At 40.9% G+C, this 72089-nt stretch overlaps 1 protein-coding gene across 1 annotated transcript; it reads right to left on the bottom strand.

The window, feature by feature from the left end:
- Positions 1 to 7510: 7510 nt before the first annotated feature.
- Positions 7511 to 36502, bottom strand: LOC147020390 (mesotocin receptor-like). Its single transcript, XM_085895694.1, has 2 exons — positions 35363 to 36502; positions 7511 to 19844 (listed from the first exon to the last, which is right to left on the bottom strand). The coding sequence occupies exons 1-2, from the start codon at positions 36231 to 36233 to the stop codon at positions 19636 to 19638; spliced, it is 1080 nt and encodes a 359-aa protein (XP_085751820.1). The 5' UTR covers positions 36234 to 36502; the 3' UTR covers positions 7511 to 19635.
- Positions 36503 to 72089: the final 35587 nt, after the last annotated feature.

Below are 72089 nucleotides of genomic sequence, written 5' to 3' on the forward strand. Positions count from 1 at the left end.
CTCATGCTGCATTCCCTTCCCATCACACTGCCAGACTGCCTTCCCTTCCCATCACGCTGCCTTCCTTCCACCTCTCCTCACACTTACCCCTTCCCTCTCCACCTCCAATGGACGTCTCCCTGCGGTATCCGCATGTTGTATTAACGTGCTGTTTTAACGAATCTCATTTCGTTAAATTATGGACTTCCATCCCTACCCTTCTCCACAAGTCCCACTACCAAACGCAAGTCAAGGACCCCTTCCCTTGTGCTTACCTCCTTGTGCTTTCCGCCGGTACTCCAGGGGCCTCCGTCTGGCCATCCCCCAGGCAGATGCCAGGCCCATCCCCATCTCCTTGAGATGATGGTCAACCTGTTGCAACCATGAGGCACGTGGTCGGCCCACTGGCCTCCTCCACTCATGAGACTCACTCGCTGAGAGAATCTGGTGAGCAGGATCAGCATCAGGAAAACGAGCCACATGTCCATACAGCCGCAACTGACGCTCACGAACTATGCAGGTAACAAATCTCATCCGAGTCTCTCTCAGCAACCGCTCGTTGGACACAAAATCCGACCAGCGATAGCCAAGGATTCTCCGAAGAGACCTGGTACCAAAGGAATTAAGTATCCATCTCAGATCCTTGGTCAGAGTCCAAGTCTCGCACCCATAGAGCAAGACTGGAAGTACCAAGGACCTGAAGACTCGGACTTTCGTCCTCCCACACAGGTACCGGCAGCGCCACACCCGATGATCCAGTGAATCCATGACTCCCCAGGCCCGACCGAGACGTCGATTGACCTCTGACTCGCAGCCAGCAGAGACATGAATATCACTGCCAAGGTAAGTGAATCTCTCCACGACCTCAACATCCTCACCACAAACAGACACAGACAGGACAGCAGCATCCAAGATGTCACCGAAAGCCTGCATCTTAGTTTTGACCCAAGAAACCCGTAATCCCAACGGCTCCGACTCCTCATTCAGCACCTCGAGGGCCCCCAAAAGGATGTCTAAAGTCTCCGCAAAGATGACTGCATCGTCTGCAAAATCAAGGTCCAAGATCTTGACATTTCCAAACGATGCACCGCAACTTGATCTCTCCGACATCCTCCCTAAAATCCAGTCCATACAAGTGCTGAAAAGTGTGGGGGCAAGTACACATCCCTGACGAACTCTAGTAACAACTGGAAATAAGTCAGAGATTGTACCACCACACTTCACAGCACTCTCAGTACCAGAGTAGAGTTCAGACATCAGATCGATCAGTTTTGGTGGCACCCCACGAAGACCAAGAATCCTCCAGAGGACATCCCGATTCACTGAATCGAACGCTTTACAGAGATCAACATAGGCTGCAAGCAGCCCCTGCCGAAACTCTCATCTGCGTTCGGTGAGGACACGAAGTGCAAGGATACAGTCAATCGTTGACCTCTTTGGTGTAAAGCCTGACGGCTCTGGACGCTGGTGCTCAAGCAGATGGTGGCGAACCCTATCAAGAATTATGCGAGCAAAGACCTTGCCCGGCACTGAGAGCAGCGTCACCCCTCGGTAGTTGTTGCAGTCTTGGCGATCACCCTTCCCTTTCCAGAGAGGGACAACAAGGCCCCTCTTCCAGTCAGTTGGGATGATGCCTGTGTTCCAGGCAGAGCACAAAACTGCATGCAACGACACGAGTGCAGCATTTCCACCAGCCTTGAGAAGTTCGGCATGGATGCCACAGATCCCTGGAGCTTTGCGCCGTTTCAACTGGTTCACCGCAGCCCGTGTTTCCACAAGCGAAGGTGGACCACAGTTGATTCGAGGGTCAGCAACAGGGATTGTAACACCCGTGACGTCCAACTCGACAGCTGGGGGATCAGCCCGGTACAACCGCTCAAAGTAACCGGCCCAGCGGGCCTTCACTTCAGACTCCTCTGTCAAGAGCCTACCACTCTCTGCTCGAACTGCAGTGCTCCGAGGGATGGGCTTGGATGAACGTAATGCGCGAATTCCCCTGTAAGCGGGACGAGAATCACCTGTCCACAGGTGATTCTCTACCCCCTCACAGATTCTTCACACATAGGCCTCCTTGTCCACCCTCAGTGCACATACAGTTTTACGCCTCAGCTCCCTGAACAGCTCAGCTCTGCCATTCAGCCTGGCCCTGTGACTCTGGTCAATGGTATCCAGTGTCCCTTGAGAGACAAAATTCTTCTTTGCCCTGCGGTGAGCTCCAAGGCATTCACTGGCAACATCAAGGACGGTGGTCTTGAAGGCGCTCAAACAACTCTTCAGGACCCCGCAAAGCACCCAGACCCCCCAAGTGTCCACTCAGCCTGTTCGCAAACTCCTCAGCTACTCTCTCATCCCTGAGCTTGGCAACATCCAGCCTAGGCTGGGATGGTACCATTCTCCAGGATTTAAGGTGCAGCTTTAGAGTTGCTACAACAAGCCTGTGGTCAGTATTGAGGAACTGAGCACTCCGGTAGACCCTGCAGTTCTGGATCATCCTCCAACGACCGTCAATGAGGACATGGTCACTCTCCTTTGCCACACCGCCAGCGTTGGAATACCAAGTCCAGCGATGAGCTTGTGGGCGCTGAAACCATGAACCAGCCACCCTAAGTCCATGACTTCTTGCAAAGTCAAGGAACTTAGTGCTATTCTGTTTCATAGTTCCTGACCCATGGGGACCAACACACACCTCATAACCATCCCTATCAGTTCCAGTCGATGCATTGAAATCCCCCAAGACTAGAAGTGTATCTTGTCTGGGGCACTGCTCAACCACAGACTCGAGTGTGGCGTAGAATGCATCCTTCACGGTGAGATCACTCGCCTCAGTCGGAGCATAAACAGAGACCAGGGAAATGACACCTAAGGAGTGATGAATCCTTAATCTCATAATACGCTCGTTGACCGGTGTTACTTCAATTATCATTGGGGTCAGCTTATTGGACACAGCTACAGCAACTCCTTGGGTATGGTAACCATCAGAGCGACCAGACCAATAGTAGGTGTAACCACCCACCATTATCTCGCCGCAATCCGGTCTCCGAACCTCAGAGAGAGCTGCAATCCCGATGTCCAAACGCTTGAGCTCAGATGATAACAGAGACAGGTGATCATCCTCTCTTAGGGATAGGACATTCCAGGCACCCACCCGAAGAGACCGCCTCAGGTTAACCCAAGGAGACCGCCGTCTGGTGGACGACACCTCAGCACCACTCCGACACACTCTCCCGCAATCTGACCCAGGGATGTTACCCCGTGGTTTCTCTCCTATCATCAAAGATTGGGGGTCCCGAAGGCTTTGCCCCTACCCTGTCATCCGGTGAGCTGCCCTGCGAAGGGAAGCTGCACAGGAGGTACTCCCACGGAGTGGGTTTTCAGATTTTTTTGCGTTTTTGCATTTTGCGGAATGAAGGGTTTTACGGTGGCCGGAGTGCAAATTCTGCCACCAACCTCCTAATAAGAAGTGACCCAACTGCAGGAGGACGTCCGCAGACACAATTGGGCACTAGAGATGGATGGCCGTTGGCTCATGAGGAGCTCCTCCGCCCTTTGACAAGTTTTGTTTTTAATCCTGCTGGGTGTCCATATCCAAACACCCTCCTCACCATAAAACCTGGTGGGGGAGACGGTTTAGTCGCCGACAACCCGACCATGGAACAGGTTAGTACAGGTTTACATGGTACCTGTAGCAGGTATATATATATAAATATATATATATATATATATATATATATATATATATATATATATATATAATATCTCAAAAAGTTGTGAACGAGTTATGACAAAACAAGATGGATGAGTTGATTAATAGGTGACAAGAACAAGCAGATTCGATTTTGGTTCAGATCCAGCCCATCCGAGGGATACAAAACAGAAAATGTTCAGCTTGGCAGAGGTATGCGTTCTACCGAGTGCCATTCTACTTTGTTCTGTTTTGCCAAGTGTTCTATGAGTGATTTTTCATTGTCTGTCTGTCTGTTTGTCTGTATGTCAATCGTCTATGGGTCACAATTTTAACCGATTTTTCATGAAACTTCACCACCTGGTTGAGTTCGTCATCAGCAAATGGCCTATTATTTTTGAGGTCAAAAGTCAAAAGGTCAATATCGGCCAAAGTTCAACAACTTTGTTAGATATCTGAAATCCTCAATTTTTGTCCGATTGACTTGAAATTTTAGAAGGATTTGCAAATCAGGTCATTGAATTGAATCACCAATTACCTTTGAGGTCAACATCGACCAAAAGTTCAACATCGATGTTATTTTTGAAATTGTCAATTTTCATCCAATTGACTTGAAATTTGAAGAGGATTTATATTTAAGGACACTGATTTCAACTATCCAATTATTTTTGAGGTCAGCATTGACCAAAAGGTCCACATAGACCAAATTTCTAAAATCCTCAATTTTCATCTGATTAACTTGACATTTGAAGAGGAGTTGCATATTTGGTCATTGAATTCAACCACCAATTATTTTTAAGGTCAAATAAGTTTTATGGATTTTGCAAGTATCATGCTCTGCATGACATCCTTCTTCTTTCTTTGTTTGTGTGCAGAATATCTCAAAAAGTTGTGGACAGATTCGTATTAAATTTGGTGGGCAGATTGGTTTTGTGAAAAGCATGAATTGTTTAGATTTTGGTAAAGAACCGAATCTGGATCAGGATCTGATAATTTTTTAAGTGATTCTTCACCATTCAGAGATGGGGCTAAAACTATATATAACATGACATCTTAAAAGCTTATGGATGGATTCTAACGAAACTTGTTGGACAGGTTGGGTATGTGACAAGGCCAAATCTATTCGATTTTGGTGACGATCCAAGTCCAGATCTGGATACGATAATTTTTTTAAGTGATTCTTCACCATTGAGAGATAGGGTCAAAATTGATACATTGCAAAGTTTTTTTCGCTCAAATATATTCTACTTGATCAGACATTGTGTGTCAAAGGTATGCACTCAACCAAGTGCCCTTCTAGTTATAGATGTAATAATGAAACAGCATTTACAAGGAACTAGCTGCTTGTACAGGGTGTCCATAAAGTCTCTATACAATTTATAATTTATACCATCTTGATGTGCTTCATGCAACTAATGGTGCCCATATAGAAGGGTATTAAATGAGGCACAAAAAACTTCATTATCGACTCCTCATTTTGTAATAATTTCCACAGGTTTATCTATTCACTTGCTTTTCTAATAAAAAATTTAAATTGTAAAGGGACTTTATGGACACCCTGTATATCTCTGCCATTAGCGAGATCGCAAAATACTTGACCAAGCCACGACATCATTTGATTATTGTGTGGCCATTGGCAACTCAAGGGTGGGCCATGAAGGTGTATGGTTATTTCCCTTCACCACTAAACTCTGGAATTCTTTACTTCGTCATGTCTTTCCAAACAATTATAACCAGCCTCTTTTCAAAAGGCATGTTTTCCAGTTCCTCAAAAACTCTTGGAGTATTTCTCCTTTTCTCCACTTCTATATTTATTCAGTTGTTTTATTTTTGGTTTCATTTCAGGCCTGGCCTCGATGAGGATAATTATCAAAAAAAAAAAAAACGTGTTCCATGCAATACTGACTCAACTCTCCTGAAGACCATGAAGGGACTGAACTATCGAAGGTCACCCGTCTCTTGCGCAGTCTTTTTCATGACCTGACCATTTGTGTCTGTCCACAGAATTATGCACGATTGACTTGAAATTTGCAAGTCATCATAAGTAATTCAACCCACACTTCCTGATAGAAACGAGACACTCGATTTTGAACCTATAAACATTTACGAAGCGATGTAACTAACTGAGAGGTTGGCACACTAATGGTTCATCATCTTCAAACTCACTTGTTCTCAACATGTCACCCATACTCTCTCTTCTGTGGGCCATGTCTTTGTTGCTTAAGAAAATATGGTGGAATTTCTACCCTCCTCCTCACTCCTTGGCCCCGTTTGCTCCACACCTTCTTCATTTCTCTCCTTTCAGCTTCCTTTCGCTTCTCTCTCAACTCCTTTCACACTCCCCTGATCTTGATTATCTCTTCTATCATTCCTTTTTCTCTTCCTTAACTCAATTATATTGTTCTTATTTTATCCCATTCACTTCCTAAACTCTGTACATTCATAATATATATCCGATGTTATTAACCTTCCCCTCAAGAACAATTTTATTTCCATTAAAAAACACGCATTCCTTTCTGAGGAATTGCAATGCAGGAGGCCAAATTGCCTACCTATATTTGATTGTCCATGCCCTATCCTTTTTTAAATACCAAGGATCAAGCAAGGAAGCAGCACATACCATTTTTAAAGTACTGTATTTGGTATGATCATGACCGGGGTCAGGTTTGGAACCACTAACCTCCAAGACTCAGTGTGGATGATCAAAAAAATTTTGAATGCTGTTTGAGGATGACTTTCTTCATCTGTGTCAGATCAGGCAAACACTGTGGTTTGACCAGATTCCTGTTGACACAAAGAGTTATAAGTGCCAAGGGTGTTGCTGAATATTTGTCAAACAATGAAAACATTGTCATTTTTTTAGGATTTACCCTTGTGTTATTGTTTCTTTGTGCCACTCCAGAATAAAATTATTGCCCCGATTGTAAACAAACTCAATTTTAACAATCTGTGATCGGACCACAATTCAATGTATCAAATAAACCAGCAAGGCATCTTTTCGGTATGGAACAAATTTCCTGTCGAGATATGTTTCTGCATGTCCTGCACCCAGAACTACTTCGATCTGGAAGAGGTGGAATTGGCCGCAGCTTCTTCCCATGGAACACCTCTGGGCACATGGCTTGGGAGCTGCAGAAAAGCCCTTGCGAAGGAATAAACAGGAACTGCACCAAAATCCGATCTACATTTGGCAAAATGTGCATCAGGCTGGCTTACAGAAAATGATTGATTTGATGCCTTCATGGGTTCAAGCAATGTACAATAACAAAGAACTTGCCCGCAGATTCAAATAATGTCACACATTAGATTGTATTCGTATCACAGATTGTTATAAAAAGGCTTTTTTTTAAATAGATAGTCATGGTTTGTGAATGTGCTGGGAAGGTATAAAGAATTCAAATGTATACTGTATATTAAGAATTCTAATGTTCTTCTAATGTAGAAAGAATTGTGCTCATTTTAGTCTGGCATGGCACTGGAACACAAATCCTTCAACAACTTGTATTTTCAGCAGAGATTCTCAGGGTTCATGAAGCTTTTCTGCAAACCCTTTATGCATTTAAATTCCTCTTCGATTACAGTTGTAACCTCTCAGGAATGGATGATTAATATTACCTTGGCAACAATGCATGAGATGAATGGAATTTAATTTTCTGCAAAGGGAATTTTTTTGCAATTTCCAACTTTTCTTTGCTTGTTATCCTGCAATACGAATGCATCCTTTACACAACGAATGGACATTCTCTGCACTGAGCACTGGCCAATGCAAACAGAAACAGAAACCTTCTTTGGAATAGAACAACTGGATCGATTAGATGGATATGCCTCATTGCAATGAAAAAGGAGCCATTGTTTTGTCTTTATTTAACTTTATTGAGAATATTAGTTACACATCCTGCACGATTCACAAGCTCGGCCATAACTACAATGCAAGTTCAGACTGTCAATATCTCATTGGTACATTCAATATTCATTTGTGTTGCTATGAAGGTGGATGTAGGTTAATATCTCATGAGAGATGGTTCATTAGTTGTAAAGATTATAGAAAGCATTCGTGATTGCTGACAAGAAGTGAGAACATATTTGTTGTTGTGAAGTCCAGTCATAGTGCAGCTGAGAGTTCAGTTTGGTTTGTTGTTTTGAGGTTTAGAGGCTGGCTTCAGCTTGTGTTATCCCATCTCTGCCGAGAGACCACATTGGGACTAATTGGGTTGCTTATGTTAGCTGTACCGAAGTGATGTCAGTACCCTGTAAGTGCTATTCCCAGTGAGACCTCAAACACAAATTGAACATACAGTCTGACTTGATGCCGGACCAGACTGTCATTTCCCCGTTTTTTGAAAGTATTAATGGGAAAGAGTTAACACATCAAAACACCTCTCACATAACATAAACATGACATTTTGCACTGGAGTATACTACTAAACTATATACTGTATATATTAAGGAAGTTTTTCCCCCCAATGGTTGAAAGTAGATATTTCGAAGGCATTTGAGAGAATGCACAATAATTATTGTCTCGAGGTCAGAGGCACAGAGCCAAAAGACTTCTGCCAGGCATTACCGAAAGTCATGGAATGTCAGCATGACATTTGTACACCGATTTTGTGCTTTCTTCTGGCTTCGCCTAAATTTAGTAGCTTCGCAATTCCTGCTGAATGTACACCTAGGTTGAACACATATCCACATGATATTGTTGTGGTTGACCAAATTCGCAAACCACCATTCAGGTCCGTTAGGTGAGATATCTCTGTAAGTATATGTGTAGTTAGGCCCAAACCCGTTGTTTCGAGGGAATAAATGTCATTCAGTCGGGCTGCGACTCTTCAGGATAGCCGTTTTTCTTTTACTATCTTTATTTTGGACCAGCCGCCATTACTACCACCACCAACCACGTCTCAACAGCCATCACAACAACAACCACCAACCACAACGCCGCTTCACAACAACAACCACCAACCGCAACGCCGCTTCACAACAACAACCACCAACCACAACGCCGCTTCACAACAACAACCACCAACCACAACGCCGCCTCACAACAACAACCACCAACCACAACGCCGCTTCACAACAACAGCCACGACCTTTACCATCACAACTCGCCACCATCGCATCCACACCATCTCGCGCCACTCGTGGGCACCGATGCTGGACTCGTGTAGGGCGCGCACCGAACAGCGTGTTCAAAAACATCACGGACTTTCCACAGAAAACGGATCAAAAACGACTCACGCCCACTTTTGTTCCGTCCAATCGGTGAGCGAGGGGCGATTTGGCCCCGCCTCCAGGGCATTGGAGGGCGGTCGCTATATGCAAATTCATGGATCAAAAAGCATTCATGCCCACTTTTCCTCGGGCCAATGGGGAGCCAGTTAGAGAGGTGAAGGGTCGGAGGCAGAGGGTCAAGGGTGAAAGAGCGAAGCCACGGGGCTTATATAAACGGCTGCGTTCGTCAGTAAAGGAGTTGTGCGGAGTTCAAGAGAGTCGTCGGTGGAGCTGGAAAGAAGAGTTGGGACGAGCCAAGAGAGGAGACGGAGAGGGTGAGTAGACGGAGCTGTGGAGAGGTGACGGCGGCGAAGGCGGACGAGGGGGTGCTCGCGTCGGTGCCGGGAGCTGCAGAGGGAGAGCCCAGCAACGCGACCGAGGTCGAGGAGGAGACGCTCGCCGCGGGACCCGAGACAGGGTGATATCCTCCTTCCCCCGAGCATCAGCAACCCCCTCCTGTTTCCCCCCGCGCTGAGATAGTGCGACAAAGGGGGCCCCCTACCCACCCCCTACCAGACACTGTCCGCGAGGCCCACGGAGTTGAGGCACCACCGCCACTTCGCGTCTCATCATCAGACGGGTAGGCCCGACCCGGTCTCGGCCCCAGGCCCGCCTCATCCTTGAGGGTGGTTCTTTTCTTTTGCTTTGGGAATATGTGTTGTCGGCACCGTCTGTGAAGTAAAATTGTATAAGTGTTGCCGTGTGCCCGGTAGTCGGATAGATCTGCATTGTTGCATTTGCTTTTTGTGTAATATTGCATTGTCTTCTTCTTTTACATGTGCTTTTGGTGGAATTGTATATGTGTGCTTTCCGTTCATCGCGAAATAAATGTGCTTCATGTTGAACTGTTTTCCCGCTTCGCTTCGTCTTTTCTTTCATTGAATCTCCATCTTGCTTCACGTAAAGGGTTGGTCGTGGGCTAAAACGCCCGATAATCAATCGAACCGTCGAGGCCGACGAATAACACCGCTCGGTTATCCCGATAGTACGGAACGGGTCGCTTAAAGTGGCCCGTGTCCGAAGTCGACCTGCGGCGATGTGCGATCGCCCGGTCTACCCTCCATGTGGGTACTTAGGTAGGTCGAATTTGGCGAGCAACCCTATCCCACGCGGGGGCCGATTGGCACGATCGTGGTGAGGCCGAAAGGTCCACCCGTGACTGGTTCCCGGCGTTAGTCCGAGAGGGTCACGACTGGATTGTCCGTCCGGTGGGCGACGTGCCGCGATTCGAGTTACGTGGCCGTTCGCACGCCGGCGGGCGCGAATCCGCAACACTGGTGTCAGGTCGTGCGATATAAACTCATCGCCCTCCTCGCGGCACTGGTATCGGAGAACGGGAAAACGGGCTCTCCTGTCTCCAAATAAATTAACGGGAATCGGTCCAGGGGTGAGAGGAGCGACCCCCGATTCCCTCCAAATTACGAGCGAGCTAAATTAACCCTTTAAGAGAAGCAAGATGGCGTCTCAAGGCGAGCAGGAGCCGGGGGTATTAGAAATGGATGTAGAAAGTGTAGAATCCATGGCTCAGGATGAAATCCCCGTGCAGGAAATGTTGGTTGTACAGGAAAACGAACTCGCCCAACTGAACCCAGAGTCCGAAATGGGTGCGGCAGCGGCCGCGGTGTATGACACCTCCCCTCCCCCTCTCCACCAAAACCCCCCGACCCTTGCCGAAACGGCTCACCCAAGCGCACCCGACTTGGCCCAGCTATGCGCCATGCTGGCGGCAATGACAAATGAAATGAAAAACGAAATGAAAGGCATGAACAAACAAATAAACGAAAAGATGGATACAAATACAAATGAAATGAAAAACGAAATGAAAGGAATGAACAAGCAAATGGACGAAGTGAAAACGACGATGGATGCGAATACACAGCAAATGAACAAGCAAATAAACGGGATGGAAGCAAACATGAAGGAGGAAATGAAAGAGCTGCGGGGTGAGACGCAGAACATGGGCCGATGCCTGCAGGCGAGCATGAAGGCCGTCAGCAGGGAGCTCAAAATGGCGACTCCACGTGTAGAAGCCAACGAGCTGGGAGGGGGTGCAACGGCTGACAGGCCCGCAGTGGAGGCGGGTGAAAAAATAATTCGGGGGGCGTGTTAGGCGAGGGTCGTGACGATGACCGAAAGGGAAAAATTAAATGGGGAGACCAAAACGTGCGAGACGAGACACGAGGTGACGACAAAGGAAATAAAAATAGTAGAGACAAGGGAGGTAAAGGGTGAAGAGGTGACTGAGTTGGCAGAGACACGGGAGATGGGAACGACAGAGGGAAGACTGCACGATGAAGACGGGGTAAGTGACGCACACACACACACGGAGGTAGTGGAGGATAATGGGGGTGAGCTCGCGGAGCGTGTCGGGACCCAGTGCGAGCAGCTGGATGGCCTCCTCCAGGAACGAGGGGAGGGAGTATTCCCCCTTGAGGCGAGTCACGACCAGGTGAGTTCGGTCGTGCTTTGCGAGGTCGAGGGGAGGAGTGCTGTGGACAGGTGCACGGAGAGCTTGGGGGGTATAGAGGCCCCGGAGACCCTTGTGGGGACACGAATCCCCAGTGTGGTTGTCCCTGTGTGTGTGGTGCAAGGCGTGAGTGCGTCCCCGTGTGTGGAAGCGACCCCGTGTGTGAGTGGTGTGGTGGCGATGGTGCCGGAGTACGTTCTTCCCAGCACGCCGTGTGTGGATGAGGCACCGTGTGTGGAAGAGGCCGTGTGTGTGGATGAAACGGCCAGTGTGGATGAGGCACCGCGGGTGAGTGCCCCCGCGTGTGTGAGTGAGGGACGGTGTGTGGATGAAACACCGCGGTTGAGTGCCCCCGCGTGTGTGAGTGAGGCACGGTGTATGAGTGAGGCACGGTGTGTGGATGAGGAACCGCGGGTGAGTGCCCCCGCGTGTGCGAGTGGTGTGGTTTGTGTGAGGGAAATGGCACGAGTGAGTGGAAGGCCGCGAGTGAATGGAGCACCACGTGTGAGTGGTATGGTTTGTGCAAGGGAGACCGTGTGTGTGTGAGAGAGCGGTATGTAAGGGAGATGTCGGTGGGCATGTGTGAACATGCAGCCGCGTCTCCCGGTGTGAGTTTAATGGTGTGGAGTGTGAGCGTCGTAACACGCAGGTGTGCGTGGGTCGAATGGCGACGACGGCGACATGTTAGGAACGAAAGCCGGGTAGCGGCTGTAGTTGTTTCGGGGACCGTGCCGGGTTCACCCAGCAGTGAGCACGCGGTCCGTGCTGTGCAACGCACGAGGCCGCCACGTGCTCGCTTGCGAGAGTGAAGTCCCGGTCCGGAAACACACGCGGTGGATTTGCCGATCCCGCGGACGGACAAAGTTTGGGCAGGATTATGGATTTGGACCGGACGGGTTCTCCACGCGATCGTGTGTCTTATATTAAGCTCCAACGGGCAAAGCACATGTGTTCGCGTGGGGCTTGTTTTTTTTTATGCGCACGGTGACGTCATGGCTGCACGTGGGGTTGGAATCCGGCAGGAGGGGTATCCCTGCAGGATGGTACCGTCGAAGGAGGGACGAGGAACACGTGCAGCTGCATGACGTCACGGGCAGGTGTAAAGTGCGCGAGCTGTGAGTTGCCGCGCTGGTGCTGCGCATGTAAAGAAAAAAAAAAAAGAAAAAGCAAGCCTCACTTTCGGGTGCACAGGATTCCTGGGCAAGGGGTGGAAGACCCCCTTACCGGGGCACAGGATGGAAACTAGTTAGGGGGAAGGGTTAGCTTAGTAAGACCGACTTCATGGGGCAGGGGTAAGTCCTCATGGAGTCCGTGGAATGGATTAGGTAGAGGGATTGTAGCGAGATTTAGGTTGGGAAATTGATTAATGGGATTATTTGGAGACAGTGACTGACTTGTGAGTGTGTAGAGGGGACGTAGTTTAGCTACGTAGTGTTAAAAGGAACGTGCTGTAGTTTAAGGGACGACGTGGGAGCACGTGTTAGTTAGGGGATGTAGTTAGAAGGATGGCAGAGTTCAGCGGTGTGTGTGTGTTGAAAAGTTGAGGTGAGTACGTGTTGAGTGAGTGAGCCCAGCGGGTCTGTGTGAGTGGAGCGAATGGGGAATGCATGGTGCGATGAGTGATTGGGGGGAGGAGTGACTCCCGCCCAAGGGACCCCCGGGGTCAGTGTAGACTGAGTTAGTGGGTTAGTCAAATTAACAAATATGGAAGTCGTTTTGTTGTTGGTGGGGAAGTAGGCTCGAAACCCGTTTGGAGGGGTGCAGGAGCCCTGTTGACGGGCTGGGAGCGTGGCTGCGAAAGGTGAGTATCGCTGAGTGGGTACCCCGGGCACCAGGCTAGTCGGCCGTGGTAGGCCAAGGGCCCATGGGGGGCCGGGCTAGCGTAGTGGGCACGGGTGCGCCTGCTTGGTGCGGGGGCCCGGGGCGCCATTAGCCGCGTGGGCAGTGTTGTGGGCACGGGTGACCCTCGGAAAGGGGCCTGGGAAGCCAGCCTGCCACGTGTGCATTTCAGGGGAGGTGCCATGGGGGGCACTCCCCGGTGTTAGGGAGCTGGTAGGCTCGGAGGCAGTGTAGTGCCCGGGGGTGCCATAGCGGGAGAATCGGCAGAGGGTCGTGCCTGCCAAAGGGAGCCACGTGTCCCAGCCATGAGACCGTGTGAGGGCACGGAGAGAAAATTGGGGGGCGAGGCCCGAAATTGTGAGGACACCAACACAGGCGACGGGAATCTGGGTTTATAGAACCAATAGTTTAAGCGAGAGGCGCTTGTTGAAAGCCCCGGGGTAGTTTAACAGTTAAATGGTTAGGGTAGATTAGGAAGTGTACCCCTCCGCACCATCCATCCCCTCGCTCTCGTTGTGGGCCGCTGGACCCACTTTGGTTATAGATCGCTGAAGTCTGGGGAGGCCATTCTGAGGCTTGAATTGGGCCTCGACACAGGACGCTAGCTCTTCCTTGTTCCCCTCCGGGAAGGGAACGTAGGGGTTGGGAGTAGGCTAGGTGACAGGATAGGTTAGCCGAACAAAGACGATAAAGGGGGTTAGGGGATGACTTATAGTGGGGAAGTAAAAATAAAAAAATAAGTTGGGGCTCAATTGGGTTTCACAAATTAAGGGGGTGGGTATGGACAGTGACAGGCAAAGGCGATAGGTTGGGAGGGAGACCGTAGGCTAGGTCCGAGCCCGCCTTCCGAGTGGCCAGCACCACCGCACTCCCTCCACCAACCTCCACTGAACGGCAAAGGCTGGCCAGCTTCATCTGCTGGCTGTGCTGCTGTAAGGCCGTGCCGGCCCACTTCATCTGCCGGCTGGCTGTTTTTCTTCAAGGCCTGTGCCGGCCCACTTCATCGGCAGCTGTTGTGTTGCTGCAAGGCCTGTGCCGGCCGGATCATCTGCAGCTGTGGTACTTCAAGGCCTGTGCCGGCCAGTTCATCTGCCGGCTGTGTTTGCCTGCAGCGGCCTTCTTCTGCGGGCTGTGTTTGCCTGCTGCCTTTGCCATGCCATGCCCACTGCCCCTGTTCACCAGCCCCGTTTAATTTTGCTTTGCCCCCCCCCCCCCTGTTCATTGCCATGTGCGCCAGGATCAAGGCAACAGTTTGCAAGCTGCAAGAACTGCCCTGTTGGCAGCTACAACACGGGCCTGCAGTGGCGGCCCGTGCACCGTGTTTGCGTGCCTCCATTCATCCATCCATTCATTGTGTTCATTGCGTGTGCCACTTGAGCTGGCACGGAGACTACGTTTGTGCAGCCCATGCACCGTTGTGGTTCACTGCGTTCAGTTAAAAAGGGAAGGCCTTGGACTGCGTGTGAGCAGCTGGCCACGTTCCCTGTCACCTGCATTGTTTTGAGCCAGAGACTGCATGTGAGCAGCCTGGCTCCCTGCTTACTGCTTTCTTTTTGCAGAGTTCATTGATCCTGGGCCATGGTTTAGTGTAAAATTTGTAAGTTAAGGTAAGATGTACTGTACATATGAGTGCGCCCCCGGCATGTCTGTCTTAGCGCCGGCAATTTTATTTAAGTCGTCTGTGTGAGTGAGTTTGTTTAGGTTGTTACTCAGCCCTCAGGTTATTTATTTTGGGGACACAAATACCATGAATGTCGCACTCAGGGATCCGTAGGTAAAATGTACTAGGGGAAAACTACACATGATGGCACACGAAAATTTGACGACTCGGGACGAGTCTGTAAAAAGGGGAGGGGGTAGTGTTGTGGTTGACCAAATTCGCAAACCACCATTCAGGTCCCTTAGGTGAGATATCTCTGTAAGTATATGTGTAGTTAGGCCCAAACCCGTTGTTTCGAGGGAATAAATGTCATTCAGTCGGGCTGCGACTCTTCAGGATAGCCGTTTTTCTTTTACTATCTTTATTTTGGACCAGCCGCCATTACTACGACCACCAACCACGTCTCAACAGCCATCACAACAACAACCACCAACCACAACGCCGCTTCACAACAACAACCACCAACCGCAACGCCGCTTCACAACAACAACCACCAACCACAACGCCGCTTCACAACAACCACCAACCACAACGCCGCCTCACAACAACAACCACCAACCACAACGCCGCTTCACAACAACAGCCACGACCTTTACCGTCACAACTCGCCACCATCGCATCCACACCATCTCGCGCCACTCGTGGGCACCGATGCTGGACTCGTGTAGGGCGCGCACCGAGCAGCATGTTCAAAAACATCACGGACTTTCCACAGAAAACGGATCAAAAACGACTCACGCCCACTTTTGTTCCGTCCAATCGGTGAGCGAGGGGCGATTTGGCCCCGCCTCCAGGGCGTTGGAGGGCGGTCGCTACATGCAAATTCATGGATCAAAAAGCATTCACGCCCACTTTTCCTCGGGCCAATGGGGAGCCAGTTAGAGAGGTGAAGGGTCGGAGGCAGAGGGTCAAGGGTGAAAGAGCGAAGCCACGGGGCTTATATAAACGGCTGCGTTCGTCAGTAAAGGAGTTGTGCGGAGTTCAAGAGAGTCGTCGGTGGAGCTGGAAAGAAGAGTTGGGACGAGCCAAGAGAGGAGACGGAGAGGGCGAGTAGACGGAGCTGTGGAGAGGTGACGGCGGCGAAGGCGGACGAGGGGGTGCTCACGTCGGTGCCGGGAGCTGCAGAGGGAGAGCCCAGCAACGCGACCGAGGTCGAGGAGGAGATGCTCGCCGCGGGACCCGAGACAGGGTGATATCCTCCTTCCCCCGAGCATCAGCAACTCCCTCCTGTTTCCCCCCGTGCTGAGATAGTGCGACAAAGGGGGCCCGTTTCCCACCCCCTACCAGACACTGTCCGCGAGGCCCGCGGAGTTGAGGCACCACCGCCACTTCGCGTCTCATCATCAGACGGGTAGGCCTGACCCGGTCTCGGCCCCAGGCCCGCCTCATCCTTGAGGGTGGTTCTTTTCTTTTGCTTTGGGAATATGTGTTGGCGGCGCCGTCTGTGAAGTAAAATTGTATAAGTGTTGCCGTGTGCCCGGTAGTCGGATAGATCTGCATTGTTGCATTTGCTTTTTGTGTAATATTGCATTGTCTTCTTCTTTTACATGTGCTTTTGGTGGAATTGTATAAGTGTGCTTTCCGTTCATCGCGAAATAAATGTGCTTCATGTTGAACTGTTTTCCCGCTTCGCTTCGTCTTTTCTTTCATTGAATCTCCATCTTGCTTCACGTAAAGGGTTGGTCGTGGGCTAAAACGCCCGATAATCAATCGAACCGTCGAGGCCGACGAATAACACCGCTCGGTTATCCCGATAGTACGGAACGGGTCGCTTAAAGTGGCCTGTGTCCGAAGTGGACCTGCGGCGAGGTGCGATCGCCCGGTCTACCCTCCGTGTGGGTACTTTGGTAGGTCGAATTTGGCGAGCAACCCTATCCCACGCGGGGGCCGATTGGCACGATCGTGGTGAGGCCGAAAGGTCCACCCGTGACTGGTTCCCGGCGTTAGTCCGAGAGGGTCACGACTGGATTGTCCGTCCGGTGGGCGACGTGCCGCGATTCGAGTTACGTGGCCGTTCGCACGCCGGCGGGCGCGAATCTGCAACAATATATAGCTCCCTGCAGCTGTATGATGAATGTCTGGCTGCGGCATCTCTCAGTGATCGCAAGCGCCTACCCCAGCCTGAAGATTATGAGAACATTTCAAATCAGTCAGAGTGCCATTACATTATATGCTATGTGCTTAAAAATAAAAAAAACCACACACTAATTGCATTAAGTAACTGAAAAAGTAAGAACCATTTGGAACTTAAGCAAAAACTGAAATGAAATATATATTGTAAGGTATGAGTACTAAGCAAATGGATTATAAGTTTTCTTAACGAGAAAGCCACAAACCGTCAAAACACACACACACACACACACACACACACACACACACACACACACACACACACACACACACACACACACACACACACACACACACACACACACACACACACACACACACACACACGTACTTACTGTAACTTTCCTACATTTCATATCAATTTGCCTCTGATGCTCTGCATCCGTCTCAAGAGGTAAATATATTACTCTCTTTCAACTGTGGAAAGGAACAGTCAATAGATATGCAAAATATAAGGCTAACAAATTCCTCGTTTTGGATTGAAGCAAACAAAGAGCAGATATTTTGATTCATCTCAATAAAGCACAAAACAATCATTTATGTTAATCCATAATTGTGAATCATTATTTTCCACTGAAAGCTGTTAAATTTAATGATATTACTTTGATGTCCATTCAATACTTTTCAACTTTGCAGAAGCTCTTTTGAAGACCCAAGAGAGGGTCTCGTTAAGCCACAGGTTGGCAAATCTTATTAATGCATGCCCTTTGTAAAATCAAGATTCTGTGTTTAGCACATCCAACATTACCTTTGTGTAAAACAGCCAGAAACCTTCAAAGCACACTCAAGAGTTCATGAAACAATGGTGCCCAGTAGGGCGTGGTGGAACCTGTGTCTCGCGAGCTATCATGTGCAGCGTGTGACTGCATCATTTTTCTGGGGGCAGAGCTGTGCCACTGATACAGTGCCCTCTATTACCAGTACACTGGTACTCATTTCGCCGACCTCAGGGTGAAAGATTAAGTCAACCCCACCTGATGTCATTTCAGCACCCAAAAGGGGCTCAAACTCAAGATCCTGACATCTGAAGCAGACCACCTTAACAATTAAGCCAACACCAAGCTTAACCTGTGTCAAGTCTGGTGTATTAATACGTATTCTTCTTCATTTATAAGCAGCACAAACTGCAGGGTGGCATCATTAGCTGAGGGTGTAGCTGTGCTCCTGATGTAATACCCCTGTAGGTTTGGGCAGGAATTTGGAATTTGTTCATGGTGTCGGAGATAGCTTGTCTACTCTTCATGAAGGATACCGTGTGATCTGTAATGTCCACCAACGAATGCTGGCAGACGGGATGGCCGTTTAACGTCCATCCAAGGGACGGCACACACATTGATGAATCACCCTGCCATGACAGTTTATAGTGGGTCAGGATTCAAACCAAAGCTTGATAACTTAGATGCAAGCATGTGTACCTCTAGGCCATTCTGTCAGCCCACATTAATATGTTTAATAATGTACAACAGACAAAAGTGAACGATAACATAGGCTTCACATTCTTTCCTCTCCATTTTAAGTTTTCATGCTGAGTGGCTGATGAAAATAAAACTCAGATTCTCCTTCATCCATTTATCTCTCAGTTAATGATTAATAATTATATGACAAATACAAACATCTCGAGGAGCATCGTACCTTGCAACGCAACACATTGTGATATTTGAACACTTTAAAGAAGAGTTACACAAAGCAGACCTCATTATAACTGACTGTATGAAATCGTAATGGTGGTAACAACTGATAGACAAAGCTTATATAATCACGAGCATCCTCCTTCAACACTGTGACATGGAGTTTCATTGTCAACGAGACGACTCGCTTGAAGTGCTCAGGCTGCTTATACAAGCTTACATGTCAGGGGATTGCATTGACACAATAATCTAATATGAGTTCCTTCAGAAGGAACTTCAATGCAGGAGGAGGATATTAGGCCCATCAAGGCTGCGGTATGGTTGCCAAACGATGGTTTTGTCCGTAGGCCTACTCAATAATTTTTTAATGCCGAGTGTCAAGCAATGAAGCAGCATGTACCATTTCTGAAGTTTTTGGTTTGATTCAGCCAGTGTTCGAACCACTGACCTTCCAGACCTTCGGTGACAAACATCGAACCAAGACTCCACCGAGTCTGGTGGAAAAAAATGTCGCTGCTGATACTACTGTTGTTGGTTATAATGGAGGAAACTTAAAAAAACAACTCGAATTTATTGCACTTCACTCATTTCAGTTTCATGTTAAATTTTCCATGAAATTTCCTGAAATTGGTGCAATGAGCCAAGTCTGCAAAGATTTATTTCCTTTTTCAGTATGGCTTTTCTCTGGCCGTCCATCTGACAGTAAAACGCAGGTCACTTGGCATCTTGTATGAATGAGAAACTGGCTTCCTTCCAATAGATATCAAATCCCCTTCAGTCGTCAATGGCTTCCGTTTTCCTTTACTGGCTTCCCAAGTCATGCGTGGACGGAACAAATTCTGGCCTTCTTTGTTGGGAATTTCATACGTTTATGCATAAAATTTATGCGATGAAAGAAGAAGAAAAATTGTGTTTTTCTAAGTAATAAAATGACGAGACCAAAAAGTGAACGCAGCAAATGCCAACAACTTTACAAACTGAGTTATTCACAGTTGGTCCAAGATGAAGAGCCAAAATTCAGACTACTTGTGGTCACCGACTCCTCACGTGGACCACGGGTACGTGACCGTCGCTTGGAGCAGACCCCGCAGCCTAGCCAGGTTGGGAAGCTCCGGCTGAACGCCATGTAGATCCACGGATTTGTACAACTGTTGAGGCTTGCGAGCAGCATGCAGATGGTAAACAAGGCAGCTGGGAAGACAGGCAAAGTGTGAGCGACTGATGAGGAATGGGATAACAACCCACTAAGACAGCATGGCGTAAATATAGAAGACATGACGAATTATGGAGCGACTTCTTACTGACATTAACCAGAAATGAGAGGGCAAACATCCTGGGGATGTACACCTACTCCATTTTCCCACCATATGGTGTATTACAGTATTGGACACTGAACAGTGATATTTATTTAATTCAACAAATTAAAACATCATTTATTTTTTATATTTCTTTTGGCTTCATTTTTGTGCAAATTTACAAAACATTGTCAAAGACTTCACATCTGTTATTAATCACAGAAGTGTAGTGAAGTGTCTTACTGAAATGTACAAGTATCTAACTGAATGGCATTTGGAAAACAATAATAATATAATCATGTCAGTTCCCTTAGAAGGAACTTATCTCGACGAAGCTTAAAACCGTCATCCCGGTGTTTCACAGGGAGGATTGATTCGTCAATGTGTGTGCTGTCCCTCTGATGGACGTTAAACTTGATGTCCCATCTGCCGACATGAGTTGATGGACGTTAAAGATGTGATGTGTCCATCGACACGAAGAGTAGGCGAGCTATCACTGGCACCATGAACAAGTGACAAATCCCTGCCCTCACTACTGCTGGGAAGACAATGGCAAATCATCCAGTATACACTTATCAAGAAACTGCTTCAGCAGCAGCAACGCTCTGTAACAGAGTATGGTACATCATCATCTGAAAAGGAACTTAAACACAGGAGGAGGCCGTTTGGCCCTTCAAGCCTGGACAATGGTTGCCAACCAATGGTTGTTTGTCCGTTCTCTATTCTTTTAAATACTGAGAATCAAGCAAGGAAGCAGCACGTACCTTTTTAATGTTTTTGGTATGACTCCGCGAGTGTCGGTTCGAACTGCCGACCTCCCAGACTCAGGTCAGGGTGGACATGCTAAACAACTTTTTTTTTGTAAAAAAAAAAAAAATGTTTGTAAAACAACTTCTTTTTTTTTCTATAAATTGTAATTGGTGTTTGTAATTATTTACCAAAAGACATTTTTGAAAATATAAATACTTAGGCTTGATGTCATGACAGGATGAAGTTTTCCGTGGGAATTATTAGTTTTTCTCTCAAGAGGAGGTTACATGAGGAAACCCTTTGGAATTTTTTTTTTGTATACATTGTCGAGGGTCGTATGAGAGCTAACACACAACGCACAGCAAGGGGGGCATGAGACAAGAGGTGTGGGAGAGGGAAGGACAAAACAATGGGGAACAGAGACCTTCGGAAGATCTGTGGAAGGGAGAGGGATGGGGGCAGGGAACACAGGGTATACAAGATGGACATTACAGGGACTTTGAGGAAGGAAAGCAGGAGGTGGGTTTGGGGTGGATTAACGGGGGTAGAAAATATCGAGGATTGGGATGGGGGAAGATAAGAGGTGGTGGTGAGCAGCTGTTTTGAAGGTCTGGAGGGAAGAGTGGAATTGAAGAGAGTGAGGGAGTTTATTCCAAAGGCGGGAAAAAAGAGGAATGAAAGAGTGAAGGTGAGCAGTGATTCTTGATTTTGGTCGTATTACCAGAAGGGGGATGCTGGCAGACCTTGAGCACCCTGCGGAAATATGGTGGAGACATATCGCACACAGAGCAGGGGGGAGGGGGGGAGACCAAAGAGGAGACGGGAGAAGACAGAAAGACCACCGTCCTACCTGTGGTGAGAGAGTGAGAGGCCCAAAGACTCAGCCTCACCACGGGAGATACCAATGATTCTAAATGCCTTGGTGTCCACAGCATGAAGCCAAGAAAGGTGAGAGGCAGGATCACTAACCCAGAAGGTAGAGCAGTACTCCATCAGGCTTCAGACAAAAGCTTTGTAACTGGTCAGGAGCTCAGGTGGGCAGAGGAAGGACTTTGCACGACGGAGGATTCCCAATCAGCGACTAGCTTTGGAGATGAGGTTGGAAATGTGGCTTTCCCAGGAAAGATCATGGCAGATCGTGAGACCCAGAAGCTTGAATGAAAGGACTTCTTCCAGCGGATTGTTGAGAAAGTGGATGGTGGGGGGGGGGGGGGAGGGTTCTAAACGGTCCTTTTGGAGAGACATAGTGAGAGTGTGAGATTTGTCAGGACTGAAAGACATCTTCCACGTGTTGGACTATTTTGTGATTTTATCCAGATCTGCAGTGAGCGAAGAAGCTGCTGCATGCTGGTCTGAAGGATGACAGATGGTACGGTAGAGGGTGAAGTCATCAGCAAAGAGATAAAGAGGACTTTCCAGAGAGTCGGAGAGATCATTGATGAAAACCAGAAAAAGAACAGGGCCCAGAAGGCTACCTCTAGGAACTCCAGCCTGGACAGGAAGAGAGGATGAAAGAATTCCATTTTGTTGAGCACACATTGGCTGTGATAGGAGAGGAAGTCTGCAAGCCATGAGTGGAGATGGCCTTGGATACCATAGGAAGAGAGTTTGGTGAGCAGAGCAGGGTTGCTAGACCATGTCAAAAGCATGTGATATGTCAAGCGATATGGTTCTGATTTCATGACTGGCATTGAGGACCTCCATCCATTGTTGGGAGAGCAGAAGCAGCATATCCAGGGTAGAGTTACCTGGTCTGAAACCAAATTGATAACCGGAAATCAAGCCATTGGCAAAGAGGAAGGATTTAATGTCTGAAGTGATGATGGATTCCATAACCTTGCTGATGATTGGGAGAAGGCTGATTGGTCTGTAGTAGCAGGGATGTGTTTTTGCACCTTTTTATGCAGGGCAGTAATGTTTGCTGATTTCCAAGCAGATGGCAGATGACCTTGAGCAAATGAGAAGGTGAATAGAACAGAGAGAGGGTGAGCAAGAGTGGATGAGAAGGTTTTTAGGACACAAGGCTGATGCTGTCTGGACCGGTTGCAGAATCTGAGTCAAGGTTTGACAGCAAGCTCTCCACAGAGTCCAGGGACAGTTGGGTGCGACTGGGTAAGGTGGCTACAGAAAACGATGGATTTCAGACAAAAGATTTTGCTGCAAACACCGAGTTTAGGTATTCAGCCTTTTCATGTGCGGTATCAGCAGTGCGGCCATTTGAGGTAAGGAAGGGGATGGAGGGGGAACATACACCAGACACAGATTTGATTAGATGCCACCAAGATTTGGAGGAGGGGGAAAAAAACAAAAAGAAAGACATGCATTTATGAAATTCCATGCAATTGTTGGGTTTGCATTAAATTCCTCAAACAGTAAAAAAAAAAGTTTTTATTTTTATTTTTTCGACGTTGCCATTTTGGAATATGACATGAGCAATTCTGTTTAAGGATTGGTCTTTCTGTATATGTAGTTCCATGTAAAACGAGAACGATAACTACGTAGAGTGCACACCAATACGGCTCTGCCAGGATTATTACTTTACGTTTTGTATCCCACTGATAGGCCGGATCCGGATTCGGACCTGAACTAAAATTTAATCGGCTTGTTCTTGTCACCTAACCAACTCATCCACCAGGTTTCTTCAGAATCCATCCATAATATTTTGAGATATCCTGTTCACAGACAAACAGACAGACAAACAGGGGTGGAAACAACCTCCATCCACCTTCAGTGTCAGAAGTAATGAAACTTTGAAAAGTGGGGAATTAATGATGGATGATAAAACACATTTTGCCATAAAAGATGCATTATCTGAGAGGTATAGCATGCTTGTTCTTGTTTATAATGTTGCTTATTCATGATGAGGATGTTCAAGGTTTATAGGTTTTCATATGAGGCTATGATGGAAAGACAGACGAACAACTGAAGAATCACTTGAATATCTTCGATACTCAAAGGCCGATAAGATCACTTTCTCAGGATGTAATTGCATCGAGTAGGAAGGAAAAAAAAAAAACTTTTTTATGAGTCAGATGATTTTTCGCGATAAAGAAAAATTTCCCAAAAGTTTGCATCCAGAGTGTCCTACACACCAAACCTACTTTTTCTTTTCCAAGTCTGGAATCAAACGGACTTTTATTTTCCCTGCATTTACTGATTCGTTGCAACAACTACAAAAACGATTTTCGTTTGATTTTTTTTTATCCTCCTTATTGTTCCTGAATAAATAGAACGTTTCTTGTTAAAATTCTGATTCCCATTGTTTGGCGTTCCCATCTATCACCGATCTTCATGATTCTGGGATCCCTGGTTCAAATCTTGTTTCATGCGTTATTTTTGAGTGTTGAATGGTGTATGCACCTGTGTGATGTGATACATGTACAAGTTACATCATAAAAAGATTGAATTCAAAACAATGAAATGTCCTCTTGAGGCCAACTCGGCTGAAAAACAAACTTCAGAGTGCGATAGAGAATAACAAATGAGGTCATCCTTTGGACTGGCATTCACATATTCTCATATTCACTCTCTCTCTGTCTCTCTTTCTCTGGTTCAGCCCTGCCAGAGCAGCCACATGGCCTCAGGGTTACACTGGGTGGTTTGCCTTTGCCTTGTCAACGGTGGTCATTTCAAGAATTTGTAATTTGTTCATGGTGCCTGCAGTAACTCACTATCTCTTCACAAAAGACACCATGGGCACTTTAACGTCCACCAACTAATGCTCGCAGACGAGACACCCAGCTTAACGTATGGTACGCTTTATGATGCAATGCCTAGCCTGGGGAACACCAATCCGACAGTTTACAGTCGGGTCAGGAATCCAACCCAGGTTCGACAGCTCAAAGTTGAGTGGGCTACCTCTGTTCCAGCTAATCAGATTTTCTGGCAGACAATAACACGCAAGTTCGTCAAGGGGTATCCATACCTGATGCACTGTAAAAAACAAAAAGACATGCATTTACGAAATTCCTTGCAATTGTTAGGTGTGCATTAAATTCCTCAAACAGGAAATTTTGTTGTTGTTGTTTATTTTGAAAGACCTTGCCATTTTGGAATATGACATGAGCAATGGGAAATGAGGAAAGCTACTGTACATGCGTGGAAATGACATTGTGCAGGCCCTTGTGATATAATCCATGCCATCAATGGTTAATACCTACACAGCAAACAACATTTCACTTAATTTCACAAACAAATACAGCACGAAGGTCACAAATATTCTCACAGGGCCTTGGGGTTGATTAACTGTTTAATTTGTCAGATCATAAGTAGTACAAGGACAGTGGGAAGACATCAATCCCCACACAACAATTGATCTCCTTCATCACAAACAACATTATCATCAGCAACACAAGTTAGTCTTACTTCCATGTATTTTACAATTAACTGATGGATATTTATCCCATTGTAATCTCTATGCAGGGGTTTTATCCGGCACACAGTGATATATCCTATTTTTTGAGAGAAAACGTTGGATTTTTAACATCTGCAACCAGCATGCAGACCATTCCACAGTTAGATTTTGGTTTCACATCCTTTACCAGAGGACAGCATGCTTTGAGATGTAGCGACATCTGTTGGCACTGCCTCAGGATGGGATTTGTTTGTTCTTTTTTAGTCGGATTTGACTTCACAGAGAAACAAATCAGGGATGTAGCTCAGTGCTGAACACGTGACTAATTGAGCAGTTCTGCCACCTGCCATGGGGATCTGCCATCCATTGTCCAGAGATATATTCACACAAAAGTAAATAAATCAACGAAGGTTTTGAGCTAATTAAAGTTTGGATATTTCTGAATCCACACGTTAGATGTGGGTAAAAGGTCATGAGTAAAATCGAATGAGAGTGCAGATAAATGAAGAAAAGATGTTCTTTCCTTAAAAATAAACAAGGAAAAAAAAGACATAAAAGATCATAGCTCCCTGTTTTTTGTATTTTTTAGTACTTTTGCGATACGCAGTTAAAAGCAAAGTCCATATTTATTACCTCCGCCACCGAAGGTGAAGGAGGTTATGTTTTCACCCCTCACTGTCTGTTTGTCTGTTCGTGTACAGGATATCTCAAAAACTTCTGGACCGATCCGGATTAAATTTTGTGGACAGGTTCAGTGGGTGACAAAGATGAACTGATTAGATTTTGGTGAAGATTCGGATCCGACTACTGGAATTTTAAAACTGATTCTTCACCATTGAGTGATTGGGCTAAAAACGACATATAGCACGATATCAAAAAGTTATGGACGGATTCGGATGAAACTTGGTGGCCACGGTGGGTGTGTCATAAGGAAACATTAATTGGATTTTGGTGAAGATCTGAATCTGGATCCGACTACTAGAAATTTTAAGTGATTCTTCACCATTGAGAGATAGGGTGAAACCGATATACAGCATGACATCTCAAAAAGTTGTGGACGGATTCGAATGAAACTTGGTGGACAGTTTTTCCATTTGTTTTTCCATTTTGGTGAAGATCCGAATCCAGATCTGGGTACGAGAATGATTTAATTTTCAAAGTGATTCTTCACCATTGAGATATAGGGCCAAAAACGATTTAGTACTGTATAGTATGATATTTTAAAAATGTATTTGGCCCGATATGTTCTCATGGATCAGGCATTACGTGGCGGAGGTATGCACTCCACCGAGTGCACTTCTAGTTTACAACTAAAATGGATTACAGTCTACCAGTCCGTCATCTTTGATCAGATTGTAAAACAAAGAGAGGGGCATGAGTATACCATCATGTACTGTGCTTTTGCCAAGTTTGAATGAAATCGGACCACACTTGTCTGAGAAATGGTTGGGGACACATTAAAGTAACAAAATGGCCGCCAGTCCGCTATCTTAGATCTGATCTTAGAAAAAAACAACATGCTTGTAATTTGTTCATGGTGTAAGTAAGCAAGCCTTCATTCATTATCTGTGTGCCAAGTTTGAACAAGATTGGTAAATGCATGTCCGAGAAATGGTTGAGGACATGTTCGTATACCGTTTGTTTTTTTTTACAACTAAAATATCTGCTAGTCTACGAGTCGGCCATCTTTGATCAGATCGCAAAATAAAGTGAAGTGCTTGTGTATGCCGTCATGCACTGAGCTTTTTCCATGTTTGAAGAAAATCAGACCATGTATGTCTGAGAAATGGTTGGGGACATTTTACAAATGACCGCCAGTCAGCCATCTTGTATCTGATCTCGAAAAGTAAAGACGGGCATATGTAAGCCGTCATTCATTATCTGGTTTCCAAGTTTGAACGACATCGGTAAATGCATGTCCGAGAAATGGTTGAGGACGTTTTCAGCATCGGGTTTCTACACAACTAAAATGGCTACCAGTCGGCCCTCTTTGATCGCATTGTGAAGCAAAATGATATGCGTATGTATCCCATCATGTGTTTGTTGTCTTTGTGTTATGTATTAATAAAATCAGTGCATACATATCCGAGATATGGATGCGGACGCATGCACGCACAGACACGAAAATCAAGCCCAAATATAAAAGCCCTTGTTTCGAACTAAGTTCAACAGGGGATAATAAAGGAGACATAATCAATACGAACAATCGAAGAAAAATGAATACTACATTGTTACTCGGGAGAGCACATACCTCTACAATGCTGAACAGTTTACATTTTGTATCCCACTGATAGGCTGGATCTGGATACAGATCTTAACCAAAATCTTATTGACTTGTTGTCACCTAATCAACTCATCCACCCAGTTTTGTCACAATGCTTCCACAACTGTTTGAAATGTCATGTTACATATCATTATTGGCCCCATCTCCCGTGTGAAGAATCACTTGAGGAATTTAAAAAATTCTCGTATCCGGATCTGGATCTTCGTAAAAATTGAAGCAATTGGTCCTTGTCTCGTACCCAACCTGCACACTAGGTTTCGTCCTAATCCGTCCATAACTTTTTGAGATATTGTGTTATAAAGGGTGCACCAAAAAGGCCTGAACAACTTTGGTTGTTAATATATTTTAGTGCCACAAATGATACGATACCCTTTGTTTTATATCATACAGAAACTCAAAGTTTTTTTTTTTTTCAGGACTGGTGGTTTAATACACAAGAAAATGGCGACTCCACAGGAGAAAGCTCAGTGCATTGAATGGTTCATTGGGACGAGATCCAACACGCAAGTTCAGCCCAATTTCTGTACAAGGTATGGAAGGAATCCATCATCGCGGACTAGTATCAGAAAGTGGTGAAAGAGGTTTAAGGAGCCTGGAAGTTGTCAGAAACAGAAAAGTACCAGTCGACCAAGCACGAGTGCAGCAGACGTTGAACGAGTGCGTGACTCATTTCAACAAAGCCCTAGAAAATCAATTTGATGCGCATCCAGATAACTGGATCTACCAACCCCTGCTGTACACAAGATTTTGTATAAAAGACTGAAGCTTTATGCCTATATGGGGTGTAGATTTTGCAGGAACTCAAACCAAATGACAGATCCAAATGCAAGGCATTTGCCTTGGAAATGCTTGTTCACATAGAGGATGATGAAGATTACAAAAAAAAGTCATGTTCACAGATGTAGCTTGCTTTTTTTGTATCAGGGATGGTCAGCCAGCACAATTGAAGGATCTGGGGCTCGGAAAACCCCCTCACGTCGTCATTAAACAAGTATGTGGATACAGTGATACATTGTGGAGGATACAGTGAGCTCAACAATTTACATGAACATGTTGGAAGGATTCACTTTCCCACAGATTGAAGATCTGCAACCCGATATCATTTTTCAACAGGACGGTGTACCCCCTCATGGGGTCTTAGTCATTCCAGCCGTCCTGAAGGAAAAAAAATCAAGGTTTCTGGATTGGCCTAGACAGACCAACTGCCTGGCCCCCACAATCACCAGACATAACCCCCCTTGATATTTTTTCCCCTGTGGGGGTTTGTAAAATATGTTGTCTACAACACCAAAGTGGCAAACATGCAGGATCTTCGTTCTCGGATTACAGCTGCATGCACACTGGTGGACATAACCATGCTGAGACGAACTTGGCAAGAACACGTGTATTGCCTTGATGTCCTGCATGCAACAAACGGAGCTCACATTGAAGTGTTTTGATGGTGTGTACAAAACTGCATGAGTTTCTGCATTGTATGAAATAAAGTGTATCATTGTATCATTTGTGGTTCTAAATATATTAACAACCAAAGTTGTCCAGGTCTTTTTGGAACACCCTGTATGTTGTTTTTAGCCCTACCACTTAATGGTGAAGAATCACTTTTAAAATTCCGGTATCCGGATCTGGATCTTCACCAAAATCGAATCCCTTCGTCCTTGTCACACACCAAACATGGTCACCAAATTTTTGTCTGAATCCGTCTTCAACTGTTTGAGATATCCTGCTCAGAGAGAAACAAACAGACAAACAGATAGAGCTGAAAACACCTTCAGTGACCGAGGTAATAAAATAATTCAAAAGTTATAGAGTGTTACTTTTTATTCTCACCGACTCATCACCGTTTTTATGCAGCACGTGCCTGTGGGTTAGCCATCAGTTTTCTCAGGGTTGCTGATGCAACATCCCCTGTAGTTTAAAGCAGGAATTTGTAATTTGCCCATGCTGCCAGATATAGCTTGCCTCCTCTTCGCGAAGGGCAGTGTGGTATCTTTAACATCCACTACTAATGCAAGCAAATGGGATACTCAGCTAAACGTCCATCCGAGGGATGGCTACACATTGATGCCTCGCCCTACCTGCACAGTTAATAGATGGCCTGATATTCCAACCCAGGCTAGATGTCTCAGAGGTGAGTGTGTATACGTCTCGGTCTCGGCTATCCTGCCAGCCTTACTTCCCTCGGAGGGCAAGGGCCGTGATGGCCAAAATTAAATTTACAAATTTGGGGGTTTGACTTCATATTCCAACAGGTAACTGGCATTGTCAAGATCAGGTTAAGCCCGTGTGGATCAGTAAAATCAGCCAATGGGTGAGGGAAGAGACACCCATAGCTCTGGGTGAGGTTGTGCTGAGGTCAAGTTTAAATTTATGGAAAGAAACAGATATATTGCAGAAAAGCCATTTCCCTAAACTTAAAAGTGGAAATTTGACCAATTTCTAGCAGTTTTGGTACCCCAACCTCCTTTTCTTGGCATTAATTCAAGAAGCAAGTCCAACATGAACCAGGCCACAACTTGTCCTCTCTCTCTCTCTCTCTCTCTCTCTCTCTCTCTCTCTCTCTCTCTCTCTCTCTCTCTCTCTCTCTCTCTCTCTCTCTCTCTCTCTCTCTCTCTGTCTCTCTGTCTGTCTCTCTCTGTCTCTCTCTGTCTCTCTCTCTCTCTCTCTCTCTCTCTCTCTCTGTCTCTCTCTCTCTGTCTCTCTCTCTCTCTGTCTCTCTCTCTCTCTCTCTCTCTCTCTGTCTCTCTCTCTCTGTCTCTCTCTCTCTCTGTCTCTCTCTCTCTGTCTCTCTGTCTCTCTCTCTCTCTCTCTCTCTCTCTCTCCCTCTCTCTCTCTCACTCTCTCTCTCTCTCTCTCTCTCTCTCTCTCTCTCTCTCTCTCTCTCTCTCTCTCTCTCTCTCTCTCTCTCTCTCTCTCTCTCTCTCTGCCTCTGTCTCTCTCTCTCTGTCTCTGTCTCTCTCTCTCTCTCTCTCTCTCTCTCTCTCTCTCTCTCTCTCTCTCTCTCTCTCTCTCTCTCTCTCTCTCTCTGTCTCTCTCTCTCTCTCTCTCTCTCTCTCTCTCTCTCTCTCTCTCTCTCTCTCTCTCTCTCTCTCTCTCTCTCTCTCTCTCTCTCTCTCTCTCTCTCTCTCTCTCTCTCTGTTCCTTACACACAGCCACATTTTTTAAATTACAAATACCAAACTCGGGGTACAAATACAACATTGTGTGCAGTGTAACATAGGCTATGTGGCCGTGGCCTCATGTGAGGGTGTGGTGGGGAGGGGGGGGAGGGTAAATTCTCAGTGTAAATGTGTACCGATTAGTGCCACCTGGTGATGGTGGTACAGGGTATTACAATTTCCTCTTTTTTTCCTGGGGAATGATGAGGTTAAAGCAGTCTTCGCATTGGTAAATTTGTCCTCCTTTCATCTCCCCCTTCCCTCCCCCAGAACGGAGGAGCCTGTCAAAGCCTGTCATTGTGTGTGAGACCATTCTATCCAGGTGGAACATCAGGATAAATGGAGGGAAAGGGGTGGGGGGGTAGTGGGACGTGAGGATGGTGATAGGGAGGGGGAGGTTGGGGTGTAGAAGTTAAAACACTATGCATGGGTAAATTTGTCTTCTTTTCCTTCTCACCCAAAATGTTTGGCAAACAGGATGACTAATTGGTTCGTTAGCAGAACAATGGGTATCTGGTAGTGTCTGATAAGAAGCCTGTACATAAGCAAGAAGCAAGAAGCTACAGTAAGAACAGAGTCTGGAGAGAAGAATGGTTTGGATATGATAAAGTGGTTCGACAGATAGGAGTGCATTCTCTCCCGTTACTTGTTCAATCTATATAGTGAGCACATTATGGGGAAATCAAACTTGGATGATATGGACGCTGGAGTCAAGATTGGAGGATGATATATCAATAATCTAAGGTAAGCTGATGATACTACTTTGTGGCAGAAAGTTAAGAGGATTCGATGAAACTGCTGTAGACATTGAAGGAGGAAAGTGAAAATTTTGGTCTTTATAAACCTAAAAAAAGATTAAAACCTTGTCAACTGAGAAGGTCGATGTGTTCAGATTGAGAGACGATCACATGGAAATAGTGGAAAGTGACATGCTCCAAGGCTGCCACTTGCATTACGTTGTCCCTATTATCATTATGCTTGCCCATCCCCAGGACCTTCTGTTAGCTTATGTTAAAATATATCTGACAATCCTTTCCCCAATCTAAAATTAAAGAGAAGACCAAATTCTGCATTGGAGTCATCAGAAGGAACCCGAAGAAGTAAAGACCGAAGATGGAGTCATCAGGAGGAATCTGGATAGGATTTGGGTTTCAGCCGCTACTCCACGACCCTCAAATCCATCTCGGCACAGCCCCGTGAGCCTCACAGAAAACTTTCTGCAATAATTCACTTCTCCCAAACAGATGGATAAAGAAAGAGAGAAATAAAGAGTAAAATAGATGACATAAAAGAAAAAGTAAGAATTAGAATGAATAAAGAGAAATGTGAAAAAAGTAGAAATAAGTGTGAAAGGAACAAAGAAGAAAGATCTCAGGAAGAACCGAGACAGATATATTTTAGCAGTTACTCCCCAGGCTCAAACACAGGAAAAGTGGAATTGTGTCTAGACTTTCCTGAATCTGACCACCCCTCTCCCTGAAATCTACCTTACCGCCAAACTTTGTGTAACTTGCAAATCAGGAAATCTTATTCTTAACCCTCAATATCAAAATAATTGATCAAAATAAAGACCAATGACTGCACCGTCATCCCAAGATGAAAGCCAGACATAACAACACACACACATTATGTATTGGTAAGTACTTACAAAAGCTATTTTATTTGAAGTTATAACCTTAAATTACAAGCAATTTACTGATTTGCCAACTTCCCGGATCATCAGCTGGGCACCGTTTTTCACGAAGTTTCAATCCTTTCAGCCCAGAACCTCTCCAAACGTAAATGATAAATAACTACTGCAGAAGGGCACTCGGAAGAGCGCATACCTCTACCACATAATGCCTGACCCATGTAAACATATCTGGCCTAATACATTTCTGAAATATCATGCTACATATCGTTTTTTAGCCCTATCTATCAATGGTGAAGAATCACTTTAAAAATTCTAGTAGTCGGATCCAGATCCGGATCTTCATCAAAATCTAATCATTTCGTCCTTGATACACACCGAACCTGTGAACCAAGTTTAATCTGGATCCGTCCGCAAGTTTTTGAGATATCCTGCATACAGCCAGACAGAGAAACAGACAGAGAGGGGGTGAAAACATAACCTCCTTCACCTTCTGTAGCGGAGGTAATAATGGTGCAAGAACTGATCCCTGGGGTACCACATTACTTGAAACCTCCCAGCCAGACATCCTCCCAGCCAGACATCCTCCCATTTACAAACTACTCTTTTCTGTAATAATCCAGTTTCCACCCAATTATCCACTCCACCAGCCTATCTACACATCCTCACTTTAGCTAACAGCCAAATGCTTTGTGAAAGTCCAGACATACAGTACGACAGGGTGATTTTTTTTTAAATTTGAGAACCCTAATTAATTCTCATACACTGAAAGCAATATCAGTTAGGAACCTAATATTTTGTGTAAATGTAGCCTCATGTTACTGAAAGACGTGACATGATCCACACAATCGATGACATTAAATCCATACAATTGAGCTTGTTGTGCGAAACGTCTCATAGATTTATTTGGGATTGCTTCCATTCTTTCCCACACTTCGTCCACATTCTCTAGTGTAGCAACACTTGGCTGGCGCATGGGCTTTTAACTTTCACGCAGCCTGTTTCTCTGAACTGCTTCACCAGTTTCCATATCACTGATTTCGAAGGTTTCATATGACCACCGAAACGACTTTTAAATGGAGTTTGACATTCCATAAAGGATGCATTATTGATGTGATGTTCGAGGAGAACCATGTGCTCTTCCACAGTGAGCGCCATGGTGTGACTGAGTGAAAACCGTTAAACGTCACTGCCGGGTTACATGATTAAACATGTGATACCTGATAACTCTCAGTATCATGTCACTTCTTTCTGTAGCATTAGGCGACATTTTCGAAAAATATTAGGTCCTAACAGACATAGTTTTTGGAGTATGGGAATTATTTATTGTTCTTGAATGTATATATATATATATATATATATATATATATATATATATATATATATATATATATATATATATATATATATATATTTAATCACCCTGTACATCCATCCACTGCACTCCTCTCATCCACCAAATCAGAAACAGCATCATAGAACTCTTTAATATTCATTCTATTTACTCTTTATGACTCTGACTTTTACTTTTTGGTACATGTTTTACCAAAAGCCAGTTTAAGCCATCCATTGTGATCAACATGGTATAAGTACCATCTCTGGGGGTTCTAGTGTTTTATGATGAAGCAAATCTCTTAATATAGAAGACATAGCAAAGGACAGGCACTGTTAACGATTTTAACAATAATAAGAAATGATAGGCACGACATTCAGGTGCTGTCTCCTAAGGTGTAACCTGAAGAATGTGCTGTCTCCTGGGAACATTGACCTCATCCACGATGCAGTGGGCAGAAGCTCGAATCAGTCTTTCAGGCGCTGGAGTCGGGAACTTGGATTTAAACATGAATCAATGAGAAAAATTATCCTGAAGATGTACCCAGATGACCTGAAGATGTATCCATACAAACTTCAAGTGAAGCAGAAACTGACTGAGCTTGATATGCAGACAAGAGTGACAATGTTCCAGTGGTGCACAGACAAGATTGAAACTTGTTGTTGGCTTCGCAGCTGGGGTGGCTGGCTTAAGATCTTAGGGTCGTGAATTTGAGCCCCGTTGACTGCTGAATTAACACCAGGTGGGGTTGACTCAACCTGTCACGCTTCCATGGTCGGCAAAATGAGTACCAGTGTACTGGTATGGGGGCACAGCATCAGCGGCACAGCCGCACCCCAACAAAATGACACCCAACAGCCATGCTGCCATATGCAAGAAGAAGGAGAAATCTATCACTGAACTGGGTTCACAGGCACTATGATGACAGTCATCAGTCGAAGACCTGATGTCGGATGGGCACTGCACTCACTGATTTATCACCACCAGATTTCTATCTTCGTAGTTATCTTAAGGACATTGTCTACCGAGAAAAGCCACAATCCAGACAATCTCAAAATAGCAACAATTGACAAAATTCCTTCAATCACTGCAGCCAAATGTGTAAAAGTAATAAACAACTTTTCTCATCGAATCCAAGTGTGCACATGGCATGGAGTCCGACTTCTGGAGCATGTGCCATTATCTCAATTAAATCAATGACATTAAAGAGATTGATCTGAAACTTTCCATCGCGATCATGCATCATGTGGAACAAATGTGTTCCAAATAAGGTGTCATTTTAAATTTTAAAACAATAATAAAGAAGGTTTATTATAATTGTATGAGTCCTGCATTTTGTGGTCAAACTATAAATGTGTTCACAAGATAAACAATTAAACAATAAATGATAACGCATTAAAAAACTTGCAAGTGATTGTTGAAAGTAAACGAGGCTGTCCTGCTTAAGTAGACATCATGAAATATGCCAGTATATATATATATATATATATATATATATATATATATATATATATATATATATATATATATATATATATATATATATATATATATATATATATATATATATATATATATTTAATCCCCTCTATTCATTATAATTCATAAAATACATTCAGACACAGGAGCGGAATTAGTGAAAAAAATCCAAAGGCTCACAACAACCATGGCTGGGTCCTGTCGCGCCATACGGAGAGAGCATAGGGCGAATACGATTAGTCTCCAAGCAGTTCAGTGTGACCAAATGATCACAGTATCACATCTATCTATACAACTCGAACTTGATTCCTTTCTTCCACACAACAAAACAATCAAAAGCAGCAGAACTCATGGGTAATGACATCAAGGAAAAAATGCCAGGAAATTAACAACAAAAGAAGGAAAAGCTTTCACCAGGCCTGAACCTACCTATTTTGGGTGGGTGGGGATCCCAGATGTTCCAAAGTTGCATCACCATGAATGGTGTCCAGCAGATGATGTAAACGATAACGATGACTATTGTCATCTTTACTGTCTTTACCATGGCTCTGGAGATGCTGTTCACATTGTTGACCCGTGAAAGCATGAGCTGATTGCTGTTACCTGCCACATTACGGTGTGTTTTGGTATACATGTTACTCCAGAGAACATGACAGATTGTAGTCTGACATACCACTAATATAATCGTTGGCACCACAAAGACAGCGATGCATATCCACATCACGTATGCTTTCCGACCCCAGTTGCCCACAAAATTCGCATAGCAAGTGTGCACACCAGGGGAAATCTCAGTGAGGGAGAACACAAAAATTTGTGGGATACTCAGGAGAAGTGAAAGTAGCCATGTGGCACCAACCACGATGTTCCAGCGGGCCCTCCTTCCTTGAAAGGTTACCAAAGGAAAGCACACGGCCTGGTATCGGTCAATGGTCATCCCGACAGTCATGTAAGTGGAAGAAAACATTCCCACGACTTGCAGATACGTGATCAGGCGACAAACGAAATCAGAAGCCATGAAAAGGTCAGTGATGTCCCATATTAATTGAGGAAAAACCTGGAAGATGGCAACCAGGAGGTCAGCGATACAGAGGTGCATCATGAAGATGTGCATTCGAGATGGTTGCTTCCTTTTGCAGCACAACACAGATACCATGATTGCGTTACCAAACAAAGCGAAGATAAATATTACTGCGAGCGTGATCACCTCGGCCATGGCGAGATCGAGGTCGCGCGGTGGGAATCCCGTGCTGTTGGGGCTTGGTGGCATCATGCTGTTATTAGTTGAGTTCAACACCAACATCTTGCTTGTTGGCTCCAGATGCTAACACTGAGTCTGCAGATTTCAAGCGATTTATAAATGCAACATTCACTGTGGTCCATTCCAGTGTCCGTAGTGTTGGAAAAAAAACTGGACTCTTTCACACTCTCACGGCAAAGACGAAGTGCACCATTCTTCACTATTACATCGGCTTCTCCATTGATCAATATATGCTTTTGAAAAAGGATTTCCTGAGCTCATGCACTTGGCTCGTTTGCAAACTTAACTCCCATCTCCACTTGGGCACTGGCTAAGAATCAGCCCACAGTTGATTCGTTTTCATCACTCTTTTATAGCAGTGCGGTCCTTGGCACGTTCACGCACGGAGCTCTTCCCACCAGCATCATCGACCAAACCTTGCCTCCTCCCAAATCAGCCCTCCCTTCCGAGGCTAACCAAAGCTTCACAGACCGTTCCTTGCTCATTCACTGGCTGGGTACCTTTACACATTCTCCACATCCCCATTAGCTCCTGTTATATTTCACAAACCGCCATCATCAAGGTTGAACTTCAATTGAAAAACTTAGCTCCATTCTCGTATCGGTTGGGCCGTGTACACTTATCATGGTCATGGACCTGCACATTTACATTGGTTTGAAACTCTCATGATGCCAACTAAGTATGAACAGTTCATGCAGTTATTTATTCTTTATCATCCATCTACGAGTGTATTTTGATTCTGATGTACCATACTGTGCTCTGTTACAGAGTGTTGGTCCTGCCAAAGCAGTTTCTTGGCAAGGATTATACAGGGTTGTTTGCCATTTCCTTCCCAGCAGTAGATAGGGCAGTAATTTGTAATTTGTTCAGGGTGCCAGGGATAGCTCGTCTACTCTTCGTGAAGGACACCCTGGGATCTTTGACATCCACCAAGTAATGCTGGCAGACAGGATGCCCAGTTTAATATCCATCTGATGGACGACACACACATCAATGAATCACCCCGCCTGTACAACATCAGGAAGGCAGCTTGGAGCTGAGTCAAGATTCAAACCCAGGCTAGACAGCTGCAAACCATGTGTGTATTCACCACACTCATTTCACAATCATAACCATCATCATCACAAATCAACTACTACTCGACAGCAGACTGAAATACCATCTCTGAAGAAGGATATTGCCACAAAAGCAGATTCATATGCAATTAAATACAAGAGATGATTTGCTATTTCCTTCCCAGCCGGGTCAGGCTTTGAATCTGCAATCACATGACAACACAAAATCCCAGACAGTTGATCTCTCATTTTACAACACAGAGGGAAAAATTAAATCCCAAGAAGTTAATATGAAAGCTTGTCTAAATTTTACATACAAGGATCCATCAGACCTATCATGTAAGAAGAAAAGTAAAATGTTTAGCAAAAAATCATATGTTATTGCCACCATTAGTTATTGAGTTTCACCCTCACATACAGAAACAATACAAAGAGGGACAATTTAACTATATTTGTTGGGGTAATGGTTAGGGTGGGTGGTTTAAACCTTGATTCATACCAAAGACTTTAAAATGACATCTGCTGCTTCATTTCTTGATGCTCAACATTTTAAAAAGTTGGAAACATTATTCAGGCTTTCGATGGGCTCAATAGCTTTCTCCTGTGTTGAAGTTCCTTGTAAGGATCTCTTGTTTTTTAAGGATAATTTCCCACAAATTAATTTTTTTGAAAAGTATTTTGATTTACATCACATTGCCAGACAAGCCCATCCAATAAGTCGTAAAAGAATGAAGATAAGACTCTTTGTTTCATGTTCAGGTTTTCTGATCGATACATGGTCGGTGTAAGCGCTGCATCAGAGCTTGCTGAAAAGATGGATTGGGATTACCTGTTATTTCTTTCAAATGGGATGATTACAATACTTGTTATTTATTGCATACAGGGTGTCCTTATCATCTTTTTTTTTGAAAATATTTATCTTGAAATGAGACTTTGTGGAAGTATCGTTTTCCCTGCCATCGTGTTATTTTTTGAACAATCCAAAAATAAGCGAGAAATTGTTCCATATTGCATTACTCCTCTCAACCGATCGGAGGTTTGGGAAAAGTGGTGAAGACAATCCTTTTTAGGAACCCCGATCTTTTTTAGGAACTTGACATGGGGTCAAGAACCCCATGCAATCAACAATTCTATTCTCATAAAATAATGAACCAATAAATGTTTCAGGGGTTGTCTTGCTTTATTGTGGGATGTTCAAACAAGTTCAGGGAAAGTAAATCGATCTGCACATTCAATATCCAAATATATCAGTGGAACCCAAGGTTAAGTTGTTATGTGAAGCCAACTTGGCTGTCTGACATGGGGACACTATTATACTAATGGGAAATGACGCCAGTCTACAAATAATCGCAGACTGTATTTATTGGCAGAAACCACTTCAATAAGGTGTGTGACCTATTACCAGCTTGACTACAAATCGACTCTTATTGACCACAATACCAGGTTGCACAGGTCTTGTCATCGAACAAATCCAATGATCCAGATTTTGTTGTGGGATGCTACACCATTCTACAACTATGGACATTCTTTTTGTGTAGAAAATCTGTGGAAGAGCAAGAAGATAGATGGTAAAATGGCAACGTACTGACAGTGGGAAGGTGGGATCAGTGTTGGATACCGAAGCAAGGAAACTAAACGAATGAGAAAAGGAGGAGAGAGGGGATAGTTAGGTTGGGTAGGGTTGATGGGGTTTCAAAAGATCATGGGTAGGGATGGGGTTGACGTGAGATGGTGGTGCACTCCTATTTTGATGAACCGCTTCGTGCAACAACACACCTCCCTATGATGTCCCAATTCGATCCAAGTCTGGAACCATGCAGGCCAGTCCAAATGAGTGACATTGTGGTCTAGAAGTACAGTGCAGCCAACCCATAAACTGTAGAGGGGGATTGTCATCAATAAAGATGACGATTTGCAATTCGGACCCCCACAAATACCCCCATCTCCAGACTTGAGTATGTCCATCAGTGCACTTTTAGCAGAATTTATTTGAGTCTGCAAGAAGAACTTGGTGCCAACAGTTTACCCTCCATTTGTGATACTGCACCTCTCATCACATGCGTTGCTGTCTCTGGCACTGGATTGGAGGGATGTGCAGTGCTGGATTTATGGTGGTGGAGGCCCAGGGGACACATGGGTGGTGGAGGCCCTTTCTGCCATGAACGATGAAGTAAAACAGTGATTTTCAACCTTTTTCACTGATGGCACCCTAAACTCTCACATCTTATTCTGTGGCTCCCCAATTCAAGTTTCTATCTGTATAGTTCCCTGAAGAACATCGCAGGCTCCACGAGTTAAATTATTGGATAAAACAATCATTTCAGGAGTGTTTTATGGGGGATTTAATACCACCAATGGATTCCACATAAATGAAGATTGGCAAAGTGTGCAATTAGCCTGTCAAGAAGATATTGTATTACTGTTGCAACTTCCAAGCTACATTCGATTTTTTTTCGAGTAATGGAACAATAAATAATGAAATGAGAAGTCTTGTTCGATATGTTCCTGGTATCGGATTCCACCAACCCAGAAAGTAAAAAAATCCCTTGAACGAGTGAATGCAGACTAGATGAGAGAAACAATTTCGAACTAGACTCGTCAAATACCCAATTTTTGTATCAAATTTGCTCCACTGGCTGATAAGTTATACTTCACAACAACAATCAGAAACATACATGTAATATTGCATGATCTGATAGTGATCGTGATTTATCGAAATGTGGGCAGACAAAGAAATGTCAGCAAATGTAGGCAGATCGGTTTTAGCCCCATCACCCAATGGTGAAGGATCACTTAAAAATTCTCTGATCCGGATCCGGATTCGAATCTTCACCAAAATCGAATCATTTCACTGCGGAAAAAGAAACATTACCTCAACGTTACCTTAACAATAACTACACCTCCAAGAAGAGGATCACATCTGCAAGAACAGGATTTCATATAACCGATAATTAAAAGGTCATGTGATGTTGACAGTTGAGATTTTGGAGCTTTGAATGTTCTTGTGTTGAGTTGTAGCTATGTATTACTCCAATCAGCATAAAGTAAAAAGTTATTTGGGGGGTTATGGGGGGGGGGTGCAAGAGAACACTCTATAGGTGGAACACACTTGACTTTAAGATCAAAGATTTGGAAAGGGGGAGTGGGGGAGATGGTACTGTCCAGGCAGGCCAGATCAAGGGGGTAGAGATACTTGGTCGTGAGAAACAAAGGCACTGCAAAAGTGGCGTGGGAGAGTGGGGTGATTCATATTGTGTTGGGTTAGTAAGAAGACAGAATTTGGAAGGAATATTGAGTCTGGGGACAATGAAAGTGAGCGCCAACTTTAACACACACACACACACACACACACACACACACACACACACACACACACACACACACACACACACACACACACACACACACACACACACACACACACACACACACACACACCTTAACCAGCTGTTTGTTCAATTGTGTTTTGATTTCATAAAAGCTTTGCCATTTTCCACCTGTTTGAGCTTTTCCATACTTTCCAGTTCTGCTCGAAGAGTGGGTTTTACAAATCCTGCCAAATGGTACCTGGTGCTCTGATGCCAGAGATTAAGGGCCCAGGCTGTTTGCTAATGGCTGAGGAGCCTCAGAACACAAAAGCATAAATAACGCATGAACACATGAACACACACACACACACACACACACACACACACACACACACACACACACACACACACACACACACACACACACACACACACACACACACACACACACACACTCTCTCACACACACACAGCCGAGGTAATCATGCATTCACCATCGAGCTGTTGAGTCTGGGTTTGATTGTCAATTCAACTATAAACTGTTGGATTGGTGCTTCTCAGGCCGGGGTGCTGCATCACCAAGTGCACCATCCATCAGATGGATGTTAATCTGCTGACTAATCTTCCATAATTAGATGGTAGACATGAAAGATGGACCACTTCGTTTTGTGTCGAGGAGACGAGTCATCACCAGCACCCTGAATAAATTCCACATTCCTGCTGTTTACAGTCGCACGTCACGCCTGCACAGCCACATCGTGAAAGTCTTAGGCCAAAAGCATTCCACGGCTCACCTCACAAGAAGGTGGGACTAATTGAGACCATTAAATGGTACAGTCGTAGTAGTAGTAGTAGTAGTAGTAGTAGTAGTAGTAGTAGTAGTAGTAGTAGTAGTAGTAGTAGTAGTAGTAGTAGTAGTAGTAGTAGTAGTAGTAGTAGTAGTAGTAGTCGTAGTAGTAATTGTTGTATTGGCAGATTGTGAAATGAAACTATTTGTTTTCCGATACAACAATGGTGTTAAAGTTATGCTGAAGGTTTGGACCATGGTGTCTGGTGGATGAAAATATCCTGTTCAGTTCGTAACTTTGTGGACTTGTGACTTGTTGGATATGCACCAATTGGCAGCTTTGTGTTTGGTATATTTACATTAGTGAACATCGCCATTGATACTATTAGCAAATTGTTATTCTTCCATTCCAAATACCACGATCCAATTGCACTCTTACTCCATACTCCATTTAGTTAAAGTTGGTATTAGTTAAAGTTGGTGCTGAAGAATACATTATCTTGTTTTATTAATAACAGAGCCTCAGCTGAGTCTCTCCTTCAAGGACCAAGAAATGCAGTTCATAGTCCTTCACTTCCCTCTCCTGGTAAAGACAAGAAATGCAGAATTGATTCCGATAAGTGAGTTTTCCTTCAATCATCAAAGAAGCCGCACCTGTGTCCATAGCTGTATTTAATTTTAGGAAGATATTTGATAAGCTGGTGTTGGCGCAGTGGTTCGGGCAGCGGCTTGGGATCCAAAAGGTCCTGAGTTCAAGCCCCGTTGGGCCACTGAATTAATACACCAGGGGGTTGACTCAGCCTGTCATCCTTCCGAGGTCGGCGAAATGAGTACCAGTGTACTGGGCCGGTGTATACCCCGGTTAAAATAGGTCTACCATATCCCTGTGTCGTAAGAGGCGACCAGGGTTGCGTCAGGAAGGGCATCCGGCGTAAAACATGTGCCAAATCACCATGCGGATCATACGGATGATCCGATGTGGCGACCCCTAACGGGAGCAGCCGAAAGAAGAACAAGATTTGATAAGCTCTCGAATCTCAAACTGAGCTCATTTCATAGTTTAAACTGTGGAATTCATCCAAACAGCAGCTCTGACTGCTGAAACGTGTTCATTTGTCCAATTTGCACATTCTTTGAGATCCCTTGCTCTCCTCGACCTCCTGAGAGTTATGTGGTGGTGGAGGGGGTTTGAGAGGAGATTACCACCAGGGGAGGAAAAGGGAAGTCAGCATGAGGTTGAGGAGTATGGAAGGCAGAATGGGGGGGGGGAGGAAAAGAGAAGGCAGCATCAGGCTAAGGGAAGGTACCATGAAGGGATGGCAAAGTGGTGTGAGGGGTATGGAAGGCAGAATGAGGGGAGGAAAAAGGGAAGGCAGCATCAGGGTTAAGGAAGGCACCATGAGGGGAAGGAAAGGCAGCATGAGGGGTATGGAAGGCAGAATGAGGGGAGGAAAAGGGAAAACAGCATCAGGGGAGGAGGAGGGAAGGTAGCACTTGGGGAGGGGGAGGGGAAGGGAAGGCAGTATGAGGGGAGGAGGAGGGAAGGCAGCATGAGGGGAGGAGGAGGAAAGGCAGAATAAGGGGAGGTGGAGGGAAGGCAGCATGACGGGAGGAGAAGGTAAGGCAGCACGAGGGGAGGGGGAGGGAAGGCAGCATGAGGGGAAGGGAAGGGAATGCAGCATGAGGGGAGAACAATTGAAGGCAGCATGAGGGGAGGGCAAGGGAAGGCAGGGGGAGGGGAGGGGGAGGGAATGCAGCATAACGGGGAATTACCGGGGAAATAAAAACGTGCCCAAACAACGTTTTCTTTTAACAATGTTCGATATAAAACCGGGCTGGAGCATTTGAAACCATTGGTATCTACCTGGTATATGCCTCTGCCTGCATTCATGCATACTTGCACATGCATTGACCTTTGACCTTTGCAACCCCCATCCCAAGCCCCCCATCCCACAGCCCCCCCCCCATCGGATTCTTCTCACTCACTCCGAATTGGATTCTTACATGCAACACTTGGGGGAAGTGGTTCTAAATTCAAAACTAATTGGTCAGTTCTTAACCCCCCCGCACCCCCCACCCACATACACGTTCCTACAGCCTCCTCCCGGTCCACGTTCACCGTGCATTTGCACCAGCAATATACTCATCCTTTCACTCGCACACGTGGACGGACTCTCACCAGCATGCTCAACTTTCCCCACACCTGCACTGTGTGGCACATGCTGCATGGCTTTGGTGTGGCAGTGCATCTGCTCCCCGTGTGCCGAAGCACTGGGGTTGTGAGACAACTGTGTAATCCTTACCACGGGCCTGGGTGTGAGTTCAATTTGCACGCCTGTGAAACCCACACACCACACACATGTAACCAAGCATGCAGGCATGCACACTCTCCCACGGACAGTACCTTTACAAATCCCATCCTACCCCTCTGTACCACGTCCGTGTGTGGTCTATGTACCTCTTTGTGCTTGCAGCAACTGCTGCATGCATGCTCACATATGCAGTGGCCTTTGCACCCCTCTGGTTGGCTCACACAAAATCAGATTCGTACATTATAAGCTCTGCGGAAGCTGTTTTAAATTCCAAACTAAACCTTCAGTCCTTAATTAACAGTGCCATTAACGGGGGGGGCTGAGGAGAGGTGAGGGAGGGGTGGGAGAAGGAGATGGTAGCGAGGGGAGGGGAAGAGAAGAGGGGAGGATTCCAGCAGATGCAACCCCCAGCTTAACGTCTATCTGAGAGAAGACACACACATTGATGAATTACCCTCCTTGAAGAACACCAGAATGATAGTTTATAGCTGGGTCGGGATTCAAACCCAGGCTAAACAGCTGACAGCGAGTATGCGTACCTCTCAGCTATCCCGTCATGATGTGGTGATTCATTGCTTTGTAACAACTGAAAACATTTTTTACTCATTGTAATCCTCCAATTTATTTTGCCTTCCTAACTCCAGAGATGTCCACATGGAGAACTGAGCCACGGTATCGCCATGGAAGCTTATCGAGATCGAAATTTGAAGAAGGCTCACCAAGAGGCTTAAGCACTCAAGAAAGCACTCCAACAAAATGGTTGAAGAAACTTAAAAAACAATGAAACTTTAAAATATATATATATATATATATATATATATATATATATATATATATATATATATATATATATATATATATATATATATATATATATATATATATATATATATATATATATATATATATATATATATATATCCATCCATGTAGAAGTGGCGGGTCGTAAATTGAAAGCAGATCATACAAAAAGGGGAATTGTCGTATAAAATAAAATTGCATATTTTTTGTGGGTGTGCAACCGCCCGAGGCGCCACCACCAGCACGTGGCCAAACGCAGGTGAGTTAGGCCTGAACTTTGTTCAAGTCGATCGATATATTCAGTGACAGTGTGAATACTTTTTGCTGTGTATGACCATAGCTGCAAACTAAGAACCAAGCATCTTGGAGAACACTTGCCAAGTGGCGTAAGCACTCAAGCAAGCATTCCAATGAAACGGTTTATAAGGAACTTGCGATACCTGTGCACATGCACGTGATAGCAGTACAACATAGCTAGTAGCAGACGACAGGACCGTACATGGGGAATGACAAAAATACGCATTGTGAAAAATGCAAGTGGTACTATGGAAGCCAAGACTTCCCAAACATTGTCGGCATGTCCGCCAAGTGCCATAGCAATTTCATAGGAATCGTGTGACGGCGAGCCGAGTTTTTAGTGTGCAAGCTTGGTATTATAATAGAGATATCTGGTTTGGCAAGCGATTAGCGATCGACGATCAGTCATATTGAACACCTCCAGATGTCCGAATTGGAGAAATGAACACTTTTTTTGGCAGTCATATCTGCTGCTGGGGTCAATTTAGAAGTTTAAATTTTGAAATTTGGCTCAGGTTTAGAGATTCCAGAGGAAACAACTCAACGCAGGAATCGGAGTTGGACATTGTATGACATGGTAAACTGCCGCATTTGACTTTGTATCTGTTTATTTGAAATGTAAGTTTCAAAAAAGCTATGCTGTTGATGTGGTCACTGTAACGTCACCCTGAAGTCACCGACCCCTACTGACAAAGATCCAGTTGATTGGCAGGTGACTTGTACGTTCATTCAGAAACTTGGATTGCAGTCATTAGAGAACGTGCTGGGTTCGGCACCATGAATAACACGTACACTAAAGGGAAGGAAAACTATAAGGTGTGTGTAATCCACTCCCCCCCCCCCCCACCCCACAACACTGTCGTAAAAGGGTAGAACAAGTCTCACATGTCTGGTATTGCACCAAGACTTTTGACTAGTTGAGATAGAGATATTGGATGAGATGTGGTTTTATTTCCCTTATCCATTTCCAATTCTCTAAACTTAATCTGTCCCTGAATTTCCAGTTCCCTAACCTCTATATCTTTCATGTTTTCTCTCTCCCAAAGCTCCAATTATTTTCTTTGATATTCCCTTTCTTGCTCTTGTCTGAGATTCGCCAATTCTGCATTCCAAGCATCCAGTTGTTAACCTCCGCTATCTTCGAAGATGGATGGAGGTTACTGTTTTCACCCCTTTCTGTTTGTTTGTTTGTTTGTTTGTGTGTTTGTTTGTTTGTTTGTTTGTGAACAGTATTACGGAAAAACTCCTCGACGGATTTCGACGAAACTTGGTGGGGGGGGGGGGGTTAGGCATGGTCCAAGGATCATGCCATTAAATTTTGGACTTGCCCTCCCCCCAAAAAAATTGTAAGAGAAAATTTTTTTTTTTTTGCATTTCTCCATTTTTTATGATTTCCAACCCCCCCAAAAAATTGTTACCCCCCCGCAAAAAAATTGTTATAGAAAAATTTTTTTTTTTTGCATTTCTACATGTTTTAAGTGATTTCCATACCCCCGAAAAAAAATTAAGAGAAAAAATTTTTTTTTTGCATTTTTACATGTTTTAAGTGATTTCCAACTCCCCCAAAAAAATTGTTCCCCCCCCCCACAAAAAAAGAATTTTTTTTGCATTTCTACATGTTTTGTGATTTCCAACCCTCCCCCCCCAAAAAAAAAAATTGTTAGAGAAAAAAAAATTTGCAACTTTTTTTTCAACAAAATTTCGATTTCTTTTTTTTGCATTTCTACATGTTTTAAGTGATTTCCAACCCCCCCTACCCCCCCAAAAAAAAAATGGAGAAAAGAACTATAACTGTCAGCACTGTTGACATCATATTTAATGAATAAGATATAAGGTTCACTTGAGTGACCCAGCAGTATTGGCGGCAGAGGTTTTGCACTCTCCCGAGTGCTCCCCCTCTAGTTTTCTCCTGAATTCCCTTTCTCGCATTTCGTTCCAAAGTTCCAATGCCTTCATCTCCAACCTTCGCAATTCCACATTCTCACTCTGATCATCCCTTAACAATTGAAACGCTATTTTCGGCAAAGGTTTCTCCTCAATTGTAGTGATCGTTTGTTGTTTCACCTGGTTATCTTTTAATAACCTTCAAATTATCATTAGCAATTTTATTTATGATCAAACTCATCAATTCCTGTTATGGGTTGATTCCAATCAAGTTCCCAATTTCTCTTCTGGGGTTGAAATCCAGACGAGCCCCCAATTTGTGTTACGTGCTGCCTCCAGTGCACCAGAGTGAATGCCCTAGTTACCCAAAGGGGAGCCACAATTATGTGTTCCATCTATTGTTTAACAGGTGAAACCAGCATGTGACATGAAACAGAAGGATATTGAAGCCGAAATTTATGAATCCCTACTCTATTTACCTTTCAAAAGCTAATACCATTTCATAACGTTCCATCACAATGATTTTAAAAGAAACAATCAATAATATTAAAACTTCCTACAGTTAAACACATAGTTTCAATGCAGTTTTGATTAAACTCACAACTTCCATGTTAGCAACTTATCTCATGTAGCTTAATTTTTTTTTTAAAACCCATTAGGATATGACTTGGCATCAAAATTGGTTGTGTTCATGTTTGAAGCAGGCTCTGTTGCCCCGGTCAGTGCACACGAAGTGACGTCCGACTGGCCAGCCGCATTGCGAGTCCCCAGAGGGTGATCTTCATACCACCCTAACAAGCATATGAATCCATGTACAATACTCGCTGTTAAGGACCATACTGCATCCAGCAGTGCTGGGGGATGAGAAAGAACTTGGCATTGGTTTTGTCGATATGCCCAGAGAGGGTTTGTCTGCTTGGACGTCAGCCCTGTAAGCCCAGCAGGATAACATAGGTTTGTCGAGAACCCAACTGGCCAGCAGGTCGGATCGACCAGCATCTGCAAAGATGCAACTGGTTCGAGTCAGGGCTGTGGTCAACATGCAAAACACTCAGTCATGGGGAGCATGCAACACTCGCAGCACACTCATCACTGGTTTGAGCCCAGTTTCAAAAAATGAATTCAGCCACAGGCCGCAACTGTTCCAGCTCTCACAATCCGCATCACATTGTCCCTCCTCTCTGTCTGGTTCACATCATGTTTCCCTCTTCTCTTGCATGGCTCTGTCACCTTTTTATTGTGTTGTAGACACGGTCATTCCGAGAACTGGCAACAAGGTGCCTGGATTCCTTGTCTGTGCAGAGGCTTGTCCATGGCCGGATCAGCATGTCCCATATTAATTATTTATTCCAGTCCGTTCCTCTTTCATATCGGAGAATAGTTTGAACACACTGATCCAAACACTGCATTGTAGAATGTGATTTGTGCAGCCACGTGGACATTTTAGCTGATACAAAGCTTTCCTTAAAGTAATACTGACATTCCAGCACTCTGCCAAGCACCACATATGCATACAGCCATCTGCATAAGTGTCCTTTCACAGGGTAACCACAATTATTTATTTCAGCTGGTCTTTTTCACACCATTAACCTGAGCAACATTTCTAATCATGTGGTATATATTATTTATCCGTAACACAAGGGAACAATGAATGGAGCCAAACACAGGCAAATCATTGAAGAGATCCTACTTCAGAGTGCAAAAGCCCTGAGACTGCGGCAACGATATACATTATACATGCACACATTACATTCCAACAGGACAATGACCCCAAGCATACAGCCAAACCAACACTGTAATGGCTTCAGAACAAGAACGTGGAAGTCCTTGAGTGGCCCAGCCAAAGACCAGTCTTGAATCCCATTGAGAATCTGTGGAAAGACTTGAAGATTGCTGTTCACCGACACTCCCCATCCAACTCGACAGATCTTGACCAAATCTGCAAGGAAGAATGGGAGAAAATCCCCAAATCCAGATTTACAAAGCTGATACAGACATACCCAAGAAGAATCGAAGCTGTACTCACTGCCAAAGGCGTTTGTACCAAGTAATGACTCAGGGAGTTGAATCCTTATTGACGCAAGACATTTCAGGCTTTTCATTTTTCATTGATTTGTAAAAAATTCTAAAAACATGTTTTCACTTTGTCGTTGTGGGGTATTTTGTGTAGATGAATGACAAAAATGTTTTTTTTTTTTTTAAGTTAATCCATTTTCAATTCAGGCTGTAACACAACAAAATGTGACAAAAATCGAGGTGTGTGAATACTTTCTGAAGGCACTGTAAATTGGTCTGGTGTTGATGTGGTGCAGGTACGATGGGCCAAATGGCCTCCTCCTGTATCGAGATTCCTTGTGATTCCTTGTGAAGTTGAAGTAACACAGTACTGTAGTAGAAATGTCGATCTGTATCAGTAATCAAACAAAAGTGATACATTTTCAGCGCATGCAGTTCACACAATGCAGTTTGTGCTTACTCCAACTAATGAAATCCAGCACATGCACAAGCCGATACCAGTCTCCTTTATTAAACACTGCTCACCAGTGCAGTACTGATTTGAGAGATAACTTCTTTGGGGAATGTTAATATTGATTTACACACAATTCTGTGATGCAGGGCTGCTACCTGAGGAAGAGGGTGTTTTTCTGTCTTCAAAATCAAATTTAAATCAACGAGTGAAGCCAGGATATCTTTTTTTTACGATTTAACTTTCATGTTGATGCACCACAGAACAACTCGCATGGGAGAAATTTTGGTGATTTATGTATTTTTTCACCTGTTCCAAGTACTGTACTCTTTTTCCCAGTCAAAAACAAAAAAACACACGAACAACCAGCTTCATCAGTTTTGAGTTGAACAAAGCCTGATCAAGGGTGTCTTGAGAATATGGTACATTCACAAAATGATTATCATGATATCGGAGCCTACTGTAGAATTTAAAATCAATCAGCCTCATCTATGACATTGCTCGTCTCCAAGAAACTCAGTTTTACTGCATTCATTTGAAGGCAAATGGGGAGAGGCCAAAGGTCACTTTTGCACTGTCTTAAGGTGTAGGTTTGTTTTTGATCTAAAAGTACTGTTTAACCACAAAGGCACAAAAAAGTGACCTACAAGCACAAAATTATAGCAAACAGGGAGTCACAAATTGTCTCTTCAAAGCCCAGTGATATCCTCAGAATCTCAACAACACAAAAAACATCATCTCATTCAAATAACACTTGGATAAGGAATTATCATCGGTCGACCACACATATACTCAGAGGCTGTCTCAAATTCAGATCTTCTCAGTGGCATTTGTGAGTGGGCGCGACCCCCGAAGGCCTGACAACTTCAATGATTGTTGTTGGAGCTGGATGGTTTGCAAAAGGGGTGATCAGCTGCGTAATTAAAAAAAAATCATGAATACAATGTTTACAGATGAAATTACAAATATGTTGTTCTTTTGATACTGTCCACATTAAGCAGGAGACGTGGTCGACCTCAAAGGCCTTTGTGCTTCATATTTTTCTTGCTGGGACCTGGGGAAAATGAGCCAGATGACATGAAGCGGACTCTCTCACGATAACTCGCAATTGCACTTCCTTTTCCCATAGGAGCATCACTTCACCGTAATGCCCTCTATTTTTTAATATGATGTTCCCAACCAAAAAAGGCTTTCAATGTCTGATAATATCGTGGAAATGTTGTGAGTGCAACAATCTTAACAAAGCTCCCAGATTAGTCAAAGGATTGTAAGAATGAATCGCTCGGCACTGCTTTGTCGGGGTCAGGGTCTTAGGGGGTTAAGCCTTACTGTCGTACTTTTGCTGGTGTTGATGTATAATGGCTATTAGATTGTTCTGACGAAGGTCCCCCCCCCTTTCAACACTGGGGTGTGTTCTTTAAAGTTCCCACAATATGTATGTATGTGTTTATATATATATATATGTATATGTATATATATATATATGTATATGTATATGTATATATATGTATATGTATATATATGTATATATATACATATACATATATATACATATACATATACATATATATATATATACATATACATATACATATATATATATATACATATACATATATATGTATATGGGGTCAAACACCGCACCCCTCACATTCCACCACACCACACCTCCCACTCCCACAACTTAGCACCAATATTTCTCCCTCCTACCTCCCCCAAAGCGTCCTGGATTGCGCAGTCGGCTGACCACACCAGGTATTGTGAGGCCATTAGTCCTTATCTGCTCTCTTTCTTTCTGGCTATCAAATAGTTCTTGGATGTGTGTGTGTGTGTGTGTGTGTGTGTGTGTGTGTGTGTGTGTGTGTGTGTGTGTGTGTGTGTGTGTGTGTGTGTGTGTGTGTGTGTGTGTATGTTATGGCACCTGTCGTAGCATAAGTTATGATTGTAGAAGTTCTAATGGGATAACTCTGCTCTGTGTCTGCTTTTGTAAACTGCTTGCTCTTTTGTCGCACCCCACAAATTCCTTGCTGTCTCTGCTGTACATACGAATAAACGCCATTTACTGTGTTACATACCTTTCCTCACTTAATTGTACATAAATGCTTGTGTAGAAACGTTCCCAGCTTGTTTTCGTGGAAACGTGTGCTCCGCACTGGTCCCAGAAAATTGTCCTATATGTATGTATATATATATATATATATATATATATATATATATATATATATATATATATATATATATATATATATATATATATATATATATATATATATATATGTGTGTATATATATATATATATATATATATATATATATATATATATATATATATATATATATATATATATATATGTAAGTAGGGTAAGAATACTGATTCTGGCTCACTTTTCCCCATGTAAATGAATGGGGGATTTTCAGCATTCCCTTTTTTTTTTCCCTAAAAATAAACCCCCTTTTTATCCCAAGGTATATTTATTTGTCTCCCCTTTTAACCTGGAGGTTGAACCTCATTGAATTGAACACCTGGGGGTTGAACAGCTCACTCATTGAACCTATAAAGATTTGTTCATTCTCAAATTCCTTCAATAGTTTAATTTTCTTTGCACAATAATCCCCATCTAAAATATTGACAAACAAAACATTTGAATCTTTATATTTTTTAAGATACCCCTTTTGTGCCATCACGAAATGATAAACTTCTCTTAATGCTCTTGTTTGACCACCTCCTGAGTCACAGGTTATTTTTTTGTTAAGCCCCGCCCACTTTTCTTTAAGCCCCGCCCACTTTTGCTAAGCCCCGCCCACTTCCCACAAGGTATTCAATAAGCCCCGCCCATTTTTCTTTAAGCCCCGCCCACTTTTGCTAAGCTCCACCCACTTTTTGAGAGGTATTTTTTCTAAGCCACGCCCACTTTTCTAAGCCCCGCCCACTTTGCTAAGCTCCGCCCACTTTTCATGAGGTTTTTTTCTAAGCCACGCCCACTTTTCCTAAGCCCCACCCACTTTCGCTAAGCTCCACCCACTTTTCGTGAGGTATTTTTTTCTAAGCCACGCCCACTTTTTCTAAGCCCCGCCCACTTTGCTAAGCTCCGCCCACTTTTCATAAGGTATTTTTTTCTAAGCCACGCCCACTTTTCCTAAGCCCCGCCTACTTTTGCTAAGCCCCGCCCACTCTTACATCATTTCCAGTTCATCTCTGACTCACAAAGAAATCACTAGAAAATTACAGGATGTTATGGTTTTGAAAAATTTCCCAATGAAGGCTTGCCTAGGCTTGCCCAGGGAATTTCCAAAGGAAACCACACCCACCAGTCTTTCTCTATAAAAGCTTCAAACCCAGGCTCCATTTTAAACATTTGTTTTTGCTGGCAATGGTGTGCTGTGTGCTTGCCTGGAACTCTCCGACTTGTATGGAACTAAACCTTCAAGTTGATGAACTGGATTCAAACCTCTTATCTGTTGAGGTAAGATTTTTATTTTCCTATTTTCAAACTTTGATTGAAGCATACTCATTTAATAATTAAATAACTTAATTAATACATTATTATTTTCTCTCACAGGAAATTGTATCTGAAATACAAAATGAAAATACTGCTTTTGCTACAACTTGGAGCGAAATTGTTGGCTTGGTTGAAGACCTTATGAGCGACCAAGACCCACAGAACGAGTTCGTCCTTGATGACCCAACCAAAGAGTTATACCTTGGAGACCAGCAAAATCCTGAAAAAGAGTTTTACAGCAATAGTACTCATTGTGAGTTATCAAGACAATACCCACTGAACAAGTTATACGTTGATGAGCCAGAATACAAGTTTTACCTTGGAGACTCACAAATTTTGAAAAAATCAGTAAATGAGTTCTGCCTTGATGGTTTAAATAACTACCTTGGAGACTCAGGAAAAGGGTTCTGCCAAGATGGTTCTAAATATGGGAACTACCTTGGAGACTCACAAATTTTGAAAAAATCAGTAAATGAGTTCTGCCTTGATGGTTTAAATAACTACCTTGGAGACTTGGAAAGTTGGGTTTATTCTGAAGACTTGAAATGCTACCACTCTTTGGGATTTAAACCTATCAAGAAAGTTCTTACTCCCTCTTTCTATGTTATCAAACCTGAAAGCTTTAAAAGACAGAATTGGAAGAAGAGAAAAAAAAAAAACGTAATATATATATATATATATATATATATATATATATATATATATATATATATATATATATATATATATATATATATATATATATATATGTGGAAATCTCATTTTGAAAAAGACATTGTGTTGGGTGAGGATTGAGTTGGGGTTGAGATTTTGAATGTGAGGGTTGGGGTTGAGATTTTGAATGTGAGGGTTGGGACACACACACACACACACATACACATCAACAAACAAAAGTTAAGCCTTGACTATTCAGTTGAGGATTCTGTGTTTGGGGTTCACAGATCTAAGAACGTCCCCCTTGACACACATTATATACTGTAATACACCTCGGACTTGTCCCTCTAGTGTCCACAAAGGTGTATTATCTGCTTAGTTTTGTCTTTTGTAATTCCTGTGAATAAAATGAACCTAAAATCTCTTCCCCTTCCAAATCATATATTTTATAAGTCCAAGGAACCGTATCTATTACATCAACAATTTTAAAAAGTTCTTTCGTCCATCGTTCAGTAAAACCCTTTTCAAAATGAGATTTCCACCTATATATTCTTACGATATCACCAACTTTGAACTTAGGTTTTCTGACATTAATCTCTTTTTCATATTTTAATTTTGTAAATGTTTCTGATGGTTTCATATTTGTTGACGTGTGAATTGTGTCATTATACTTATCCACAATATCCTGAATAAAAGATGACCATTGTTGTGAACCGAGTTGTGTGAATTTTTTATATAGTCTCTCTTTTAAGGTACGATTAAAACGTTCAACAACAACTGCCTTCCCTTCATTAAAGGTACTGTATAATGTAATACTGTTATTTTTTAGAAAATTCATAAATGTCTTTTTATAAAACTCTCTACCCTCATCAGTCCACAATTTTTTAGGTTTTCTCTTACTTTTATTAAGTATCTGTTGAAAAGCTAACATAAGAGTATTACCTGTTTTGTTTTTTAAAGGGACAACCCACGCATATCTACTCCTCAAATCAATAACGGTTAAAGCATACTTGTACCCCTTATCATTATTGAGTTCAATCAAATCAGCAGACCAGATATAATCAACTTCCTTGGAATAAACTTTCCTTCTCTGAAACTTTGTGAATATTGGTTTATGTAATTCATCAGCTAATTGCTCTTCAGTCTTAATGGCATCATTAGAGCCTATAAGTTTTTTGAATTTCCAAGTCCAAGTTTCAATTTAGCAATAATCATCTTCTTCACGATGAACCTATCAACTTTTTCTCTCAAGGTTGAATTTTGTATCAGAGACAAATTATACAACATTTCTCTATCGGCTTCATGCTTTTCTTCCAACGTTGTGGTATTCCCATAATCAATATCGTGTCTCATGCACACTTCATCAACTCTATTGATTGGTTTACTCCAGGATTTAGGATTGTCTGCCTCATCTAATCTTTTATCCAAGTTTGTGCCTGGACCACAGAAAGAATACCCTGGAAGATGTAATTCCCCTGGTATTCCAGTAGTTGTAAATTTACTTCCTGATAAAAACTTTTGTATATCTCCTCCGAGTTTGTGTTTGGAGATAAATTGATTTTTTTTTGAACCACACACCGAACATATACCTTTTTGTATAACCCTGTTATTTTTACTTTTAATATATGAAATATTTTTAGTATTAGTTTTCTTTTTACATTTGAGACAATAACTCATTTATTTATGAGAAAAATTCCTGCAGAGTGCAAAAACCTTTTTAGTTTCCAACATGCACATTTGAATCTTAATTTTTAAAACATAAAGAATCCTTAGAAATGCCTTCACTCTCTCCTCCATTTATTTAAGAAAAAAAAATGAAAAACTTGAATTAAAATCCATATCTTGTCGATGCTAATAGTCTTGTCGAAAGTATTGCAAATAGACTTGTCAATTCTTTGTTTTCCTCCTCGGTGGGTTGAGTTATTTTCTGTAATACCACCAATCTTTTTGAATCTCTCTGGTTTCCATATTTTGATATTTATTCATTCTCTCTCTTTCCTCCCTCTCTCTCTTCTCTCTTTCCTCCTTCTCTCTCTTCTCCTTTTCCTCCTTCTCTTTCTTCTCCCTCTCTCTCTTCTCTCTTTCCTCCCTCTCTCTATTCTCTCTTTCCTCCTTCTCTTTCTTCTCCCTCTCTCTCTTCTCTCTTTCCTCCCTCTCTGTATTCTCTCTTTCCTCCTTCTCTCTCTTCTCTCTTTCCTCCCTCTCTCTATTCTCTCTTTCCTCCTTCTCTCTCTTCTCCTTTTCCTCCTTCTCTTTCTTCTCCCTCTCCTCCTTCTCCTTTTCCTCCTCTTCCCTCTCTTCTTCAACTCCTTCCTCATCCCTTACTGTCCTTGAATCGTTTACACCCCATAGAATATTATATATATATATATATATATATATATATATATATATATATATATATATATATATATATATTCATCAGGATTTCTTGTTATTCCTGTATCCAAAATAATTTTTTTTCCAACAGGAAACCAATAAAATTTCTTTTGAATTTCTAAAAGAGCCTTACCTTTTCTTAACCTTATAATTTTTTCATTATTTAACATTCTAATTAAATCTAAAGTTGTCGGTTTATCAACATCAGCATAATGCCAATCTTTTATTGAAAATACCTCATTCTTATGTTGTAGAACATATTTATTAAAATAACGAATACCCTTTTCTTGAAGGTATGCTTGGACACAGAAATGATAATTTTCTTGAAGCCTTCTTGCTGTCATTTATGTATTAGAAATATATGTTAGAATAATATTATGGCACGAAACACCTCCCCATCTTCCCATAGTTAAATCATTTTGTATTTCCTTACTTATTATATATAATCCTGTTTTTTCTGTTTTCATGAGATAAACAAGGGCAAAACCATTATTATATTTACCCTTATTAAATTCTTTTATTTATTGTTTACTAATCGTGGCTCCACAAAACTCATTCTCGATACCAAGTGCATAATATTCTTCCTTACGAGACTGATTTAATTGTTCCAGGTCTTCGAGGTTAATTTTAAATGACCAATTATACCCTAAATCATTCATATCATACCCCCATTGTTCTATTCTCATACAAACGATACGCCCTTCTTTATAAAAATTTATTTTAATTCGAACTGTGAATTCTGTATGACCTGGATATAATATCAACACTTCTGTATCTTTGGAATACACAGCCGTTTTATTTAAGTATATATATATATATATATTGTGATAAATCGCTTAATCTCACCAAGTCATTCGCGTCAGTTGGGCTTGGATAATTTTTTAATTTATAAGCATTTTTCATGTTAATATTTTTGTTTATATTATATTTATGTCGTTCAGCCTGTGCCTTTGTATAATAATTTGATAAATCAATATCCAGTTCTTGAGATACACCAAAGATAGAACCATCTTTACCAACATAAGTCATTTATATTAGATTAAAAATAATATCATAAAATTTTTTATTTTTGTTGAGTTGAAATAACACATATAGACATAATTGACCACAACACTTGGAATTTAATTCTTGGACTTGAAATGTTTGATAAACACCATTCTGTAAGAATTTTATGACTTCAACAGGTGGTGGAAGACCAAAACTATCAAAATAATATTTGTCTTGACTATTAAAAATACAAACCCAATGAGAACCGTTCCCATCATTATCTTCTAAGTTCAAAATAATATTCTTTGTATGTTTCGGCACATTTGTTAATTCATCTCTCATACAAATAACCACATTATGAATTTTTAATTTCTTACAATATTTGGCAAGTTGTAAATTTGATGTTGTATTCTTTCCAAATTCTTTTAACCACTCATCAATGCTCATTTATTTATTAGAAAGATATAATCCATTACCTCTTTTCGTTAATTTTAAACCTGCTTGTGCTATAGAAGAAAGCATATCTCCAACTAACAATCTCGCTTTATCAGGCAGACCTTCAAGTTTTTCAGCAAAATCTACAATTACACCACTTCCACTAATTTGTTTCTCCAACTCTTTGTTATGTCTTTCCAATTCTTTTTGAGCCTGGAGTTGAGCCTTCCTTTCGTTGGCAGTTTTCACCGCTGTTGAAATACCACCCGTCAATGCTCCAACCGCACTTAAACCAGCAAATAAAGGAATTAGAAATGGGAGAAATTCTCCACTCGTCTCTCTTATTGAATATTTTTTCAACATTGGTTTTGTCATTTTAATTTTAAGTGAGCCAGTGTCATTCAAGATTTTAACCTGTTCTCTTGTGAGCAAAACATCAATTCTTACTGCTCCTTTTCTCTGAATTGTATTAACGTTAATCGTACAAGGCTTTTGATTTTGAACACAAGATGATAGTTTATGAAGATTGATTTGATTAACATATACCCCAGTTGGTACTTTGCCACTCATTTATTTAACAAAAAATTATGTGAGACTAATCATCACACCATTATCTGTATTAATCTGCAATTCTGTTTCTTCCAAAAGCAAACAATATGTATCAACTTCTTCACTCTCTCCTCTTTCAATGTATAGGGAAGTATCCACTCGATTAGACTTTATAGTTTCCTTTTGAGCGCTCAGGTCAAACGCATAGATTGTATACAAACTTTTAAATGCTGTCATATCCAAAATAGGTTCTTTATTTCCATTACTTTCACACACCTTTTGGTAAGACTTGTATGCTTCAGCAAAATCATTTTTTTCCCAATTAATTTCCAATCTATCTCGTGGATAAAATGTTCCATCTAGAGAAACGCGAAGTTGTTTCACCTTAGCATTATCACTCAATGCATTATTCTTATCAGTCGCAGTATCACCATCTGGCTTTTTAAAAATGATCCACAGATATCGTGGCTTTCCTTCCAGAACACCCAAATTCCACGTGTAAGTAGTTTGGTTGAGTTTAACGTGTTGACATCTTCTTTTGAGGTATGATACACTGAGTGGTTTCTTTGAGTTAAGTCTTCGATTCAACATCTCTTCTGTTTTAAGATTAGGAGTATATTCACTGATATACCAACTCATCTCCTCAATTACAAATTTATTCTGTTCACCAAAAGCACTACCAACACCAAAAAGCAATCTATTTTCATTATCATTCCTTTGTAGTTGAAATCTAATTTTAAGACCATACAGAACTTTATCATAATCACAAAATCCAAATATACCTTTAAGAGGAACTGCCACAGTAAAACTATTTTCTGCTTTTGTATCATCATTATACATTCCTTTCCTTTGAATATATCCAGGGTCTGTGTTTGTTCCCGTTGACATATCAGGAATAAAACCTTCGACAGACCCCTTTCCCATTCTATCACTGAATGTATAGAGTGTAAATTTCATCATTTCAGATACAGCAGAGACATAATCAACCGCTTCAACTTCTTGTGTTCCAATATACAATCGCACACTATCAAACATTTTCCAGAAGAAATCATTTACAAGTGTAGCGTTTGTGTTATTCCCAGCCTTAGTGAATTTAAATTTACACAACAAGAAACTTTCGGAGAGATTCAAATAGGTTTGTTGATTATTTATTTCAAAACTTTTTGCACCATTTGTATTCCAGTCTGTTCCAGTTATTGCATTTACCTTGAAGTAATCTTCTTTTTTAGTGGAGTTTGAGATAATAATAGTATCATCCAAATCATAGATACTATCAATTGCTTCCATACTTGTATTTATTTAGGAAAAAAGATGTTAAAACTTTTGAAACCCTGATCCAAGTATTTGAATTATTTTCTGTCGTTCTTGGGGGGACAACTGAGTTTTACCTTTCTTAATTTCTTTTATTGCTTGTAATTTATGAGATTCCTTCTGAGCATCTTTTATACTCTTTACAGCACCTGCCCCATTTCCCACAGCAGAAGCAGTTGAACCAATTAGGTCTTTATGTTTAAGAATAGTTGAACCAATACCCATGAGAGTATCAATTATCCCATCTCCTCTAAATTGATGTCCGACACCCCTTTGTCTCTTAGGTTTATAGTATCCTCCACCAAGATACATACCTTCACCCTTGTAGTACGGGGAAAGGAACATCCCATCCCCTGTAATTATTTTATATTTTCCCAACTCGTGTTTCCTCACAATAACCATCGTATTTATTTATTGGAAAACTTCACGTAGGTGAATTCTGATGGATATAACTTCTCCATTAAAAGAAATCACACGATTATCTTGGTCGGTTATCCTAAAATTTACTCTGTGTATGTTTTTTCCTGACACAGGTAGATAAACCAAATTTTTAGGTTCCATATTGAATTTCTAACCAATTGGGGTTGAGTATGCGCTGAATGAAAATATTGTATTTGTTTTTTTTCCATCATTATAAGCACCATCAATCAAATCACAGTGAATTAACACCGAATTTATTCCTGAGGATATTTGAATGACATTATCACTGTAAAACGTCCCATTAGTTTCAATCTTTTTTGAGGAGAAACCCAATAACTCTCTAAATGAATTATCAATTGTGAAATCAACCTTGTAGTTATTTTTAACTTTAATCGTTGATTTTGAAGTATGTTTTTGAATGTTTATAACAATATTTTTTGGTTCATCACCCTGTTCTTTCATAAGACGAGCAATTTCGGAAGATATTTGAGAAATCTCGTATTCTCCGGGTGAGACTGTTATCGTTTTGTATCCACTTCCCGGATTATAACTAAACTTGTCATTTTTCTCGGTTATATTAAATAAGGTATTATAAGTTTCCATGGACAATAAAGATGCCTCATATTCTTTTGTTGTGTCAAGTTGTAGTGGGTATGGGAATGAAGATGTGTGGTCGCTTGTTGTGAAATTAAAACTCAGGATTGTGCTTCTCATCTTATTTAATATGAGATAAAATGTCTTTATATTGAGATTTATTAATTATTTTCATGTTCATCAACTGGTCTAAAATGGCTGATGCTTCATTAAAACAATTGTTATTTCCAGCCTTCTTACTGCCTAACAACAATAACAGTCTATTAACTAATTGCGATGGGTCATTTGGAAGAAAACTAATACCTGAACCAAGGATACTTAAAGCCTGAATAATGTGTTTCTCCTTCTCATTCTCCCTACTTTTACCAGAAAGAATAACCTTATAATTTAGAGTGTTCAGCAAATCAATATATACTCTATCATCATTATTTTCCATATCCAATGGTTTATCAATATACTTTGATTCATCCCTCACAGTTGAACCTTGTCTTCCATCTTTTGTGAGAAGAAACATTAATCTCGGAGTTAGTTTAACAGGGGGTTGAGCAGAACTTAAGAACCTTAATTCATCATTAAATATCAATACCTTTTCTTGAACAAGATGAAATATTGCTGGTTGTTCTGTTGGAATGAGTCCTGCTTTGGTTTTTGAATCCGCTGAATATTCATTGTTTTGAACAGCATTCACAATATAATCAGGGGGTTGATTAATCTCTTCCAGTTGTTGAAATAAACCTTCATCATCATATTCTAATTCTCCTAAATGCTCTAATTCTTCCTCCGTCATTTGACTGAAATATTTTAACATTTGAAGCTTTCTGGGAGTATATTCTACTGTGGGAACTGTGGAAACATCTTTCATTTTTTCTTGGGAAGTTTTTAAAAGTGGTTTAAAAAATTTCTCTTGTTTTCTTTCAAATGCTTCTTCGCCCGTTAGTTTCTGTCTGCGTTTCTTCTTTATGTCTTCCTGTTGTTTTACAACTTTTGAAACCAACTCTTGATGTTCCTTAAATCTTCTTGCTCTTTCTTTTGTATCCATTTATTTATTGTAAAATATCATTTAATGAATTGTAAAGATTAACAGGGAAATTTGCCTTTTCTTCATCATTCAAGTAGATGTGTTCAAATAAATCCTTTTCTTTAAATATTTCATCAAATTCTTTATTAACATTAATGCGAGTTGTAATTTCTTCTTCACTAATACTTGCATCTCTGCTTTTCATACGTTTGCGTTGAGTTTCTTCATCAACATCAAAACCGAATGATAAAATCTTCACCCCGCTCAGATATTTAATAATTTGTCTCGTTCCTTCTGGATTAGTTTCTAATATCCCAACACCACCAGATTTTAGTTTCCTTAACTCACTCTTACAATGTGAATATTTTGTTGTACCAAGAGAAACCTCCTCAAATATTTGTCCTTCATTCCTCAATCGCATATGTTCCTCCACTGAAATATAGTGATAATATTCACCTTTTACTTCTCCAGGTCTTATTGCTCTAGTTGTTGTTGATACAATGCGTATCACGGGGTGTTTTTTAAGTAAATTTACAATATTCTCATTTGTACTACACAAGAACCTTGATTTATGAAAGTTTTTTTCCAGAAGCAGATTTACCCACAAGATTTATAATAATAGTTGTCATTTATATATGTAATTGTTTATAAAACAAAAAATATATCCCTTAATATCTCATCTTGTTTCACAACAATATATTTATATTTTTCAGTCGTGTGCTTCATGTAATCCTCAAATTTCTTTTTGCTACATAATGTAGAACAATTATCTCTCCAAAAATTATTGATATCTATTGAATTTAACTTGAATAAAATAAAAGTATTAGCATTGTTTCTGATGGAACGACGAGGAAGTTGAAAGTACGATTGACTAAGATAAATACAATTACAAGAAGAATGTCTCCCTCTTGTGTAGTAGCTGTCCATTACCGTTTGGTTTCTCTCATTAACACAATCATCAAAGATAACGAGGTTCTTTTTGATTTATCCAAATCTTGGGGAGACGGTATATCATCCGTATTATCACTAAGAATACAAGTTATAGGATTTGATTTCTTTTTACATCTCTGTGTATCACAAAATAGTTGAATTATATCTTCAATGTTATAATCATTTAGGTTTTTTTGACGTTTAAATAAACCGATTATATCTTCTTTTTGAAGACCAGCATTAAAACCTTGTGAGAGTAGTTGATACTCTGGTTGAAAACTCGACTTTGTGAAAATTATTAAATTATCATAATCTAAAAAGTTGGGAGTGAGGAGCATTTTTAAAAGTAAGCAGGTTTTTCCACATCCACTTGAACCAACTATGAGACATCTTAATGAATTTGGGAGATTTTTATGGTTGTTAAATTTTATCTTATTTTCCCAAATAGGTAAAAAATCATTCATTTATATATTTGAAAAACAGGTTATTTAATTTATTATTAGCTTTTTTAGAAACTCTATATTTTATCCTAAGTTCAGGTTTAATTTCAAGATAATCCATTATTTTATTTATACAATATCTTGTGTTGATATTTCCCTGAAAATTACATCCATGAATAATATACAACAACAATCCTTTGAACATTTCTCTTATACGTTCAGTTTCTTCCCTTGTAAGGAAAGGTGTGTTATCACCCTCATACTTTACATTCATTTCTCTAATCAATCTTGTAAAGTAATTCATTTTTGGTGTAAATCTAAAAGAATTATTTTCCTTTTTATATTTTTTATTATCATTAATTAGAAGATAATCACAGAATATACATTGTTTATAGGCTTTTGACTCTGTGTTTAATCCCCGTCTTTCACACGCAGGACAATTCTCAAATTTGTCATATGGAGAATCAGGAAAGTCTCGCATATTTATAAAGTAAAACTTTACTTAAACTGAAATTCATCTATACTTTCAGTTGTATATTACCATCGATATCGATATACTTTTTTTCATTATCAGATTCAACGACAACATTTTTTATATTAAAGGTAATTTTAAAATTATCGTTAACTACTATTGAACGAAATGTCATTTCACCTGATATATTAACATCCTTTATTTCATCAGGATTTACATCTTTAGGGTTGTTGAAAAAAATACAAATTTCTCCTTGCATATTACAGATGGTCTTATCTTTTCTTTCTAAAGCTTCATCCATAAGGTTTTTGTTCTTTGATACTTTTTCTTGTTTCATTGCTTTTTCTAGTTTTGAATATATTACTAGAAGGAGAGGAGAAACTTTTGTTAGAGATACTTTAATTGATGTTCTACCAGGTATACTAAAAGCCCTTCCACTGAAGGAAATTGAAGAACTCATATTATTTACCATAATAGTTTTTATCCAATAGTTGTTATATTTATCTTTGTTCAATTTTACATCCTTGACATATTTCTCAGTATCTTTAACAGATGAAGAGATTGATTGAAACTTGTCTTTTGTGTCTTGAAACATTGTATTTATTAAGTGAAAAAGTTGGAGGATAAAATGTTTTTAAGCACAGATTCACCTATAAATTAAACGAAATTTTCATCAAGAAAATTTTAGTTTAAGCAAAGTTTTATTCTATAAATATGGTGAATACAACGTACTGCGATGTTTGTAATCACGAATATAAACATTATAGAAAACACCTCCGAACCAACAAACACACATTTAATCTATTTCATCAAATATCTCCTCTTGAGTTGGAAAGAAAACATTGTGATATCTGTTCAAAGGATGTTTTGAAGAGTAGTTATAATAAACATCTTCAATCACAAAAACACAAGAAAAATGAGTTTAAAGTAAAGGGAGACTATTATATTGAAAACACTGATGGGGCATTTAAAGGGCATATAAAAATAAGGATTTTTCAATTTGGAGAACCCGGTCCATCATCAATAGCTGAATCAATTGAAATAGTGAAACCCGATGTTGAAAAAATTTATTAAAAAGACATTAAAAGAAATGAAAACTTTAAAGTTTTATATGGGAGTGAAAATGAATATGAAAAGACAAGATGAAGAACATACTCCTTATATGAGAACAGGTCTTCATTTTATAACATCATTTCAAGATTTTTTGAATAGTGGGGTTTATGAAGAACTATCAAGACAAGAGGAGGATGTTGATAATACAGTGGTAGGAAGTGGATTCAATATTAAAAAAATCATCTTTTTAGATATACACATTCTAAAATCAAACCCTCTTAAAGCTTCTTCTTATATTGAATTACCAAAAGAAATAAAACTAAAGAAGGCAGTTGTTAATATTAAGAACAATGATAATAAATGTTTTCTCTGGTCTGTTCTTGCTCACTTTCATCCACCAAAATGTAATTCAGAAAGAGTAAAACAATATATGAAATATGAGAATACCTTGGACATTAAAGATTTTAAATTCCCAATGCCACTAACAGATATTCCTAAATTTGAGAAAAAGAATAATCTTTCTATTAATGTATATGGATTAACGGATACAAACAAAGTTCAAATATTAAAAATTTCAAACAACTATAAAAATGAAGAAACACACATTGACCTTTTATATTTTAGTGTTGGAAAGAATTCACATTACACATACATCAATAATTTATCAAGATTAATCTCTTCTCAGGTATTCAGAACAGCAAACAAAATATATCCTTGTAAGCGATGTCTTAATTCATTTCATACAAAAGAACGATTAGAACAACATTCAAAATATTGTAGTAATCATAAATCAGCTGTAATTACAATGCCTAAACCTGGTGAAAAGATTTCTTTTGAAGATTATAATAAATCTATCATGCATCCATTTGTGATATACGCTGATTTTGAATGTATCCTTAAAAAGATAAATACTGCTTCTCCTAATCCAAAAGAACCATATACAAATAAATATCAAAAACATATTCCTTGTGGTTTCTGTTATTATATCAAATCATCTGTTGGAGAAAAGTATAACAAACTTGAACATTATCGTGGAAAAAATGCTTCACAAGAGTTTGTAAAACGATTAGAAAAGGATTGTATAAGACTCACTAAATTAATGAAAGAAACAAATGAACCAATGAAATTAACCAAAGAAGAAAAATTAGAATTTAGAATGAACAATATCTGTCATATTTGTGAGGGGGAAATTAAGGAGTCTAAAGTTAGAGACCATTGTCATCTTACTGGTAAATATAGAGGTCCCGCTCATTCCTGTTGTAATCTTAATTATAAATTACCTTCTTTTATTCCAGTCTTTCTTCACAACAGCGCCAACTATGATACACATCTATTTATAAATGAACTTTCAAAAACACCAGGGAATATTTCTGCTATAACAAACACAAGTCAAAAGTATATTTCATTTTCAAAAATGATATTCACAAAACCTTTAACTCGTATTAGGTTTCTAGATTCTTACAAGTTTATGGGAACACCACTAGCCTACCTCGCATCAAATCTAAGTTCCACGGACTCTTTTCCAAATCTTAATTCATTCTTTCCAAAAGAGGAAATTCTCACTAAAGAGGAAATTCAGATTAAAGAGAGAATTCAAAGTAAAGAGGAAACTCTAATTAATGAAGAAATTCTAACTGAAGATGAAATTCTAATTATAAAGAAAATTCGAACTAAAGAGGAAATTCAGATTAAAGATGAAATTCTGATTAAAGAAGGAATTCTTACGAGAGAGGAAATTCAAACAAGGAATGAAATTCAAAGTAAAGAGAAAATTCTTACAAGTAAGGGAATTTATCCTTATGATTATATGGATTCATTTATGAGATTTAAAGAAACACAACTTCCTTCAAAAGAAAGTTTCTATAATAACCTTTATGAAGAAGAGATAAGTGATAAGGAATATAAACACGCACAAGAAATATGGAAAATATTTAAGATAAAGAACCTTGGAGAATATCATGATTTATATCTAAAAACAGATGTTTTATTGTTAGCTGATGTGTTTGAGGCTTTTAGAACACTCTGTCATAATAAAAATTGTTATGGATTAGACCCTGCCCACTATTTCACAGCTCCTGGTTTAGTTTGGAGTGCAATGTTGAAAATGACAAAACAAGATATAGATTTAATCAGTGATGTTGATATGCTTTTGATGATTGAGAAGTCCAGGAGAGGTGGAATATCACAAGTATGTTCAAAAAGATATGCGAAAGCAAATAATAAATATCTCCCAAATTATGATAGTGAAAAAGATAGTAATTATTTGATGTATTTTGATGCTAATAATTTGTATGGATGGGCAATGTCTCAATCTCTGCCTTATGGTAAATTAGAGTGGGTGGAAGAAAAGGATTATGAAAAGGCTTTGATGAATATTGTTATTTCTTCTCAAGAGGAATTGAATGACGAAGAAGAAGGTTATTATTTTGAAGTTGATTTGAGGTACCCGAGTGTTCTTCATAATAAGCATAAAGACCTTCCTTTTGCATGTGAGAAAGAAACCCCAAAGAAAGAATGGTTCAGTGATTATCATAAAAGTTTTAATATTAAAGGCAAATCAACAGAAAAGTTATTAACAACATTCTATGATAAAGAGGGATATGTTTTACATCAGAGAAGCTTAAAACAGTTTTTGAGAGAAGGATTGAGAGTAGCTAAAATTCATAGAGTTTTAAAATTTAAACAAAGTCCTTGGGTGAAAAAGTATATTCAATTCAATACAGATATGAGAGCAAATACAAAAGTAAAATTTGAAGGGGACTTTTATAAATTAATGAATAATGCTGTATTTGGAAAGACTATGGAAAATGTTAGAAACAGGCAAAACATTAGATTCGCAACATCTTGGAAAGAAGCTTCGAGATTGATAAATAAACCAAGTTTTGAGAGAGAAAAGGTTTTTTCAGAGAACTTTTCTGCAATTCATATGAAAAAGGAAAGTATTGTAATGGATAAACCAATTTATATTGGAACAGCAGTTCTTGATTTATCAAAGATATTGATGTATGATTATTTGTATAATGACTTAAAGAAAGAGTATGGTGAAAATGTTTCATTGTTGTATATGGACACTGATAGTTTTATCCTAGATATAAAAACTGATGATGTTTATGAAGATATGAAGAAAAATATTGGAGTATATGATACAAGTAATTTCAGCAAGAAGAGTGAGTTATTTTCCAAAAAGAATGAAAAGGTTATTGGTAAGTTTAAGGATGAGTTGGGTGGAAAAGTAATGAGTGAGTTTATTGGATTGAGAGCAAAGGCATATGCTTATAAGTATGGTGAACAGATTGATAAGAGGTTAAAGGGAATAAAGAAATATGTAATGAAGAAATCAATAACTTTTAGAAATTATTATAATTGTTTGATGAATAAAAAAGAAGAATATAGGAAAATGAATACAATAAGAAGTTATAAACATGACATATATAGTGAAGAAGTAAATAAAAAGGCATTAGGAGCCTTTGATGATAAGAGATTTATTTTAGATAATGGAATAGATTGTGTTCCATATGGATATTGTATGATAGAGTGAATAGAATAGATTGTGTTTTAACGATGGGAAGATGGGTTAGGGTTTTTTAAGGGCTACCGCCGCGTTTTTTCACAATATATAAATGGTTAAACCAAGTATTAATCAAACTAAAGAGTGGAGAAAATCTCAGTCTTGGTATATAAATGGAAAACATAATGAATGTGAAAAATATCAAATAAGTCTTATTGAAAAAATAACTAAAACAAAGGTAAATAAAACAAATAAGCGAATCAATTTAAAAAGTAGTAAGTTAGAGGATGTAAAGAAATAAATGAATATCCTTGAATGGACTGAAAACTTTGATGGTTATCAATTGAACAATGAAAAAACAATTTACTATAATCTCAAAATGATATGTGGCTCAGGAGGTGGTCAAACAAGAGCATTAAGAGAAGTTTATCATTTCGTAATGGCACAAAAGGGGTATCTTAAAAAATATAAAGATTCAAATGTTTTGTTTGTCAATATTTTAGATGGGGATTATTGTGCAAAGAAAATTAAACTATTGAAGGAATTTGAGAATGAACAAATCTTTATAGGTTCAATGAGTGAGCTGTTCAACCCCCAGGTGTTCAATTCAATGAGGTTCAACCTCCAGGTTAAAAGGGGAGACAAATAAATATACCTTGGGATAAAAAGGGGGTTTATTTTTAGGGAAAAAAAGGGAATCGCTGAAAATCCCCCATTCATTTACATGGGGAAAAGTGAGCCAGAATCAGTATTCTTACCCTACTTATATATATATGTATATATATGTGTATATATATATATACACATATATATATATACATATACATATATATATATACATATATATATATATATATATATATATATATATATATATATATATATATATATATATATATATATATATATATATATATATATATATATATATATATATATATATATATATATATATATATATATATATATATATATATATATATATATATATATATATATATATATATATATATATATATATATATATATATATATATATATATATATATATATATATATATATATATATATATATATATATATATATATATATATATATATATATATATATATATATATATATATATATATATATATATATATATATATATATATATATATATATATATATATATATATATATATATATATATATATATATATATATATATATATATATATATATATATATATATATATATATATATATATATATATATATATATATATATATATATATATATATATATATATATATATATATATATATATATATATACATATACATATATATATACATATATATATATATATATATATATATATATATATATATATATATATACATATATACATATATACATATATATATATATACATATATATATATATATATATATATATATATACATATATATATATATATATATATATATATATATATATATATATATATATATTTATATACATATATACATATATACATATATATATATATATATATATATATATATATATATATATATATATATATATATATATATATATATATATATATATATATATATATATATATATATATATATATATATATGTATATAACACCTGGTGTTGGCGCAGTGGTTAGGGCAGTGGCTTGGGATCCAAAAGGTCCTGAGTTCAAGCCCCGTTGGTCCACTGAATTAATACACCAGGGGGTTGACTCAGCCTGTCATCCTTCCGAGGTCGGCGAAATGAGTACCAGAATACTGGGCCGGTGTATACCCCGGTTAAAATAGGTGTACCATATCCCTGTGTTGTAAGAGGCGACCAGGGTTGTGTCAGGAAGGGCATCCGGCGTAAAGCATGTGCCAAATCACTGTGCGGATCATATGGATGATCCGCTGTGGCGACCCCGAACGGGAGCAGCCGAAAGAAGAAGAAGATATATATATATATATATATATATATATATATATATATATATATATATATATATATATATATATATATATATATATATATATATATAGTGTCCCAAAAGTCACCTCGGGATTTAGAAATTAAATAACATTTCTGTTTTTTTAATAATTTGTGATTATTTTTAAACCAAAAGAAGTTTTATAAAATTGAGATAAATTTGCTTTATGTAAGAAAAATGATTCAGGTTAGATGTCCGCCATTTTCGGCTTCACAGAGACGGGCTCTGTCGACAGCATTTTCCAATAACTCTGGCTGCAGCCCACAAATTTTTGCACAGATGTTGTCCTTGAGCTGCTGAATTGCATGGGCTTATTGATGTATACACACTCCTTTAGATAAGCCCAAAGAAAATAATCGGGTGGCGTCAAATCAGGAGAACATGATGGCCAATAAATTTCTGAATTTCATGAAATTGTTCAGTGTCCATACTCTTTGGGTGAGAATAATTGATCGATGAAATTTAAAATAAAATTCCACGATTTTGGTTCTTTGTTCAGTTGTGAATTTTTGCATGGTGATTTCCAAATGTTAACATAAATTCTGAAAAGAAAAGAAAAACAAATTATTAAAAAACAAATGTTATTTAATTTCTAAATCCCAAGGTGACTTTTAGGACACCCTGAATATATATATATATATATATATATGTATATATATATATATATATATATATATATATATATATATATATATATATATATATATATATATATATATATATATATATATATATATATATATTGTTGTTGTTCGTCTTTCGGCTGCTCCCATTAGGGGTCGCCACAGCGGATCATCCGTTATGATCCGCATACGTTTTATACCGGATGCCCTTCCTGACGCAACCCTGGTCGCCTCTTACAACACAGGGATAAGGATTGGGTTTCGCCATGATTCCAGGCTGCCCTACACCCTCTCATAGCATGTCCCAGCGCAAAGCGCCTGTCCTCTCGCGATCCTCAACCCAAGCCTCCGAGTCGCCGGATTACAGGCGCACGCCACTACGCCTGGTTACATATCTTCTTCTTCCTCTTTCGGCTTGCTCCCGTTAGGGGTCGCCACAGCGGACCAACCGTCTCCATTTCGCTCTATCCTCCACATCTTCCATTGACACTCCAACCACCCGCATGTCCGCCCTCACCGCATCCATGAACTCTTCTTTGGCCTTCCTCTTCTCCTCCTGCCTGGCGGCTCCATCTTCAACATCCTTCTCCCGATATACTCCGTTTCCCTCCTGTGCACATGTCCAAACCATCTCAATCTCGCCTCTCTCATTTTGTCTCCAAACCGTCCTACCAGCGCTGTCCCTCTAATATACTCATTTCTTATACTATCCATCCTCGTCACTCCCAACGAGAATCGCAGCATCTTTAACTCTGCCACCTCCAGCTCCGCTTCCTGTCTTTTTGTTAGTGCCACCGCCTCCAAACCATACAACATAGCTGGTCTCACTACCGTCTTATATACTTTCCCCTTCACTCTTGCAGCTACCCTCTGTCACAAATCACTCCTGCAACTCTTCTCCACCCACTCCATCCTGCCTGCACTCTCTTTTTCACTTCTCTCCCACACTCTCCGTTTTGGGGTGGTGGCTTGAAATCCTCGGGTCCTGAGCTCAAGCCCCGTCTCCTCTGAATTAATACCAGGGGGTTGATTCAGCCTCTCATCCTTCTGAGGGTGGCGAAATGAGTACCAGTGTACTGGTAATTGGGGGCACTGCATCATCGGCATATCCGCGCCCCTTACCAATGATGTAACCAGCAAAAAAGTCTGCACATGAAGGGAAGGGGTATTACCAGATATATTAAAATCTGGTCTTGGTGTGGTGCAAGCACGATGGGCCAAATGGCCTCCTCCTGCGCATAATTTCCTTGTAATATATACACGCACCACACTGCATGAGAACAGTGCTGACCTTTGAACCAGTGCCATCATTTGATGGAGTCAAAGATACCTTTCTTCCTCGATTATTGTTTGGCCTCTTTATCGTATGCCTCGTGTTGGCTTAATGGTTCGGGTGGTGGGCTTTGTATCCTGGGGGACCTGAGTTCAAATCCCGATCACTGTTGAATTAATACCAGGTGGGGTTAACTCGGCCTGTCATCCTTCCGAGGTCGGCAAAATGAGTGCCAGCATGCTGGTATACTGTGTCGGAGTGGCCACCTGTCCAGGATTATGCCCAATAGGAAAGGAGACTGCTTCATCAGCACCAAAGCTCTGCAAAGAGTATGGTCCCAATCTCCTCCTACTCTCCTTTTTATCATGCAAAGGACCAATGTGTTAAAACAAGAAACAGCCAATCATTGGAACTGTCAAGCCTGAGTTCAAAATTTCAACCCAGTTTCAAATATCATCCTGATTCAGGGTGTCGTCCTGATTCACATTCAGGGTGAGGAATCAATGTGTGTGTCGTTCCTTGTATGAACATTATACTGCATCTCCCGTCTGCCAGCATTTGTTGGTGGACATCAAGATCCCACAGTATCCTTCATGAATAGTGGACGAGCTATCACCATCACCCCACAAAATTATCAATTCCTGCTCTAAACTGCAGGGGGAACTGCATCAAATGTACAGCTGCGCCCCCAACAAATTATGCTACCTGTAGCCATGCATGTACTGTATACGAAGGGAAAGGGTATTGGAAGTTATCCTGGCTTCAGGAAATACAAGTGCATCGATTACATCACAGAAATTAACACTGTGCTGGATAGCTGTGTGCAAACATGCAGTCTATTTT

The sequence above is a fragment of the Eptatretus burgeri genome, chromosome 9 (genome assembly GCF_056783735.1).
Source record: "Eptatretus burgeri isolate ZD-2024b chromosome 9, Ebu_testis_v1, whole genome shotgun sequence".
Classification (NCBI taxonomy): Eukaryota; Metazoa; Chordata; class Myxini; order Myxiniformes; family Myxinidae; genus Eptatretus; species Eptatretus burgeri.

What these genes read in the sequence shown, in the direction of transcription:
- LOC147020390 (XM_085895694.1), bottom strand. Translation starts at nt 36,233, where the DNA reads ATGTTGGTGTTGAACTCAACTAATAACAGCATGATGCCACCAAGCCCC. An exon ending in TCCCCACCCACCCAAAATAG is followed by an intron (nt 19,845 to 35,362) that starts GTAGGTTCAGGC and finishes CTGTCTTCCCAG; the next exon opens with CTGCCTTGTTTACCATCTGC.